Consider the following 72,089-nt stretch of genomic DNA (forward strand, 5'->3'; position numbering starts at 1 on the left):
AATCATATACATTGGAAACATAATTCAGATGTGTTATGTCAACGAATACAGTCAAGATGGAGAGCCAAACTCAAGACCTCCACTTACTAAGTGGCCGCTCTAATCAACTATGCTACGAGAGCTTATTTCTGTCTTGTTTCATTTCAAAACAATTGATCTCTTGTTTTATGGATTTGCTATAAAATTCAAATATAGCTACGAATGGTAATTTTCTGAAAATATAACTACGAATGATAAATACAGTGTGTATGTTTGACGTAATTTTGTCTAATGTTTTCAACTTGACTTCATCTAGGAATTTGGATTCCAAATCGGTCTAAAAAGCCTCCAATCTCCTACAAGTTTTATATATTATCTCGTCTAGGTATTTCTGACAAATTTTAACCAAAACCACTGAAGATCATTTTTTCCATGTAATTTTTAAATGTTGTATGTTGTTGATACTTTTTTGTTGACAAGAAATGGTAAATGGTGTAAATACCTTATTGTTGGGTAAATTATGTAAAGTTCCCAAAATTTGTTGTCTTAATACCTAATTGATGATTTTATGTGTCTCGATTTTACAATTGTTCCTCGAATCTCTTTTTTTTTCGATTTAAACACATTACTTGGTCATAATATATGCTTTAAACACCCTTCACATCACATGTTCTTCAATAGTGATGATGTATTACGTACAATATCGTCCACGTCAGAACAGACATGCATACCGGACAACCCCTAAAAGACTTCATTATTTTTATTTTTTCCCACTACAACTGGAGAAGATGTACATACATAATATAGACTTCCTCTTTAGCTTTATTACCTAATATTCATTCAGCTAAAAACTCCATTGCCATCTTCCTTTAACCCATAATTTACATCATTTTCAAATTACAAATTAACGCACCAACCCATTGTGCCCTTATAACTTATCAAAATTAATATATTCATTGCTATAAGTCTTTGAAATACTTTAGCACATAAGAGTATTTTTTGAGAGAGCTTTCATAAGAGAGAAGAGAGAGAAAAAAGTGCTTGTTTTGCTGCAGATTTTTGTTCCAACCAGCCAGCTTCAAATCACGTTTTCTGATTCGTTCACTGTTAGATCGGGCTAAAATTTTGACTGAGTGTTCCTAACATCTTGGTCTTTGATTTGAACGTTGAGATCGGATTTGGAGGCCAGTAGCATCCGATTACGAGCTCCGAATAGTAGCTCCATTTTGTGACTTCTCATCTTTCTTCAAATGATTTATTTTTGCTTTTGTTGCTCCGTATTTGGCACTTGTTGTATAGCTAATTTGGAGAACTTTTGTAACCCTCTTATTGTTATAGTAGAGCTTTTTGGATCTTTGTGATCCCATAGTTTTTAACTTCAATTAGAAGAGTTTTTCACGTTAAAATTTGGAATTCTTTATCTTCTTTATATTCGGGTTTGTCTATTTCTCGACATAACAGTGGTATTAGAGCCTTGGTTATTTATCTGAGTTTTTATGGAATGGAGGCGAATATAAACAAGATGGTTTGTTTAACTGGGAGCAATTATAATATTTGGAGAAGCAAGATGAAAGATTTATTGTCTTGAAGAAGATGCATCTACCCATTTTTGCAGCTCATACACTCGAGACTATATCTGATGAAGATTGAAATTTCGAGCACCAACAAGTATGTAGATATATATGACAATGGGTTGAAGATAATGTTCACAACCATATTGTGAATATGATACATGCGAGATCATTGTGGGAAAAGCTAGAGACTCTTTATGCTTCAAAAACTTGATCATATAATGATTTTTAGGGATCCTTGATCATCTGTCCGGAATAGGAGTTAATTTTGATGGTGAGATACAAGGACTTTGGCTTCTTAATACTCTGCTAGATTCTTGGAAAATTCTTCGTGTTTCTTTGACAAATTCAGCTCCTGGCAGTAATGCGACCATGGAATATGCTAATAGTGGTGTGTTGAATAAGGAAGTAAAGAGAAAATCCCAGGTTCTTCGGGGAGCAGAGGTAAAAGCAGAAGTAAGTCAAGGTCCAAATATCATAATTATTCGTGCAACCACTGTGTCGATAAAAGACATATCAAAAGGTTCTGCCACAAGTTGAAGCAAGACACTAGAGAAGGAAAGAAAGTTAAAAATAACGAGAACAATTTTGTTGCCATTTTTTTATATGACCTTCTTTTTGCTTATGATGAAAACGTCATCACTTTTGTATCCCATGAGACGAGCTGGAAAGTAGATTCTGGAGCTACCTCACATGTCACACCAAGAAAAGACTTTTTTTTTATCTTATACTTCTGTTGACTCTGGAGTGTTAAAGATGGGAAATGCTAGTAAGGTTAAGATATTTGGTGTTGGCACAGTTTGTTTGAAAACTAATAACGGTTCAAAGTTAGTTCTTTAGAATATCAAACATGCTCCAGACTTTCCTTTCAATTTGATCTCCGCGAAAAAATTAGACGATGAAGGTTACCATAATGCCCTCTTTAATGGCCAATGGAAGCTCACCAAGGGCTCATTATTAGTGGCTCGAGGAGTCAAGTCTTATCATTTATATGTAACACAGGGCTTTATTCTTAGTGACTCCATAAATCTAGTGAAAAGTGATAATTTATCATAATTGTGACACAGAAGACTGAGCCATATGAGCTAAAGGGGGATTACATGTTTGGCTAAGAAAATTTTGTTTTCTGGAGTGAAACAAGCAACGCTGAAAAGGTGTATCCATTGTTTAGCTGGTAAACATAAAAAGTTTTCCTATCATAGCCATCCTCCTTCAAGAAAGCCCGAATTATTGGAGCTAGTACGCTCTAATTTATGTGGTTCTTTTAAAGTAAAATCAAAGGGTGGTGCACTTTACTTTGTGACATTCATTGATGATCATTCTCGCAAGCTCTGGGTGTATCCATTAAAATCCAAAGATCAAGCATTTGGCGTGTTTAAGAAAATTCAGGCCTTAACTGAGAGACAGACGAGGAAAATATTAAAATGCATTCACACTGATAATAATATTGAATATTATGGTCCCTTTGATAAGTATTACAAAGAACAAGGAATTCGTCATCAGAAAACTCCACCTAACATGCCTCAATTGAATAGTTTGGCAGAGAGGATGAATAAAACTCTAGTTGAGAGAGTTAGATGCTTGCTTTTAGAGGCTAAACTTCCAAATATATTTTGGGCGGAAGCACTTAATATTGTTGCTTATGTTATCAATTTATCTCATATTGTTGCTTATGTTGCTTATGATCACCTGAGAGTTTTTGGGTGTAAATCTTGTGTGCATGTTTCTAAAGATGAGAAATCAAAGCTGGATGTCAAAACTAAGCAGTGCATCTTTATTGGTTATGGTCAAGATGAGTTTGGGTATCGTTTTTATGATTCAGTTGATAATAAACTTATTAGAAGTCGTGATGCAATATTTTTTGATGACCAGACTATTGAAAACAAAGCTGAGAATGTAGATTCTTAGAGTAATGATTGCTTAGTTGATATTGATCCAGTTTCTAGACACCTATTGCATACGAAGAAATCCAAGACAATAACGAAGATAGTGATCATGATCAAAATGATCATCATGTTGTAGATATTATGGATGCTCCAGTTGATGAAGTTGTGGTTGATCAATTCCCACTAAGGTAACTACTTCGAATGCTCTTGAAACCTCTCTTAGAAGATCTACAAGGGAGAAGCAAAAATCTATGCGCTATCCTTCTGATGAGTATGTACCCTTAACTGACATGGGAGAACCTGAGAGTTATGATGAATCCATACAAGATACTTACGAAGGTTAGTGGATAGAAGATGAAGTCATTCCATGAGAATGACACATATGAGTTAGTGAAATTGTCGAAAGGTAAGAGAGCTTTTTCAAACAAATGGATATTCAGAGTAAAGCAAGATCAACATACCTCTGCGCCTAGGTACAAGGCGAGGTTACACTACAACAAAAAGTATTTTTAGCGGCAATTATTTAGTGGCAATAAGTTAATTATCGGCAATTAATTCCTTATGCCAAATTGTTAGCGACTAATGTAAACTAGACGGGAAAAGCTACATTTTTACTAGAAATTAAAAGAAATGGAGCAAACTTTAACTTTTTAATCTTCCATCTAAAAGAAAACCCTATGTTTTTCATTTTCCTCTCTCTTACGCCTCTCGCCTCTAGCTTTTCTTTCTATAGTGTTTCTTTTCTTTTTCCCCATCTAAATCATCTCAAGAATTCCTAGGCCTTTTGGCAATCAATGCATGGGGAAGATAATAGCAGCAAGCCAACAACCAACAAGGAAGAAAAAGGATGAGCATATACATTACAACATTGACAAAGCTCGATTAACCAGTTATAAATTGAAACTGTTACGCCCCAAAATCGAGGAGCGCGATCGACGCTCAACCAAGTGAACCCGACCGAGCAAGCCTGTTAGATTTCATTCTACCCAAACTTATCCACGAATAGAGATAATACATATTATCATTAATTAGGCGAAAATGTGTTCATGTCTATAATACCAATTCATTTCCAATAGTTTCATCATTTTTAAAGTCTCAAATGGACAAATAATACAACCACAACATAATATAGTTTGTCTTTTCCCAACACCAATACACAACCCACGCTATGTCTACGGAGCCTCTATAGATAAAGAAGAATACAATGATAATATCGGCAACAAGGCCCCGGCTATACCTCAAACCGAATACACAAAGTACAAAAGATACATTACCCCGAAATGAAGTGGTGCTCACCAAGTCAGTTGGGAAGAAGATGTACTGCTATCACTGATCAATATCTCCTACTGTGGAACCACCTGCATCCATTTAAAGATGTAGCGCCCCCGGTAAAAGGGACGTTAGTACTGTCGAATAGCACTAGTATGTATAACTAAACACCCTCTCAATAGAATGACAAATAATACAACAAGATTATCATAATATCAATGAAAGCATTAATCAACATCAAACCTCAATTTAGGATCAAGACAGTGTTCAAATTAATTTCCATATCTCACATTGGGAGATTTTTAGTATCGATATACCATTGTCCACAATACCATTATTCACAATACCGTTATCCACAAAACCAGTACCACCGTACTCTTAGCACGGAGTCCGATCACGACCCGATCGGCTAGGCCATCTCATTAGAGACATCAACCACAATTTCTCTCAATATCAATACCACCGTCTTTAACACGAAGTCCGATCACGACCCGATCGACTAGGCCATCTATTAGGGACATCGACCACAATCACAATTTCAATTACAATTTCCAGCACAATCACCACCATGTGTGCGGCATGGTGTCCGATCATGACCCGACCGGCTAGGCCGTCTTATTTGAGACATCAACTTTTTTATATCAATCATCGCATTTCATATTACTTTCACATCTTTTCATTTCATTGGCACTAATGGCCATAATTATAAGATCATTCTTTGCACGTTGGCCATATTCAGTATTTCATGCTCACCTTATCAATTTCAAATATCATTATCATCATCAACAACAAGTACAATTCAAATCAAGGTGTGTAGTACACATGTGAGCAATTTAGAGTCTATGGCACATAGAGATATTTCGGAAAATTTGGCATAATAGCCTTCATTTGAACTTAACTTAAAGTCGAAACATTATTAATGCACAGCTCATATTTTAATACATCTTGATTGGTAACATAACATGAATAAAGCATTAGGATACTTGTTGAATATATATCTTTCAACCCAATCTTACTCGGAATGGACAGTCTCATAATGAATCACTCGGGACTTACATAATTTACATGAATATCGTGGGATTCAATTCTAAGAGAAGAGTTTAGCCAACATACCTCGCTTGAGCTTCCTTAAATTCTAAAATATTCTGGAATTCTTAGCAACTTCAATCTATTGTAGAAATATAATAAATTGAATCAAAATTTGGAAGATGATCATGGTTCTAGCTCACTTGAGCATTTTATCAAACACTAGGTGTACATAAGGTTTCAATGTCCTTTTTATGAAGGATTACATCATCCCACAACCCAATCTTTACCATTTTTAGCTCAACAATCTTCCTACACCCTTTGATAACATATGCATGTAAAATAAACAACTCTCATTCCCAAAAATTATCTTGCTAGTTACCCATTTTCAGAAGATTTCAAAATTAGGGTTTAGGGTGTAGATTCTTACCTCTAGGATGAAGACCTAGTGAGTTTCCTTTCTTATTCTTCCAAAACTTGGGCAAGAATTGAAGGACAAATATTGGAGAACACCTTCTCACTCTAGGGCACCCTCTCTCACTCTAAAATGTCAGATAATAGCTCAAAAATGACCCAAAGAGTGCATTTAACAAAATAGGGTCGGATTTTAAAAACCCAAAAATGGAGCTCCGGAACAAAGTATACGATCGCATAACCGATATGCGGACCGCATATCGGTCGCATAGTTGGTTACAAAATAGTCAAAAGAACTGTCTGTGTATGCTGTCACTATGCGGTCCGCATAACTGTTATGTGATCGCATAATGCACTGCATAATGGTTATGCAGTCGCATAGTCGGCAGTCGGCCGCATAGTTGCTTCCAACTGACCCAATTAACTGCCTCACTTTGCGGCCATTATGCGGTCCGCAGAGTGGTTCTACGGTCGCATAATGGACCGCAAAAATGCTCTTTTTCGCCAAAAATTTTTCTTTACGTTTCGGTGCATTGTTCAACCCAAAAAGTCCGAGTACAATCCTCAAACACGTAAGCCTAGTACGGCACCATGAAACATTATTTTTCTTGCATATTTTATCGGTCTTTACACTTAAGTACTTTAAAATTTTCCGGGGTGTTACAGAAACCCTCTGCCTTACCACTGTCGTTGGCATCTCTATCACTGTTAGTTACCTCTCTGATACTTTCGCAAAACTTCTACTTGTATTTTGTCATTTTCTATCCACATCCTTATATAGATAATTTATTCTATGTATTTCAGTTTGGTAGGAATTAACTGTTCTCATTTTACTTTCGTTTTTAGCTTTGCGTTTGTTTGATATTCATTTTGTAATAATAGGAATTAGGTTTAATTCTACTTCATTTGCCTTTTACTATATTGCTTGTGATGGGAATTGATTATGAATCATTTGAATATTCTATATTACTTTAGGTGCTGCTTATAGAGGATAAATTTAAGAAACCTATTCAATGTTTGATAAAATGTCACACAGAGATATGTTTACTTGGATAATAATGATTAATGTGTATCATATTTTACTAGTAGTTCTATGAATATTTGAAAGGACAAACATCATTTTTTTTCAAACATTTGTAGGTTGAGAAGTTTTAATTTATGTGACCCTGAGTTAGATTAGTATCATTTGAAAAGTTTTAAAGATAAAAGCTCCGAGAGATAGGTCTGCCAATGGGGCAGTGCCAGTGCGGGGCGGTATGAGTTTAGACATACGAGGGGTGGGTTTGTACATGCGCGGGTGCGGGGCTGACGAGTGCAAAACACAACATGAAATTAATGCTCGCTAGCCAAAGATAGTATAGTTTAATTATCGTCTTCTCAAGGATTAGATTTAAACAATGTTCAAGTAATTTCTAGCATAACATTATTCAGGATGGTTAACACTTTAGTTGAAATGATTAACAACTAAAATTAACTATGAAAACTAAAACCAGTAACAGCTGATCGCAGAAAGATAAGAGTTGAGCAATACTGAAATAATCAATGGGAGAAATAAGGGCCGTGACTGGATAGGTGCAAGGTAGCTATTTGGAATCCAACTCTAGTTCAATTCACTCTAAAGTTCTAATAATTCTCACGAATTCACTCGATGATTAGTTCAAACATGTAGCCAAAACTCCTCTCTCGATTAAATCTTAACTCTACGAAGTGAACTAATATAAGCACTGTGAAAATATGCAAGCATGCGTTAATGGATTAGTCTTCAGGAAAACGTCTCTCGAATATTCTCCTAACTGGATTTAACCAATAATTCAACAAGCTCTTTCAATTACTTAAAAGAATCGCTGAATTAAACCAAACACAATAATGCAAAGATAATCACCAAAATATTCCTCTTTCGATTAAATAAATTGGTGTAGTAATTAGAGTGCGAAATATAGTTAAAAATGCGAGTTCCTAGCTTATCATCAACACCCCACACTTAAACAATTGCTCATCCCTGAGCAATCAAACTACATTTCACATAGAGTCTTTCATCAAATAACTCCCCTAACCCATCATGCCAAGAATATTTAAAGGAGACTAAGCACCATAACGTAACATCCTAGCCTCAAGACTCGAATCAAAAGCATCAAGTATTTTTCATAACCTGCTCACTTACTCTAACACAGAGGCCAAAGACCGTACCTTTCCTTTGCAAATCGTGTATCCTCACACCAAAGATAGAGAGTAGTTCCACACACAATAAAATTCAAGAACAAATAGGAACTCAAGATAGAAAGAATTCACTCACTCTCAGAAATAAAATCCATGTGCCACAAAAGACGTACCATAGGCTTGCCCGTAGTGTAATACTCTACTAATTGAGCTCATTCAGTCAAAGATCAAGTAGGACTTTATTTGATTGTAATCTAGGCTGCGGGACAGGTATGATACATTTAGATAATTGTGACTACACCTCACTAAGCACTTTAATACATATACATTAACATGTCAACCCCACACTTATGTTGAACTAAACCCCAATCTTCACACATAATAGCATCAAGCTCCAAATATCTTTAAGCACAAATAAGATGAGAACTACCCCCAACAAGGAATCATAATTTTTTTCTTTCTAATACATATACAAACTTTTTTTCTCTTTTCAAAGATCTGATTTTTTTCTCAAGCAACTTCATTTTTTCTTCCTTCTTCGGGTACACCTCACACTTGTTGTCACGGCCTAAAATTCGACTAGTCGTGATGGTACCAAATCCAACCCACTAGGTAAGCTAGTTTAACAATAATCCAATTTCAAATGAGATTTACTGAGGAAAAAAATGATGAAATAACTGAACTTTTATATAACTTCCCAAGGACTGGTAGTACAAATCATGAGCTTCTAAGATTTAGAGTTTACAATGCTGGTATGAAATAAATACATTATCTATTCAAAATATACATAAATAGATTTATAAATCTAAATCTACCAAGAACAAGAGGCAGTTATAACCGGGATACATGTACATCTTCAATGCCAGCTCCCGCCATACACAACAATATCATCTCCAAGATCTGCACACAAGGTACAGAAGTGTAGTATGAGTACAACCAACCCCATGTACTCATAAGTAACAAACCTAACCTTAGGTTGAAAGCAGTGACGAGCTTGGACAATGGTCAGAGTCCAACACCAATAGCCAAGAACAACTCATAACATTATAATAAAGCAGTACAAGAAATAAATCAAAGATATGATGCTTATCTCGTTCACAATTACCGAAAAATAGGCATGCTTTTTAGGTAAAACAGTAAAACCCAAATCTTTCACCAAACCAAAATGTGAGTAAATAAAAAAACTATGATTTTTTTCCAAAAACTTTCAACAACAGATAAGATATTTCAATCTCAGATAGCATAAGGAAAGTACATCTTTATGCCTACATGTCAATGTGCATGTGAAGTCATAAATGTCACAAAACCATGTAGCATGAGGAAATACATCTCTATGCATGTATGCCAAGTATGCATGTCAAATGCAATGCCTCACAATGATGAACTCGTGTACTCACACTCTTAGAGTACTCAATCTCACTGTCTCGCACTCCTACTTATCACGCTCAATCACTCAGCACACTCGGTCACTCAGCACTGTACGGTACCTGTGCCCACTGCTGCTATATCAGACTCTGGAGGGGCGGATCCTACCCAAGCACTAATATAAAGCCAATATGGCATGCTGCAGCGTGCATCCCGATCCCATCAATAATAATAAAGCCTATAAAGCATGTTGCGACGTGTAGTCCGATCCATATAATAATACTATATATAAAGCCAATATGGCATGTTGCGGTGCAACCCCATCCCATCATGAATCAATAAAACCTACTGCAGCGTGCAGCCCGATCCCATAAATATCACTCACAATCCGGCCCTCAGGGCCCAACTCATTCATCAATCTCTCAGTCTCTCGGGCTTACAAATGTCATGCCAATTAGCCCAAAAAATAATAACACGATGTGACAACAATTGATAATAGAGACTGAGATATGATATGAAAATGAATGAATATGATTGAGTATGTAATTACAATTTAAGCAAATAACTCAACAATATGAATGACCTCGATGGGCCTCAACAAAATAAACATATAGCCTAAATATGATTTCTAACATGATTCACAACTCATATAATCAAACAAGTAGGGAGAACATGGAGGTAGCAGGAAATAACAGCAAAATAAATCCGGTCATAGTCTACTAGTCGACTAAAATCATGATTTCCTCGGTGCACACCCACACGCTCGTCACCTAGCATGTGCTTCACCTCAATACATCTCTTATAACATAGTTTCTAAATATCCTCAAATCCAAGTTTAGATGTGTTACTTGCCTCAAACAAGTTGAATCCAATACTGAGCAAGCCAAACAATACTTTAGAAAAGCCATCCCGTGTGTATCGACCTCCGAACGGCTCGAAACTAGCCAAAAGTAACTCAAGAACATCAAATAATACCAAAAGAGACAAACCCAATCGATAAAGGTTGAATCTTTAATCAAAATCCCAAAGTCAATCAAAAAGTCAAACCAAGGTCCGCACCTCGGAACCCGAAAAAACTCACAAAATCCGATAACTCATTCAATTACGAGTCCAACCATACTAGTTTCACTCAAATCCGACTCCGAATCGATGTTCAAAACTCAAAAATTTACTTTATGAAATTTTATACAAAACCCCCCAATTTTTCTTTTGAAATCATCAATAAAATGCCAAAAATGAAGATGGAATCACAGAATAAAATCAAGACCGAGTAGAAAATACTTACCCCATTCCATGTGGTGAAAATTGCCTCAAAATCGCCTCAATCCGAGCCCATCAAAACTCCAATCCGATGTCAAATACTAAAAAGTCAAACTTAATCAACTCTTCCAACTTAAAGCTTACTAGTTGAGAATTATTCTTCCAAATCAATTCTGAATCACCTTAAAACCAAAACCGACGATTCACACAAGTCATAATACATCATATGAAGCTATTCAAGACTTCAAATAGCCGAACGGAATGCAAATGCTCAAAACAACTGGTCGGATCGTTACACTTGTCATGCTTACTCTCTCCAGCTCGCTCTTTTAGGCCCCTCACCTTGAATTCAGAGTGTGCAATCAACTCGTCTCTAGGTGCGCCCATTGCTCCCTCCATCTTGAAAATCACCTTTTCTTCTCCCACTCTAAGCATGAACTACGTTTCCTGAATGTCCAGAATAGCTCTGGAAGTAGCCAAGACAGATCTCCCTAAAATCATAGAGATCTCCCTATTCTCTTTCATGTTCACAACAATGAACACAAACTTATCCACCTGAACTAGCACATCTTTCACTATTCCTTCAGGTATGATTGTGGCATGATCCACCAACTGCAAAGACACATGTATCGATCTGATTTCTCCAATCTCTCCCTCCAATTTTCTTAAAATAGACAAAGGCATAAGATTAATAGAAGTACCCAAATCACACAAAGATTTTTCAAACTTAGTACTTGCTAAAGAGCAAGGTATAGTAAAACTCCCCGGATCTCCACACTTTTGAGGGAGTATATTTTGAAGAATGACACTACAATGCTTTGTGAGCTTGACAACCGATGTCTCTTCCACTTTTCGCTTGTTGGACAATGTCTCCTTCAGAAACTTAGCATAGACTGGCATATGTGAAAGCACCTCTATGAAAGGTATGTTCACATGCACCTGCTTGAGCACATCTAGGAAGCGCCCAAATTGTTTGTCCAGCTTCTCTCTTCTCTGCTTCTGAGGGAAAAGTAGAGAAGGCATGTATTTACTTTCATCAGTCTCCTCATTCATTGAATTCCCATATTTCTTCTTCTTCTGAGCTCTAGTCTTCCCCTTTTTCTTCAGACCATTATCTACTATCACTTCACCTTCTTGAATGTTGTTATTTTTATGCTCCTCCATAATCTCTACCTGTCCTTTAATCAACTCATCATTTTGTTTTGCCATGGTGTCCTTCAATACGTGCCCCAGTTCTCAAAAATACCGCATTTATTGTTTCTTTTGGATTTTTTCAATATCAATGGGAGAGTTCCTGAAACCCTCTCAGACAATAGATTCGCAAGTTGTCCCACCCGTCTCTCCAAGTTCCGGATGGCCGTGTCATGAGTTTCAAGTGTCTCATTTGTCTTAATGATAAATGCATTCATTAGATCTTCCATGTTAGTCTGATTGGACTATTAAGGTTGGTACTGCTACCTTTGCTGATTTAGAAAACCTGGAGCTCCTTGTCTCCGGGATCTGGAGTTATTTTATTGCCATGCATTCACACTCCCACCGGGTGAACTCCACAAAAATCCGGGTGGCCCATGGAGTTAAAATTATTGCCACTTTGCTAGTTGCCTCTATCAAAGCTCCCCACAGCATTTACCACTTCATTTGTAGTCGAGACCTGACACTCATGCGTTAGATGACCCATTCCACAAAACTCACAAACTGAGGATGACTTGATTTGGACCCTGGCTAAGGTTAACTTTCTTATCTCTCTGGCCATGGTGTCTAGCTGGGCTTGCACTGATGTGCTAGAGTCTACTTGGTGAACCCCAACTGGTTTTCTTCTATCATTACCCTCTGTGGGCCATTTGTTAGCATCTTCGGAGAGCTCATCAAGAATTGCAAAAATCTCCTTGGGAGTCTTCTTCATTAAAGGACCTCCACCTGTAGTACTCAGAGTTCGTCGTGAGGAAGGTGTTGCATCCACATTTCGATTCCATTATGCTGACACTTTCTTACTATCTCTTTGAATCTTTCCCAAGCTTCGAAGACCGTTTCAGTATCCTTCTGGCAGAAGTTTTGGATTTCCCTTCTGAATTTCACTATTTTGCAGCTGAGAAGTACTTGTCAAGGAACTATTTAGTCATATCTTCCCATGTACTGATCGACCCATTTGGTAAGCTTCGAATCCAGTGCTTTGCATCATCCTTCAGTGAAAAGAGGAATGCCCGTAAGTAGACTGCATCTTTAGACACTCTATTGTACTGGAAGGTGTTCATGATTTCCTCAAAATCTATCAAGTGAGTGTTATGATCTTCTGTCACGACCCAAAATCTAACAATGGTCGTGATGGCGCATATCGTGTTACAAGGCAAGTCTACTTTCCAAAATATTACTACTAAACCGATTATAAGAATTTAATAAAATATTTCAACGTTTAAATTTTTCATAAACTAAATCAACTCTAAATATAATATAGAAAAATACGGAAACGAACCCCAAACATCAGGGTGTCACTAAGTCATAAGCATCTAAAACTATGAAACAAGATATATAAGTTGTCTAACTGTCCAAAAGAAGAAATGACAAAAGGAGTAACAAGGTCCTGCAGACGCTAGCAGCTACCTTGCAATCTCCACAGATAGCCGGCCTGAACTCAACGATCGCCGCGCTCTAACTCACCTGGATCTGCACATAAAGTGCAGGGTGTAGTATGAGTACAATCGACTCAGTAGTAACAGAAATAACTAAGAAACTGAGCAGTAGTGACGAACTAAGTAAAACAGTCCAATTATTTATTTTCACAATTTAAAAATAAACGAAAATAAACAGGTAAATTCCATAACTCATTAAATGCCACAAAGAAATTTAACAGATAAATGCAGCAACAACACAAATAAATACAACCTCACAGCAGTATCACTCCATCACTCATCACTCGCACTCAGCACTCAACGCTCAACACTCTGCGCTCACTGGGAGTGTGTACATACTCCGGAGGGGCTCCCAAAGCCCAAGAGCTAAGCACAGACAACTCACGTGCCATCATATCAATACCTGGATCTGCACGGTCAACTCACGTGCTACGCGAACAACTCACGCGCTATGGTATCAATACCTCGACCCGCACGATCAACTCACATGCTACGCGGACAACTCACACGCTATGGTATTAATATCCTCACAACCAAGCCCTCAGCCTCACTCAGTCATGTACCTCTCCAGCCTCACAATGCACCACCAAAAAGGGGACACAACCCACATCAAGTATTACAACATATCAGCAAAATAATAGAGACTGAGGTAAACATGTAAAATAATTTCTATGACTGAGTACAAATAATGTGAGCATGAATAAAGCCTAAGCATGATCTCTAACATGAAGGCAGACAAGTTCAACAACAAGTAACTCCGTAAACATAGATGATGGCCATGAGGCCTCACGGGATGGACCAAGTCTCAATCCCTCGAGTTATACACCTACACGCCCGTCACCTAGCGTGTGTATCACCTTAAAACAGTCACACGATATCAAATTCTCCGGGTTTATACCCTCAAAACCAGAGTTAAAACTGTTACTTACCTTAACAGCGTAAAATCCTACTCCAGGATACCCTCGTCTCTGGACTCGGTCTCCAAAAGCTCCAAATCTAACCATAATCAGATTAATACCATCAACATAGGCTAACGAATCGAATTCCATAATAAAAACTACAAAATATGCCAAAAATCCGAAATCGGCCAAAACCCTGCCCCCGGGCCCACATCTCGAAATCAGTCAAAAATGGCAGAATAATAAACCTCGTCCTCTCCCGAGTCTAACCATATAAAATTCATCAAAATCGGACTTCGTTTGGTCCCTCAAATCCTCACTTAAACTCTAAAAAACTCAAACCCTAACTCCCTCAATTTTACTTTGAAATCATCAATCAAATCCCAAAAACGAAGATGGATTCATGAAATATAACCAAACCTGAGTAGAGAACACATATCCCAATCCTTATGGTGAAAATTGTCCCCAAAATTGCCCAAATCCGAGCTCCCCAACTCAAAATATGACCGAATAAACAAACCCTTGTTTTATATATTTTTTTGCCAGCTATTTTGCCTCGTTTCTCGTGCCAAACGATCCCGAAACTCACTTTTTTATGCCTCCAATGGATTTCTTGTAAAATTATAGTCAAGTTAGGCTTTTGAATCACTCAATTTGACCTTATAATGAAGGAGATATGTAGGTTTTAATATTTGCAAATCGTGCAGATTTTTAAATACGCCGTCAGTGGCAATTTCGTAATTAATCTGAAAAATCTGGCAACCTAATTCTTAGTAAAATGACCATAAAATCCTCATACGATGTCCAAATTTGATGATTCTTTTTGCTACGGGTCCGTAATTACGATACGGATATAATGCTTCAATCAAAAAAGAAATCGGAGCTCATTTCTTCAATATGATATCATTTATGCTTGAAGAAATGACGTCGAAACATAAGAAAAACGAGCGCAACACAACCCAAACCTATCCAAAACTCATCCGAAGCTCTCGGAACCTCAACCAATAATTCCAACAAGTCACATATCACTACCCGAACTTAGTCGAACCTTCGGAACACCCAAAACAACACCAAATCAACCTCAGATTCAAGCCTAAGAACTTCTAAACTTTCAACTTTCTCCAATTCAAGCCTAATTCTACCATGGACCTCCAAATTACATTTCGGACACACTCCTAAGTCTAAAAAAACCTAACGAAGCTAGTCGGATCATAAAAATTCACATCCAAATTCGTTTACTCATAAGTCAACTACCAATTGACTTTTCTAACTTAACTTTCTAACTAAGAGACTAAATGTTCATTTCACTCCAAAACTACTCCGGACCCAAACCTACCAACTCGATACAACTCAACACTGCTGAACAACACATAAAGAAGCAGGAATGGGGAAACAAGGCTATAACTCTCGGAACGGCTGGCCGGGTCGTTACATCTTCATTCACCCTTCCTCTGAAGACACAGTTGTTCTGGATGGTTTGAATCAAGCCTTGCTTCAACTCAAAATTATTTGCTGCTACGGATGGAGGTCTGACACTTGACAGTCCCTGATTATAGACTGGTCTGGTATAATCGCCTAGTGATCTTCCAGGACTGGGTGCTGCATTCTCGAACTGGTGTTCAACTAGTGGCCGATTTAGATTGAATCTTTGACCCCCATCATCTTCGATAATCCCCTCAGTAGCTCTAAGGGCTGCTTCAGCTGCTATTCGAGTAGCTTGTTCTCTCTGTTGTGCTGCCTCTCTTGTAGCTAAGTCTACTCCATCAATCTCTTTGTTTGCCATTTTGTCTTGAGTCAAAGTATGACCCAAGAAATTTTCTGTGAATACTTTTTCTTTTCTCAGTTGTCGTAGGTGTTTCTCCAACTCCGGTTCGTAGGGTATCACTTCCTTTGAAGAAGATCGAGTCATATACCAGAGAAGTTAGACCAGTATCCTGCACACGAAAAGAGAAAAATCGTGAAGAATAAAATAAAATTGGTTTCTAAATTAGCACAAAAAACTATTTTGAACACTATTGATTGCCAATCCCCGTCAACGACGCCAAAATTTAACGAACGCAAAATACAACACAAAATTGATGCTCGCTAGCCAAAGATAGTATAGTTTAATTATCGTCTCCTCAGGGATTGGATTAAAATAATGTTCAAGTAATTTCTAGCTTAACGCTATTCGGGATAATTAACACTTTAGTTGGAATGATTAATAACTAAAATTAACTATGAAACTAAAATGAGTAACAGTTGATCGCACAAAGACAAGAGTTGAGCAACACCAAAATAATCAATGAGAGAAATAAGGGTCATGACAGAATAAATGCAAGATAGTTATTTTAGATCTAACTCTAGTTCAATTCACTCTAATGTTCTAATGATTCTCACGAATTCACTTGATGATTAGTTCAAACATATAGCCAAGACTTCTCTCTTGATTAAATCTTAACTCTACGAAGTGAACTTATATAAGCAATGTGAAAATATGCAAGCATGCATTAATGGATTAATCTTCAGGAAAACGTCTCTCGAATATTCTCCTAACTTGATTTAATCAACAATTTAACAAGCTCTTTCAATTACTTAAAAGAATCACTGAATTAAACCAAACACAATAATGCAAAGACAATCACGAAAGTATACCTCTTTCGATTAAATAAACTGGTGAATAAATTTGCAAACAATTGAAAGCTCCATAAACGAATTCAAACAAAAAACTAGAGTTAAAATCCACAAATATCAATCAAAATACCATATTCATCAAACCCTAAGGTAAACTACTCCATAATCATGAAAAAAGTCATCACGAATAAAGTTGAATAATAAAAAAAATATAAATTCAATCCAAACTCAGGTGTTGAGTTGAGGAAAGAATGATGAATCCTTGTTCTTTGAGTCTTCAATGCTCTTCCAATCTTTCTTAGGTTAAAAGTTATCTAAAATTTGTGTTTTTGATGTATTTATACCATGTAGGAATGAGCTCGGACGAAACTACCCTTTCAAAGCCGAAGTGGGACAATTGGACCGCAAACATACACTGGCGCGGCACGCCATGCGCCGCATCAATGACGATTTTCTGAGAGTTGATTTTTTTTACTATGTAGGAATTTTGCACTTGCACACCGCGCCCTGCGGCGCGGTAGTGCACTGTTCTCAGTAATTTTTTTCTCACTTTTTGACATCTAGACTTGGTCCTCGACCCCCGAACATGATCCTAATTTAATATTTTGAGCTTCGACTTAGACTTCAAAGCTCCAAATCATTTATTTTAGTTCCAAACTTGCTTCTTCAATCGAAATCACATCCTACATAGCATAGTACACATAATAAGTACAAAGTACTTACAATTAGGCTCAAATACACTCAAAGTATAGTAATTAGAGTGAAAAATATAGTTAAAAATATGAGTTCCTAGCTTATCATCAGGACGGGGCGGGGTGGGTTGAATTAAAAAAAAATATTCTATGCGGGTGCGGGTTAAAATTAAATTTTTTACATAATTTCAACTTTTCCGCCTATGCTAATTTCTTAGACTTTCACTTTCCTCTATCGGTTCTCTATCTGATGAAGACTGAAGCTATCCTTGCAGTTTAATATAAAGCTTTTGACTAGATTTCACTGTCGAATCTAGCATGTCCTATTAGGCTTGTTATTTGTTATAACTGAATTGACCTATGAAAATCAAAGTGATATAATCTATTATTATTTGAATCCAAGAGATATTAATTTTATGTCCTTAATTATTTCATGTTTCCGAATTCTTATCGTGATTAAGGATTGTCCTAGTTTAACCAATTCCTTGTTATTTCTCTGGGCTGAATTGGTACTAAGTTATTGTTCCCGAGAAGAGCCTTTCTAATAAAAAACTGTATCCTCGAAGATTCGTGGTTCTAGCAAAGATTTGTTTTCTCTCAAATGTGCCATTTGAGTTTCATTTTTCATTGAAGAGTGTCGGTTTCCAACAGTTTGTTGATTACCTTGTATTTTTTTAAAATGAAATCAAAATTTGCTTGTCTGAACGTGTGCTTTTACTGACTTAATAGGAACTAACATCGATGCATGTGACCCTCAATGAATACAGAGCTAGGTGTAAGAACTTGAAGAGAATCAAGGTTCATTTTGCCTTCATAGTCTACATTTCAATTGTAGATAAGTTAGTTTCTTTACATGAGTAGATGCACTAAAATTTCTATAACTTTTATTGTGCAATTTGATTTGAATTTATAATCGACAAATGACATGGCTGCAGAATCAGTGTCCTACCAATGCAACTTGCTAGTAAATCAAGAATTGTCTATGCTAGTTTAAACTTGTCCGGACACACCATATGACCTGGTATCATCTGATTCAAGATGGAAAGTTGATTGAGATTCATAATAGATATTTTTTTCTACCACATCTAAGCATGATATCCTTAGAGAGTTAGAGGTTGAAATTAGCACAGTGAGAAATTAGGCTTGCCAGATGAAGAAACAACTGGTATTGGATTCAAATAATGTATATTGTTCTTTTATGTTGTTGACATTATTTTTTAGTTTATTTTCGATTTAATGATATATATTGTGCTTTATAGAATAAATTTTAGGAATATTTTATGTTATTATTTATGCAAGAATATTGTTATCTCTGCCAAATAATGAAGTTGGAATCATTTTAAATTACAAATAGGCATAATGTTTCTCGGTGTTACCATTTGCCAATCTGTGGATAGTTTTATCGGCAATAAGAAGGGTAAGGATAATTGTCGCTAAAAGGTTCTCTTTTTTCCAGCAATAAAATAAATATTTACTGGCCATAATAACTGCTACTAAAACAATTTGAAAGTCTAATTTAGGCGTTAATTTATTAGCCATAATAATTGTCGGTAAATAAATGCCGCTAAAAGATCAGATTTTCAGCGACGATAATTGGGACCTTTACCAGCATTCACTTTAATTGCCGCTAAAGCTTTTAGCGATGCTGGATACAATGACAAAGAATTGATTGTCGGTAAAGGTATTTGCGGTAATTTTTATTACCGCTAAAATATATATTTATTGCCGTAAAAAACTTTTTTTGTTGTAGTGTTAGTTGTTAAAGGTTTTGGCCAGAAGAAGGGAGTTGACTTTGATGAAATTTTCTTTACTGTTGTGAAGATGTCTTATATTCGTGTGTTTATAGGCTTAACCGCGAGTCTAGATTTAGAGGTTGAGCATATAGATATAAAGACTGTTTTTCTTCATGGTGATGATGAGAAAATTTATATGGAGCAACCTGAGGATTTTGTAACTATGGAAAAAGAAAACTATGTTTGCAAATTGAAAAAGAACATGTATGGATTGTAACAAGATCCAAGGCAATGGTATTTGAAGTTTGAATATCATAAAAAAATAAGGGTACAAGAAACTCCTTCAGACCACTATGTATTCTTCCAGATGTTCTCTGATGATGATTTTATATTATCTTATTGTTTTATGTGGTTGATATGCTTATTGTTGGGAAGAATAAATCCAGAATTGCAGTCCTGAAGAAGTAGTTGAGCAAATCGTTGGCGATGAAGGACTTGGGGCTAGCAAAGAAAATTTTGGGCATTCAAATCCACCTACACAGAGATAGAAAGGATCTATTTTTATCCCAAAAGCAATACATTGAGAAGGTACTCAAGAGGTTCAATATGGCAGATGCAAAAGTGGTTAGTAATCCTCTTGCTAAACACTTTAAAATGAGTATTAGTCAGAGTCCATCTACTGTTGAATAGAAAAAGAAGATGTCACGTATTTCTTACTCTTCTGCTGTTGGTAGCTTGATGTATGTTATGGTTTGCACTAGACTAGATATTGCACATTTTGTTAGTACTGTTAGTAAATTCCTTTCTAATCCTGGAAAGGAACATTGATATGCACTAAAATGGATATTAAGTTATCTGAAAGGTACTGCAGACTTGAAGTTTTATTTTGACAGTGGAAAGCCTGAACTTATTTGCTACACATACTCAAATTTAGGAGGCAATCTTGATAATTCAAGATCCACTTCCGGTTATTTGATCACCTCTGCATGGGGAGCTGTTTCTTGGCAATCTAGACTATAAAAGTGCATAGCTTTATCCACCACATAAGTCAAATATATTGTTGTCACCGAAGGTACCAAAGAATTATTATGGATGAAGGAGTTTATTAATGATCTTGGCTTTGAGTAGCCAAGGTACATCTTATTTTGTGATAATCAGAGTGCTATCTGTCTCACCAAGCACTCTACTTTTCATTCTAAGACCAAACATATAAATAGAAAGTATCATTGGATAAGAATGGTCGTGGAAGAGAAATTATTTGAGGTTGATAATATACACATTGATGACAATCCTTCGGATATGCTGACAAAATCGGTGGTTGCAGATAAGCACATATTTTGTAGAAAATTGGCAGGCATGAAGGCTGTCAATAGTTTCTCTATTTGAAGATATATTTGGCCCTTGGCTGGGTGGGGAGTTTTTTGGGCTCATGCCCATGTTGTCTAGCCAAAGGCCAAATAACTTAATCTTATTCTCTTTTGATTTCCATTCCTAATCGAAATTTGATTCAATTTTTATTCTTATTTAGAGTTGGTTTTGGCTTTAAGAGAAAGAACCACTCATTATTTATAAATAGAGCAACCTTGAAGAATTATTCTATGCTCATTAGTATAAGTCTTTGAAATACTTTAGCACATAAGAGTAGTTTTTGAGAGAATTTTTATCAAGAGAGAATAGAAAAGAAACGGTTCTTGTTTTGCTGCAGATTTTTATCCGACCAGCCAACTTCAAATCACATCATGTGATTCATTCACCGTTGGATCGGGCTGCAATTATGATAAAGTATTGTTAGCATCTTGGTCTTTGATTTGAACGGTGAAGATCAGATTTGGGAGCCCGTGGCATCCGATTTTGAGCCCCGAACAATAGCTCTATTTTGTGACTTCTACTCTTTTTTCAATTGATTTGTTGTTATTGTTGTTGTTGTTGTTATTGTTGTTGCTATTGTTGCTCCGAGTGACACTTATTTTGTAGCCAATTTAGAGAACTTTTATAACCCTCTTATTGTTATAGTAAACCTTTTTGAATATTTGTACTCCCGTGATTTTTATTTTCGATTTAAAGGATTTTCCACATTAAATTTGATATTTTTTATCTTCTTTAGACTATGATTTGACTCTTTTTCGACATAACAATGAAGAAGAGGATATAGATTGTAGTACAAGGAAAAGGTATAAACAAAACCAGCGTAACTTGAAAAGCTTACTTTGACATAGATAATAAGTAAAAATGAACATTTAATTTGGAGTTGAAAGAGTAGTTGACTAAACTTTACATTTTACCCTTGAAACTTACTAGGACTAGTAGATTTAAATCAGAAAGGTCTATAACAGTACGTAGGCCTAAGGTGCAAGCAACCTCATTGACATGCCATGTTGGAAAATTATCAGTCCCCGAGACAACTTCACCCAAGACATAGCAAATTTCGCTACGCTATGACTACAAGTCTACAAGTATTATGTTTTCTACCAAGCATACACAAAAGTACAACATTTAGATAATGTTTGAGAAATCAAATATCTTCGTGTTATAAAATTAAGGCAATTTAGTAAAATATGAATAAGAAATGTTGTTATAAAATAAAAGCAATTTAGTAAAGCATGAACAAGAAATGAAGATAGAGAGAATGAAGAGATTTTCTTCTTCAATTGTGTGTATTTTCTTATCTATTACAAAGCTTTTATATAGGCATGAAAAGTGAAGAAAAATATGTCATTTAATATGTCATTAAGCATAAAAATATGTCATTGAATATGTCATTAAGCATTTGAGAAGATCATAGAGGAAGGGTAGACATCCACCATAATTTGATTTTTCTTATAACACTCCCCATTGGATGTCCATAAATAATGTGCCTCGTTAAAACCTTATTAGGAAAAAATCCTATGGGAAAAAAATTCTAGTAAAGGAAAAAGAGTACACATGTTTAGAAATACGCCTTTTGGTTGCCTCATTAAAAACCTTGCAAGGAAAACCCAGTGGGACAAAACCTTGTAAGGGAAAAAGAGTACAACGCGTATTAACTCCCCCTGATGAGAGCATCAATTCACATCCTTGAGCCTTCGCATCCCAATCTTGTACACTAGTTTCTTGAAGGTTGACGTCGGTAGAGATTTGGTGAACAGATCAGCCATATTATCACTTGAACAGATCTGTTGCACATTGATATCACCATTCTTTTGAAGATCATGCGTGAAAAATAACTTTTGTAAAATGTGCTTTGTCCTATCCCCTTTTATGAATCATCCCTTCAATTGGGCTATGCATGCTGCATTGTCTTCATACAAAATTGTGGGTAGTTTGTCACATTTCAAACCACATTTGTCTTGAATAAGGTGTATTATAGACCTCAACCATATACATTCTCGACTTGCTTCATAAATAGCAATTATCTCAACATGATTAGATGAAGTAGCCACGATTGATTGCTGAGTCGATCGCCAAGATATGACAGTGCCTCCATATGTAAACAAATAGCCTGTTTGAGATCGAGCCTTGTGTGGGTCATATAAATACCCAACACCGGCATAACCAACAAGATCGAGACTGCAATCATTGCCATAAGATAATCCCATATCGGTGGTCCCTTTTAGATACCTCAATATATGTTTGATTCCATTCCAATGTCTCCTTGTAGGAGCAGGGCTATATCTTGTTAAGACATTAACTGAAAAAGTTATGTCAGGCCTTGTAACGTTAGAAAGATACATTTGTACACTAATTGCACTAGGATATGGTACTTCGGGACCAAGAAGCTCTTCATTATTTTCATGAGGTCGGAATGGATGTGCTTTATCCATATAAAATCGCTTTAAAATTATATTAGTGTATGCTGATTGATGGACAAAAATTTCATCTTTCATATACTCAATTTGTAGACCAAGACAAAATTTTATCTTTCCAAGATCTTTTATTTCAAATTCTTTCTTTAAATAATCTACTGCTTTAGGAAGCTCTACTGCTTTAGGAAGCTCCCTAGGAGTTCCAATGATATTTAAATCATCAACATATACGGTGATTATAACAAATTTAGATCCAGATCTTTTTATAAAGACACAAGGACAAATTAAATTATTCTTGTACCCTTCTTTTAATAGGTACTCACTCAGGCGATTATACCACATGCGCCCTGATTGTTTCAATCGGCATAAGGATTTTTGAAACTTTATTTAATAAATTTCTTGGAAACCTTAATATGCTTCAGAACAATTTAAATCCTTCAATGATTTCCATTATACGCATATCACGTTTTTCTTCTATTGCCAGATTAAAACCTGAAATGGCGACATCCACCACAGGAGAACATGTCTCTATATAATCAATGCCAGGATATTTACAAATCTTCTTGTGACACAAGTCGTCTTTATGTCTATCGACTTGACCTTTTTTTTTGCACAAGAATATATTTATACCTCCACTGACTTTATACTTTCAGGTGTTGGGACTATCCGTCCAACTTCATATTTTTTAGGTGAAATTAATTTTCATTGCATATTTTTTATTTGGCCAATCATTTATCTGTCTAAATTTCATGATAGATTTGAGCTCAAGATCCTCGTCAATATTAATAATATTGAGCTCTACATTATATTAACAATATCGTCGACGATCATTTTATATCGGTTCTACTATTACCCAATAAAGACATAACTTATTGAGATCTCTTTATCTTATTATTTTCAGGTACCTGAGCCTCTCCCATGAGGTCTTATGAAGTGTTATGTCGTGGTGCTATTCTAGAGCACCTGCCTCCTTATTATGACTATCTTGAACATTTGCTCCTCTCCTTCTTCAAGGAGTTTTATCTTTGGAACCGATTAGTCTATTATGCTTCATGCATGCCATAGACTCTATTCATTATGAACTTTATTTTATTTGGAGTATTAGTATCTGAATATGACATTTAGCTTTGGGTCAGCAAAGACGCCTGGCAATATTTTGCAAATGAATTATCACTTGAACTTCAAGTTCACATTTTCTCGTACGAGGATCTAGATGTACTTATAATAATTCATTACATGCATTACTTTTTCAGCTGCCCATTTTCTCCCCCTATTGTTGGGATCACCAACACATATCCCTAGCCTTATTTGGGGATCCATCTTTGTGCATTATGGTGGAATAATTAAATCATATAGCACATTCATATTTCTAGATGGAAATTATTTGGTTCCTAACCCTGAACCGATTGTGATAGGGAGAACTTATCATAACTTGGTTAGATGCGTATAAGTGTTGTTGTATATTAAATAATACATCACATACTAAATTTTATTTTGACAGTTTTTTTCTCATAACCAATGGTTTAGATATAATTTGAGACATACAATTTCTGCTAAACAAACTTGGATTTAAACCAGTATTATCAAGATAAATCATCATAATTTATATTCTGGAACTGTGCTCTAATAATTTGAGCAATCAATCTTGCAAAAGCCAAACTGCAAGTTGATAACAAATGAACATGTGACCATAGAATAGATGCATCTATTAAAATCATATAATAGTAAACGGTCCACATGGAAGGTGACTGGGCCCATATATTTATCACCTTTTATTCATTCCAGAAATCAAGGGATTCAATCCCAACTTTAACTGGTATATCATGAGAATAAGCAGCACAAGAGAATTCTGGAAGAATCTTATATTTCTTCAATATATGCCAATGCAATTCTCAATTAATTTTTTCGCATCACAATTGAACCGAGATGGTCAACAGGTCATGCCAACTAATATTTATTTCAGTAAACCTCTAGTTTACTTGTGGCTTGTGATTGCATCATCATGCTTATACTTGTGTAGTACAAATAGAAGAAAAGTCAGGTAACCTTTCATATTTACCCGGTATGATTATAGTAATATAAAGATATTCAATCTTCTTTTTATTTATACTCTCAATATGCCAACCACTTTGGCTAATATATTTATAAATCAGAATATTTCTTTTGAGACTTACTACAATATTAATGTCATGAATAATTTCATTCATCCGGGTAGTAACAAATTAGTTCTCTCAGAGCTCTTAACTGCTTTTGTACTACAAGATCTTTTGTCACACCATCCATATAATGAATGTCTCCTTCACAAAGAGAATCATATCATAATAATTGTCATGTTCAAAATCATCATAAGCAAAATAATTTCTTACTTTAATTTTGCTTTTAATAACTTTCATAAGGCTTGACAAAATATTTTTGGCGTATCACATGTATGCGACCAATGATATATTCATATAACTACACAGTAATATTCATTATCTTTCTTTGTCTCAAACCTCCCTTAGAGGTGAGTTGTAGTATTTATCCAACCATGCACAAGTATATTATTATGCATAATCTTTATCACATATATATTTTCACATTCATTTTCAGGAATGAGTATGCAATCTCAATGTTTATCATAAGTCACATTCTCTTCAAAGAATTTCTCCCATTTTATAATTACCATAGTGATAACTATTATTATTTTGGCCTTTCGCTCGCTCACATTCATTGGTCAAACACTTGACTTTATTTAGACTTATCATGCACTGCTATCACATTCACTTCAAGAATGGAGCAAATCAAGTGGGACAAGCTTCATGCTTTTTCATGAAAAATACATTATTTTTCTTTAGTTATTATTATTATTATCAATATGGTGCATTAGGACTCAAACCCAATGCCTTACCCATATAAAGACATGCTAGGCCATAATGTGTTGGAACTTGAATCCAACGTCTTTTCATCAACATAGTGCGTTGGGACTTGAACACATCGTCTTGCCCTCAATCTTTGGCATAATAGGCCAAAATTCACTAGGACTTGCACTCGAGCCTTTAAAATATTATTACTTTATAATTATAGGCATAAGTAAATTAACTTTCAAGAAGACTTATATAACTATTTCAATCTTGAAACAGTTCCTCTGCAACAAAAATGTTAGTTAGGATATATGCCATTTTTTTTAAAAATGATACAATCACTTTTACATTTTAATAAATTAATTAGGGAAAAGGTGCAGATAACCTATAACCACTTATATTTCAAAGACTATAATAACATCACCCAAAAAAAATTCAATACGGAGGAATGAGCCTTATGTTTCCGACAAAAATATTTAAGACTTAATGCATAACCGTGACTATTATAAATTATAATCATAATGAGTTTATATTGATTGTATATTCGAATGCCAAATTTGCAAGGTACCGTAAAATCGCCTACATATTTGATAATTTTGCTTTCAATGAAATACATCATGTGATGGTAAAAATATTATTACTAAATTACCTTAATAATTATCTAACATAGTATGTAAACGGTCAGAACATATATATACGTTGGAATATTAATTTTGTCCTATAAGAGATGTAGCAAATAAAGACATACCTTTCCAGTTCTTTATTTCACTGAATACAATTGAAAAAAATATTTTAACTAAACATTGCACATAAAGTTAATGCAAAGATATGAAAGTATGAATGAGTTTAGATGGATGTAAAACTTATCTTTGTATTATCATCCAAGATATTTTTCATTGTACTTGATCTCATTGTCTGCTTATAATCTACATAGTCTTGACGTAGAAGATCGTGAAATGAGCAATTCGTGCTGATAACGTGTTATAAAATAAAAGTAATTTAGTAAAACATGAATAAGAAATGTTGTTATGAAATAAAAGTAATTTAGTAAAACATGAACAAGAAATGGAGATAGAGAGAATAAAGAGATTTTCTTCTTCAATTGTGTGTATTTTCTTATCTATTACAAGGCCTTTATATAGGCATGAAAAGTGAAGAAAAATATATCATTGAATATGCCATTAAGCATAAAAATATGTCATTGAATATGTCATTAAGCATTTGAGAAGATCATGGAGGAAGAGTAGATATCCACTATAATTTAATTTTTCTTATAACACTTCGTAAATTGTATGTACTTATAATAAGTGTTCATGAATCTACTGAACATGTTTTTAAAGAAGAATCCATTGACCATTTGAATCACATAATTAGCATTATGTGAATTTTCTTCCAACGGTGCTATCTGACAATTTAAATTGCTTTCGAACGGCAAATGTTTCAGCTATCACAACTTTTCCAACAAACTTAGCTCCCGCTTGGCCATAAAATTTGTGAGTTTTTTTTAAAAAATTTTATTTTTAAATATATGTTTGTTTATAGATTTTAACTATTTTTTGAAAAATTTTGAAAATAAGATCTTTAAATCTCAAAAACAGCTCTACAGTAGTTTTTGAAGTTTTCTGCTTACAAAACTTCAAATTCTTAAAATGCATGTCTAAACACAATTTTAACTTTCAAAAATAATTTTCATCTCATCTTCAAAAACTAATTTTTTCAAGTTCCAACCAAATCTCTGTCCAAACGCTAGCTAAATTTTGGCTTTAACCCACAATCTCAATGCTCGTTTTCCAAGCCTTGGGCAAATATTTTTATATGTTCCTAATAGATATTTTTCATTCTGTTCACGAGGTCAACTCACGATTATTTTTCATTATGTTCACAAATTCAGTGGAGCCCACACGTGGGTCTGAAAAGGGTGGTGTGTACGTAGACCTTATGTCTACCCTGTGAAGGTGGAGAGGTTATTTTCGATAGACCATCGGCTCAAGAAAGATGAAAAGAAACGATAGAAGCAAACAATATCAACAATAAAGGCTAGAAAGATAATAACAACAATCTAAAAAACAAAAAAATTAAGGGAAGAAAGCAATAGCAACAAGCAGTAGCAGCGACAAGATACTAGAAAACCGAAGTGGGAGATAGTAGGAACACAACATGTAATACTAGCAATCTAAGAACAAGACACTACCATACTAACCCTAAAATCCCCGGTATAGAACATGAATACGCTCGACTACCTACTAACCTTCTATCCTAATTTTCGACCTCCACACCCTCCTATCAAGGGCCATGCCCTCGGTAAGCTGAAGTCGCGTCATGTCCTGGCTGATCACTTATCCGCAATACTTCTTTGGCTGCCCTCTACCTCTTCTCATCCCCACCAAAGCCAACTGCTCACACCTCCTTATTGAGGCATTTGAGCTTCTCCTCTTCACATGCCCGAATCATCTAAGCCTCGCTTCTCGTATCTTGTCCTCCATGGGGCTACATCTACATTTACTCGGGTATCTTCATTTCTAATCTTATCCAACCTAGTATATCCGCACATTCATCTCAACATTCTCATTTCTGCTACTTTAATCTTTTGTATATGAGAGTTCTTGACTGGCCAACACTCTGCCCCATGCAATATAGTCGGTCTAACTACTACTCTGTAGAATTTACCTTTATGTTTTGGTAACACATTCTCATCATACAAAATGCCGGCCATTTCATCCACCCCGCCCTTATACGATGTGTGACATCCTCATCAATCTTCTCATTCCCTTGGATAACTGACCTTAGATACTTGTAACTTCGTCTCTTAGAGAAGACTTGTGAATCAACCCTCACGTCCATGTCTGATTCCCCCGTCACGTTGCTAAACTTGCACTCCAAGTATTCTGTCTTAGTCCTTCTCAACTTGAAATCTTTGGACTCTAGGGTCTGTCTCCAAACCTCCAACTTCTCATTAACATCGTCTTGCGTCTCATTAATTGGTATTTTGTCATTGCGAATAACATACACCATGGTACCTTTCCTTGAATATAGTGCGTCAGTGCGTCCATCGCCAAGGCAAATAAAAACGGGCTAAGCACATGTCTTTGGTGTAACCCCATCACAACCGAAAAATGACATGAGACTGCTCACATTGTCCTTACCTGAGTCTTAGCTCCATCATATATATCCTTAATCACCCTAGTGTACGCTACGGGAACACCGTTAGCCTCCAAACATCTCCAAGGAACCTCCCTTGAGACCTTATCGTACGCTTTCTCTAGGTCAATAAACACTATATGCAAAGCCTTCTTTCTTTTCCTGTATTATTCCACCAACTTCCTAACAAGGTGGATGGCTTTCGTAGTCAGACGTCCCGACATGAATACGAACTGGTTCTCGGATATAGACACAGTCCTCCTTACTCTCACGTTCATTATCCTCTCCCAAACTTTCATAGTATGACTAAGCGACTTGATACTCCTATAGTTGTTATAATTTTGGATATCTTGTTCTTGTACAATGAAATCATCATACACCACCTCCATTCTTCGTGCATCTTCTCCGTCCTAGAAATGATGTTAAACAGCCTAGTCAGCCACTCCAAGCCTGCCCTACCCACATACCTCCAAAATTCTACCAGAATTTCATCTGGCTTGATCGCTCTGTCTGTGCTCATCTTACGCATAGCCTCCACGACCTCCTCAATATTTATGCGCCTACAATACCCAAAATCTCGACGACTCTCAGATTGCTCCAAATTACCCAACACAATGTTCACGTCCCCCTCTTTATTCAGGAGTTTATGAAAGTAAGTATGTCATCTTCGCTTAATTTGTACCTCTTCCACTAAACTATGTCTTCCTCGTCTTTGATGCACCTCACTTAGTCCAGATCATGAGCCTTCCTTTTACTCACTTTGGCCAGCCTAAATAGCTTCTTGTCCCCGCCTTTGTCCCCCAGTTCTTCGTACAAACGACCAAATGCTGCAGTCTTAGCCTTCGTGACAGCTAACTTCGCCTCTTTCTTAGCCTTCTTATATCCTTCTCGGTTCATCCTCTTCTCCTCATTGTGCTCTCACTAACTTCAAATATACCGCTTTCTTTGCTTCCAATTTTTCTTGGACCTCTTCATGCTACCGCCAGTCCCCTTTGTAACCGCCAGAATAACCTTTCGAGACTCGTAACACTTCTCTCGCAGCTTCCCTAATACAGCTCGTCGCCATAATCCACATACCATTCGCGTTCCCATTACTCCTCCTGTCCCCATAGCTAACAATTTTTCCTCAACTCCTGAGCTTTTTCCTTAGTCAAGACTCCCACTTGATCTTCGATCGACCCTATTTTGAAGAGCCAAAAGCACAATTAAGGACTAAATTCGGAGTTTAATCCAATGGGTCTCTTAAAAAGTCGAAAGAAACAAATCAACAACCAAGTAAAGAGCTGAACAACAGGCTCCTCGACGATAAAATCTTGCATATTTGAAGTCAAATTTATGCAAAGTCCTTCTCATAAACAAGCCAATTAAATGAATGTTGGACTACAAACTTAAACCAATAAAGAAAGAAAAACAAATCTTCGAGGAAAAGGGAAAAGCCAAAAATATGAAAAAGATATTAGTCTTGAACTCTTGATAGAGACAAATCTCATCCAAATCCTTATTTGCCCATTCCTATCTTCATCGACATTGAAATGCGCGCCAAAAATAGCAATTACCTTCTTTCCATCCAATAATGTACTTCCACGTGTCAGGCCAGCCATCATCCAACGTCACACTCACGTTCCGTAAAAACTATTTCAACTCTTCTCCAAACTCCCTTCAACATTTCCAACCTCCATAACCATAAAAACATCTCTCTCTCTCTACGTATACATACAACAATTCTGTATCTATACATTCATTCGATTCATTGTATTTTTTCAAGATTCAATGGAGCTTCAAAAGATCAGCTTAAAGGGTGTCCAAAACACTGAAGCAAATCAAGAAACCGTAAACCGGCGAATCCAACGGTTGACTTTACACCTGAACCCGGTTCAGGACGTCCCTCCGGTTCACTTAGAGCTGCTAACGTGCGCGTCGGGGAAGGCGAAGGCGATTAACGTGAGCACTGTAACACTGTCGGAATACATGCGAGGGAAGCATAGGGATATACAAGAACAAGTATTTGCTTACTTCAATTCAAGGCCAGAACTTCAGACGCCAATTGAGATATCAAAAGATGAACACAGAGAATTGTGCATGAAACAGCTTGTGGGGTTGGTAAGAGAAGGTGGTATAAGGCCGTTTAGGTATGTGGTTGAAGATCCGGCTAAGTATTTTGCTATTGTTGAAGCTGTTGGAAGTGTTGACATGTCACTTGGCATCAAAATGGGTGTTCAATACAGGTTATTTCTTTTTCTCAACCTTTTGCTTTTATGTTTGCCTGATTTTTAGTATCTATTGTTTTGCTAGCCTCTGTTTTGTTTGTTTGTTTTTATTGTTTTTCTCTTCCTTTGGGGGGAGTTAGAGGATTATGGAATTTAGTTATTTAGGTTTAGTTGGTATGATCAATTTGGTACTGAGTAAGATCATACTTTGAATTTCTTTTTCTCTACCCCTTGCTTTCATTTTTGACTGTTTATTGTTTTTTGCTAGCTTCTGTTTGTTTGTTTTTATTGTGTTTCTCTTCTTTCTTTCTTTTTTTTTGGGGGGGGGGGGGGGTAAGTTAGAGGATTATGGAATTTAGCTATTTAGGTTTAGTTGGTATGATCAATTTAGTTCTGAGTAAGATCATATTTAGATTACTTTTTCTCAATTCTTTGTGCTGATTATTTAACCAGAAAGATCAGAAAATATAGGTAATACTATTATAATTTGTGAAGGTAGTCTTATATCTGTCTTTTCTTCTCTTTCTGTATGTAGTTCCTGGTATTAATTTTGAAGTTCCTTGTTAATGGAAATTGGTCTAGCTATGTTAAAACAATATTGCTGTTTGTTTTCACTTAGTTAAACATATCTTCGTCGAGTACAACAAGGAGGCAATCATTGGTATAGAAAGGTTGACGGCGTAGCCATGGGCAGATCCAGTAGTTTTTATTAAGAATCTATTAAAATTCATAAATATTTAACTGTGTATCCAGTTATTATTATATATTAACTTGAGGTCGCTGCAAGAGCTAATAAACTTTAAATTTTGGATCCGCTTCTGGCAACATAGCCACCTCAACATACTAATGAGTTTTGTTATTAAGTTGAACCAAGTTGTGCTATTACACGACTAGGCTTTTGCTATTGTCTTCCCATTGAACTAGCAGCCATACTCTCCAGTTTGCATTGATGCCACACAACTGCCATGGTAAAAGAGAAAGGGGGTAGCTGCAATTTCTTTCTTAGCAACTTCAGCTCTCTTGCTTGCTTCATTCCTTACAATGCCTCTGATGAAGCTTCTCAAGATCCTTTTTGGGTTTCTATAGCTTTCAGTTGAGTTCAAGAGCAGTGATAGAAACAGAACAGATAGGCTTCCTTTTGAATAAGATGGTAGGGACCAATCTGATTCTTATATTCTCCTAGCAGATATTTACATAGGGTTCTAGTCAAGGCCTTGATCCGCTCTTTCGTGTTTGTTGAGGTAAGCCAAGGCTTAGTCAATGTTGTCAATCCACTTGACTCATAGCCGTATCTCCATCTAATCCAGACCAGAAAAAATTGAGCTTTACGACTCTCTGATCTTCAATTAATTCTCCTTTAGGAAATAAGGAAGACCTGAATGCCAAGAATAACAGACTTCAATAGCGGACATTATCCAAGAAAAACAAAGATTCTTAACTAGATTTTACAATTGGACGTGTAAAATCAGCTATAAAGTTTTCTGCTTTTTTGTTATTATGTGCAAATGATTTAAGTTCTGTAAAACGACTTGTGGCCATGCTTTGCTTGCTCCCAATTGCCAACTTATCATCTATGGAAGTATGCAAGAAATAGAAAATGATGCTTCTCAGAAAGCATCATCCAAACCTTAAGCTGGCTGGTGACCAAGAGTACCCCTAGTAAAACTTACATACCATAGGGTTGTTTTGGCCAACTATCCTTTTGTTAGTGTGTATTTCCATTAAATGATGTCAGCGTGGTGTAATTTTCTGTTAAAGTTGCATTTGTTTCTGAATCTCTATTGCCTGTAGCAACTATGATAGATCTTATGTTTTAAGTTTCTTGTTAAAAGAGGTAATAACAAATTCTTACCTTACTGGACTTTCAATGCAGTCTTTGGGGAGGTTCTGTCATCAACTTGGGAACTAAAAAGCACAGAGACAAATACTTTAATGGTATAGACAATGTGGACTACCCTGGCTGCTTTGCAATGACAGAACTTCATCATGGTAAACTGTGTTGTACCACTCTTTTATTATTATCGCTTTCACTATCAACTTCCATCTTATAATCCCTGGTAAAAGTCTGTAATGTTTCTGATGTTCTTTGGTGCGGTTGCACTACACATACAATTGTTTTAGTACCTTTTCTCCTAAGACTGTGCAATTACGTGAAGGGAGATGATACTTGTCTATCACATAAGTAACCAAAGTAGTGATAAATCATTTACACATTGGCTCAATGCATATAAGAAATGTTGCTAGGAATTTGCAAGGTTAGTCTGTTTTGTATTTGTCTGTGTCCGTGACTTATTTACATCATTATTTTCCAAAGAAATGTTAAGATCATTTTGTCGTTCTCTTTTGCATTAAAGGAATATTAAGGCAAGATCACTGAGATATCTTGAAGTTGAAGATGCGGTTATGTATAGACGGGGCAGCTGATGAAGTATAACGCCCATAAGAATTCTGCTTAATTGAATTAAAAAAGACTTACCATATAGTGCTTGTTTTGTTTTTATTTTGATAACTAGGACACTTGGATTTACTCTAATTTGTTTTGATCCTTTGGCTCATCAGGTTCAAATGTTCAAGGTCTTCAGACAATTGCCACCTTTGATCCTCTCACAGATGAATTCATAATTGACACGCCAAATGATGGGGCTTTAAAGTGGTGGATTGGTAATGCTGCTGTTCATGGAAAATTTGCAACAGTTTTTGCAAAACTGATGTTGCCAACTCATGATACAAAAGGTGTTACCGACATGGGTGTTCATGCATTTATTGTTCCGATTAGGGATATGAAGACCCACAAGACACTGCCAGGGGTTGAAATACATGATTGTGGCCATAAAGTTGGCTTGAATGGAGTAGATAACGGTGCATTGAGATTTCGCTCAGTAAGAATTCCACGAGATAACCTTCTTAATCGATTTGGAGACGTCTCACGGGATGGGAAATACACTAGCAGCCTGCCTTCAATTAGCAAACGATTTGCTGCCACACTTGGAGAACTTGTTGGTGGTAGAGTTGGCCTTGCGTATTCTTCTGTGGGTGTCCTCAAGATTGCTGTTGTTATTGCAACAAGATATTCTCTGCTACGCCAGCAATTCGGTCCTCCCAAACAACCTGAAGTTAGTATACTTGACTACCAATCTCAGCAGCACAAGCTTATGCCAATGTTGGCTTCAACGTACGCATTCCATTTTGCCACACTGCATCTGGTGGAGAAATATTCTGAAATGAAGAAGTCTCGTGATGAAGAACTGATAGGGGATGTACATGCACTTTCGGCAGGGCTTAAGGCCTATATCACTTCTTACACAGCAAAGTCATTGAGCACATGTAGAGAAGCTTGTGGCGGCCATGGTTATGCCGCTGTCAATAGGTTTGGAAGTTTGAGGAATGATCATGACATATTTCAGACATTTGAGGGGGACAACACTGTTCTTCTACAGCAGGTTCAGATTTTGAGATTTCATGTTCATGCCTCTTTCATACTGAAAGAACTGTTCTGTTTCTCAATGATTTTAAACAAAATATAATTAATGAACATATTTCAGACATTTGAGGGGGACAACACTGTTCTTCTACAGCAGGTTCAGATTTTGAGATTTCATGTTCATGCCTCTTTCATACTGAAAGAACTGTTCTGTTTCTCAATGATTTTAAACAAAATATAATTAATGAATAGGGTGTAACAAATTTTCTTGTGATCCAGGTAGCCGGTCTTCTATTGAAGCAGTACGGGGAGAAATTCCGAGGTGGGCAGCTCACTGTTACGTGGAACTACCTAAGACAATCCATGAATTCTTACCTCGCTCAGCCTAACCCAGTAACTGCTAGATGGGAAGGCGAAGCTCACCTACGAGATCCTAACTTCCAATTGGATGCTTTTAGGGTGAGTATTTTGTGGTCATCTGGTTGAGAGTGCATATTGGCATACAACAGTATTGTATATCTAACTAAGCTGTAACTGTTCCTTTTCCAGTATCGTACATCAAGATTGCTTCAAAGTGTAGCTATCCGGCTTCAGAAGCACTCCAAGACTCTTGGAGGATTTGGTGCTTGGAATAGATGCTTAAATCACCTCTTGACACTTGCAGAGTCTCATATTGAATCCTTCATCCTTGAAAAATTCATTGAAGCTGTCAAGAAGTATTCCCAATCACAATTTGAGAAGCTTGTTCTTTCCTTCAACTAGTATTTATCTAATTATCTCCTTTTTCTACAGTTACCCTGATGAAAACTCTCGTGCTGCCCTAAAACTCGTGTGTGATCTTTATGCCTTGAATAGAATCTGGAATGACATAGGAACTTACCGCAATGTGGACTACGTGGCTCCCAACAAAGCTAAGGTAAGAATCTAGGGAAAATTTTCTGGAACTGCAGTTACTTCATCTTAATCTCTAAAATCTAACAATGAATGAAACTTAAAACATTCTAGAGTATTATTTTGGATTGTCTGAATCAAATTGTAGATTTGCAGTTTAAGTATGGTTTCTTATGCTCAACATGGGAAGCCCAAGGTTTATTGTGTCTTTGACCCCTTTCATTGTAGATGCTATAGATATGTCGTAGTTTTGTCAACTCTCCTATTTTGATATCCATCTAAACTGAATGGTTCTTGGCAAATATGGTTATCTTAGAAGTCGAATGAGCAAATACTGAACCTTTTTTTTATTAATTAACTCTCTCAAGTCAGGTCGATTTTCTTTCACGTCTGACCATCCGCTTTTGATTAACAGGCAATTCACAAGTTAACAGAATATCTATGCTTCCAAGTTAAGAATGTCGCAAGGGAACTTGTTGACGCCTTTGATCTTCCAGATTATGTTACTCGTGCTCCAATCGGTGTGCAGGCTGCATCAGAAGCTTATTCACAGTATACTCAGATTGTTGGTTTTTAGTTTTTAACAAAAAGCGGGCGGTTATCTTTTCCTGTTTTTGTTCTTCATCGTCGTTTTCACTGTTCAAAAGGTTCCCCCTTGTCGGTGAATAGTGGGTAGGAGGGAAGAAGAATACAGAAGGGTGGTTAAGAGGTTCCTTATAGATATACTAAAATATGTATCCCCATTGGTGTCAAGCTTCCTGTATCACTTTTATCTTGGTAAGAAAGCTTGATGAACACTTGTTGCATGAACTATTGTCAACAAGTTGTTAAAAGGCAAAATTGATGGACTTGTCTTACATTAAATAAACATGGAATAAGTGATCTGAAGGAGCTGTTTACACTTTGCATATCTGTTTTCACCATCATTCTTGAGTGAAAGTGGAGAGATCGTTTCTGATTTATCTCTGGCTCAAGCAAAGCACCGTCATAGCTGTTTCGATCCTGGGACCTGTCGGTTGTGGCCCACCACCTTATACAAAATAAAGATTAAAAGAAATATTAGAAGTTTTCAAAATTTCCTATTAGCTTAAGAGTCTCATAGATTTAAGACTCCTAGAAAATACATGACTTAAAGTAAATGCACTAACATGACTAAACACAACTAATTGATATCACATATAAACACTATTTTTCTTCTGATTGTGTCCTATCTTTCACTAAAGTTACACTAATTTCAAGAGATTTTATATGACGCAGCTTTGGTCAATATAAATTTAGGTTTACTTCATCCTCATTGAACATCGATTTCACACCTATGAACAAAGTATCTTGAAGTTGGTGCAAGACATAATTAAACCATTTCAAGAGATCTTGCTAGTATGATTGCACATCCATCTTTAGTATCCACATCTCTGCTTTATTCATCTAGTGGATGTGCTGGACTTTAACCTCCCAACATTAACTACCATATAACGTTGCTGGACGTATGAATATTCTAATGCAACTCATAAATAGATCGGATATTTAATGATTAAGCAGATTGCTGAGTGCATCCAAGATTGTTATATAGTAACCTAATTTTCACCAAAAGGAGAAGGGATAACCTTTATCATTCTTGATGTACAAAAATATACTTTCATAACTTTAAAAGTAAAAGTAATGCCAACTATGCAATCATATACTAAAAGCTCTTGGTGGTGGCCGGTAGTTCAAATATGCATTTCGAGCTGTATCACATTTCTGCCTGATATCTTCACACATCTTCAAAGAAGCCTCGGAAAACTTGGTCAGACGGTCCAGAACCCTTGTTAAACTGGAGTGTATGCAATTCAAGTTCGACGACTTCTCATCATTCTTCTCTTCATCTTTAGCCTCCGATTCCTCATTCCCTGTATCAGGAGCAGTTTCTTTCTTTTGCAGTTCCTCAGAGTGGTGCCCAACAGAATGCCGTAGGTCATACAAAAAGTCTTTGATGGCATCACTAAGTTCTTCCGAAGGCAGAGATTTTATCCCAGCTGACCAGTCGCGGCAAAGCACAAATATTGGTGGGGCCAGAACTCTTCTAGGGGAAAATGCTCTTCTGCCTTTGGTTCGCTCGCGTGGATGCAGGATGCAGTTTTGCAGCCAGCTGTTAAGAGCTTCCACATATAATGTATGGCTATTAATCCAGTCCGCAAAACTCAAGCCAAAACACTCTACTTCATCCTGCAGCTGACTCATAATCTGCTTTTGAGTGTCACCCTGAGGACTTGAGGCCGAAGCTTTAGCATGGTATGCTAGGGAGATGGTTATATACTGGGCATGATGGCATTCAAGCATTGCTCTCCACATTCTGATCAATCTGCAAGGAGACCAGATATTATGAATCAAATAGTAAATATAATAGCACACATACAACGCACATGCACGGACAGATGGCCCAAGAAATGAGGTTTAAATAAATAAGTTCCTCAGATTAAAGATGTCCAATAGCAGGATAAACCTAAAAAAACTGTCATTCTTAGTTCTTAGTTCTTACCCTTGGATAAGTTCCAAAAGTTGAGGCAGCAACTCCTCATCCCTCATTTTCTCTATCCGCTTTGATATTGAATCAACAGAATAAAGAGCCACCCTGATGCGCGAATGGAGATCTTTCACCACTGCCCGTGTTTTGTCAATTATTTGGGTGCTAACATCTTTGGCAAATTGATGCCTAAGTTGGTTACACTTCCGATCATACTCTCTCCTGATTGACTCAATTGCCTACAGATAAAAGCAGAATGGCAGCAAATGAGCTTTGAAATACACATGAAAAAGAGAGCTTAATATAGTCTATTGAACAAAGGATAAAAAAATAACTTATTATCTTCAAGATACTACAAAAATGACATGCCTTCCCCTGTACTCTATGCTGTGCGGACTCTTCAAAATCCTTGCCGAACTCGCATTGACACACCAGGGGTGTGGATGTGGGATCCATAACGGATTTGGTCAACTTACCTTGGGTACTTTCACTACCTTCTATGACTGAGAAGTATAAATTATACTTCTATGACTGAGAAGTATAGATTATACTTCTATGACGGAGAAGAGTATACAACAACAACAACCCAGTATAATCCCACTAGTGGGGTCTGGGAAGGGTAGTGTGTATGCAGACCTTATCCCTACCCTGGGGTAGAGAGGCTGTTTCCGATAGACCCTTGGCTCCCTCTCTCCAAGAACTCTTCACCTTGCTCTTGGGGTGACTCGAACTCACAACCTCTTGGATGGAAGTGGAGAGAGAGAAAGAGAAAGAGAGAGTATGAGAATGCTTTTATATGTGAGATATCTTATGACTAAAATATTGGTGTTTACAAAGAATGAAATTTTATTAGTTTTAATTCAATAACTTTAACTAATCGAAATATATACTTTATATGTCGTAATATATATTTATTGGCCATATCCAGCAACCGTATCCCCACTCGGATGCATCATGAAGGCTCCGACCTCTAGATCTGCACCCCGATCGGATACCCGCACCCGAGTCCGAGCAACATAGTCTATACTTCATCTTCATTTCCCCAAGATTCAAGAACAATGATGAGGTGTGAAGTACAACAAAGCCATGGAAGGTCCAAATACCGAAATGAAAATGCATCTTATCAATGCAAGTATCTATACTAAAAGACACTTGAATCCACACTGCTCTTTGACTGGTCGCTAGATATTGGCACCAGTGAGAATTCGAGTAAATGAAGCTCCTAACAAGAACAGCTTCTGAAAGAAGTATTTTGCAGTCTAAAGAAAACTGTAAACTGACCTTATTAGGAAAAAAAGGAAAAAAAAAAAGGGGGGGGGGGGGGGTTGTCTTTTTGATATAGACTTCCTCAGCAACTAATAAACCCCAGCAGGGAGATACATTTGGACATCATTGAGGAGACAAAAAGCGTGGACTTCTATACAACTGAAGCTCAACGATAATGGATGTATTTTAACCATTATGAAGGGTGAGGGTAGGAGACTGGATAAAAGAAACTTGCTCAATCACCTCAAGCTGAACAGAATTTTTTTTTTCAAAAGGAAAAGTTGGAAGGCAAGGTGTTTAAGTGCAAAGCCTGTCGTCGTCAGCAAGAGACTTGAAGTGCAATAAAGTGTTCAGTGTATATAATGTGAATGATTAATATAGAAGGCCCACATGAAGTATTGTGGTCATCAATAAAAGGAAGTTCTTTTTGAACTCTCTTGTAAACTTAGGGTAGTCAAACTGGATCACTCTGGAGAACGTTGTTCCTAGTAAGGAATTCCTCTATATAGGCTACATTTGTGTAGTTTAGGATGGCCATTGGGAAGAGATATACTCAGCTTCCTAAATGAAAGAGTCTTTTCACGCCACCTGTTATGTTCAGACTCGAAGATTCTGCATACTTTTTGTTTAATGCGTCATTAGCTACTAAAATTATCTTTAATCTCAAATTCAGATGTATTTTACTCTATAAACCAAATTCAGCAACAATTCCTTGGAGTCTGCTTCTTGATATCTAAAGATTCAGCTCTTATTTATATTTGAGTCACTTGAGCTGTAAATTCAAGCTCCCTGACCTTGTCCTGTGCCAATGTAATCTAAAATAAACAGGACACTCAAGTTTAAGATCAGTACCTTCACTTCATCATAAAGTTTCCTCTCCCATGCATAAACTCTGTCAAGGGTGGATGAGTGGCTTCCAGCGATCATGCAAAAATCTTCAACAAAATCACTCCCACTATCATCATTGTCATCCTTACTATTTAGAGGATTCCTCGATGAAGATGATCTTGAGGATGTGGTCCTCTTCCAGGTAATCACCTTTGTTACATGTTCTGCTTCTGCATAGCACTTGAGAATTAGAACAGCAATGAACACGCAAAATGAGTAGCAGATACTTGATCAGCTATAGTATAAACGCAAATGATTTTTGTGAAAATGACCTGTTGCTAGCAAATTCATGGACTACAACCCAGCCTGAATCACATAATTGTAACTCTATAATCAATTGTCTAACATCACTCCAAACAACTTTGATACTTACTTATGCTTTCAGTTCCATTAATAGGAAGATGTGATTTAACTCCTATATTCATTGGAGCACAATAAAACTAGAATTTCTTGAATTGTGAACATTTTAGTCTTGACTTGAATGTACGTTAAAAATCGTCCATTTTGTAACGCCCCTAACTGTCTGACACCATTCTATTAATAATATTTGTTTAAACTTTCACAAGTTTTAAGAATTCAAATCACTTAACCAATCAAAATTTGTAAATTGATATGATATTTTTCCATTGACTAACTTTAGCAATTCACAGATCAAATTAACATCTTAAACTCCATACACCATCAAAGGTTAAGATTAATAAAAAAGGAACTCCATGAGTCAAAGTCATGGCCATCACACGTTGTAACCTAGGACCTCAGTAATCTTCTCCGAGTTGACCAAAAACTAAAAGTTACGGGCGTCAAAAAAAGAAACTCCATGAGTCAAATCATGGCCATCACCTCTGCATTCCCCAATCTCTACCATCTGCTCACAACTCTCTTCATCCCTCCCCCACAGCCTTCACTGTATTTGTTTTCTCTCTTCTCACCTCTCTTATCCCGTATATATAGTCACATATTTCTCCTGCTTCCATTATTATTATTTTCTTCCTTCCTATTTCGATCATTTCTATACCCCCTTTGTTACTTCAATATGATATACACACCAGCTTTCCACCCAAACTTGACAATGCCCATTCCACCTACCCAAAACCCCAGCTAGCTCCTAGCTAAAAGAAGAGGACAAGAATTATGTAGGAAGAAGACTCAACTATGACTTAAAATGACCTTGAAAGAACAAATAGCCACTGTCAAAACAATTGTGGTAGATGCATGTGCTGCAAAGTTTCCTACTGGACCTCCTTTGCTAAATTTGTCAACATTCAGACTTAAAACACCACTTCATAAATATTAAGTTTTGAAGTGTTCCAAAAGTTTAATATCAACCATTTGCTTCAAGCTCAAAAAATTGCAAAAACTATTTTGTTCATATTAAAAGCAACTGATTTCCAGCAAAAAGGCACGAGAAGAGGTAGAGGGCGACCTAAGAAGTATTGGGGAGAGGTGATCAGGCAGGATATGGCGAGACTCCAGATTTCCGAGGACATGTCACTTGATAGAAGATGTGGAGGTCGAGCATTAGGGTTGTAGGTTAGGAGGTAGTTGAGTCGTGTCTTACTTCGTACCATTGTGGGACTAGCCATGTAGGATTTTTGTCTAAGATAGCTAGTGGCAATGTTGTGGCTTACTATTTCGCTTTTCAGTGCATGTCCTATTTACTAGCTATCGCTTTTGCTTTGCATCTTTCTTCTGGATTTCATGATGTTCCTATTTTTCGTATGATTGTTGTGGTGATACTAATATTTACTAATATTGTATCCCTTTGCTTTGCATCTTTCTTCTGGATTTCATGGTGTTCCTATTTATCCTATGATTGTTGTTGTGATACTAATATTGTCTCCTTTTTGTCATTTTGTCTTTTTATTTTTTTGAGCCGAGGGTCTTTCGGAAACAGCCTCTCTACTCCTTCGGGGTAGGGGTAAGGTCTGCGTACACACTACCCTCCCCAGACCCCATTAGTGGGATTTTACTGGGTCATTATTGTTGTTGTTGTTGTTGTTGATTTCCAGCAAAAAAGCCTATAATACTCAATCTTTAAGCCTCAGAAGTTACATGTCGATGTGATAATCTCAGTAACGCTAAGCCTTCATGAAGTAAACCCAAGTTTATTACCACAGAAGTAATACAAGTAAATCCACAAACTCTGCAATCTAAAATCTGAACTTAGATTTATGTTTCCTCTTTTGAGGTTCTTGTAATGTGTAACTAAATAACTAAATTGGCAACTTTTAAATGAAGACACGACTTGTTAATCCACTCAAGGAACTTACCACCAGACATGTTTGCACCCGTTCTTCTGCAGCAAATTGGGCCCATGGAAGACAAATAGGTCGACACTGATGATTTTCCTGAAGAAGGAATGTATTAGAACTTGACCGTAGCTAAGCAAACACATTTGAATTTCAGTAGGTAAAAGATGCAAAAACCAAAGTTAGGAATAAGAGAACATTTTTCAACGTCTCTAAGAGATTAATTTAGTTACCTTTGGCCTCAGAATACCCAACTCGGATTTTGTTAGCTTCGAGCATTCTTGAAATCTCTTTCCCGGATTCAGATGCTCTAAAGAATCGATGCTCAATGTCCTTTATGCTAGAAAGAAAATCTTTGGCCCTATGAGTTATGAACTCTGAAGGATCCTCTCTTTCATCCACTAAAGACTTGTCTCCCCTTGAACCAGATACTGTTTTACTAACCGAGCCATTCGCTTTCTGCTCACTGCTCACATTCTTGGCCTCACCATCAACTACTTGCTGACTATTGTTCTCACCCCTCTGAGGCATAACTGAACTAGAATCATGAAATTCCAATTTACCATTACCATTACTTCTAGGCTCTGATTTAGGTGTCAAGAACTCTTCTTGAATCCCATTATCACCATCATCATTATCTTTTTCATCAAAGTTGAGTTGCCTACCATTATGTTGTGTGACAAACCTAAAGCTATCATTATCAGTAGGGTCAAAAAAATCCCAAGAACCTGAATCTGGAGGTGGTGGAGGAGGTAGTGGGGTAGAGAAATCGACATCATCTACAACATACATATTGTTTCTTGAAGGTGGACTCAACCTGACAGTAACAGCAGTAGGTCCAGAAGAAGACCTCATATAACTCAACCTAGTAGCAATAACAGGAGTTGGTGAAAGGGGACTTCCATTTAACACAGGGGAATCTGAAACCCCACCAATGTGAGATGGTGATGGTGATGGATATGAAGAATGTGAAGGGGTTTTGTCAAGCTCAGTAGCTGAAGTTGTTGATAAAGATGATTCTATTAAAACTTCAGCTTCAGCATATCTCCTAAGAGCAATGCCTATATTTCTCAAAGATTGAACATACGAAACATGTGCAGCTGCTAATGCATACCTTGAATCAACTGCTTGCTTTATAAATCTCTTCCTCTCTTTGCATAATCTTAGAGCTTCACTCCTTTCTGATTTTGAGCTTGTTGCACCCATTTTTATGCCAAAAAAATTCACAACACCCACTTCACAAAATTGAGCCTTTTTACCATCCTCAGTACAGAAAATGTAGATTTTTCCCAAAACACTAAAACCCTTAACGTCAAACCTAAAACCCTTCTTTCATCAAATGTGGCCCAAAACAGATTTTGGAAAAAGGGTAAACACCTTTCTTCAGTCTTCAGGTTTTACCAAAATGTCCTTAAAACCCTAAACCTGAACTTGGAAAACAGATTAAACCTTTATACGTAGAGAAGCAAAGAGAGCAGAGTCATTCAAGAGACGACTGAAACCCCAGAAATGGGAAAAGACTATATATTTGTGTTTAAGAAGTTGAAGAAAAGCTAAAACAGAGTGAAAAGAGGCAATGCTGAGAAGAGAGAGTTAAAAGAAAAAGAAAAACCTTAAAGCCCATAAAAAGGGAACCTGAATAGATTGGAAAATCAAATGGAAACGATTAGCAGCGCAACCCATGCATTTCAGTTCAACTTTTTAAGCAAGTGTACAGAAGGGGACATACTGAAATGATGAGAAAAATATGGAGAGAAGAAGAAGAAGAAGAAGAAGAAGAAGAAGAAAGGAGGGAATCTTGTACAGTTGATGCATTAGCCTTGGAATGTGTGCGTGAATGCTACTTTACCTTCATATTTTTCGAGTTTCGACCAAATAATTAACAAGGTCCAATAATATTTGTTCTTTTACATTCCTTTATAAATTGAGTTTAACAGTTTGTTTGGTTGTTATATTGTATTGTATTGTATTGTTATTTTGAGTATAATATTTATTTTGATTGTTAATTAAATTTTATTATATTCTATCGTTAAATTTATTGTTACGAGTGTCATTTTATGGAACGATCGATTTGGTGTGGTCGCGTCGTTCCTTTATTATTTTCTCTTATCTTGCCCTTTCATATTATTAAATAATCTTATTTTATCTTTTAACCTATCATTTTATATAATAATTCTACTTCGTACCTTATTTTAAAAAAAAAAAATTACAAGTTTATTCTCCATATTGTTTGTGCATGACTTCATGAAACGACGAAAAATAATACAATATATTCAAATTTTATATACATCAAAACGATACAGTAAATACAATACAATACAATATTATACGATACATTATACAAAGATACATAACAATCATCCAAACAAGCCATAACTCTAATATACACCTTAGTATCAAGTATATCTTTACCTGTTATAGCAGTTAATATATGTTGTGTGTAAGATTACACTTCTACGTTTTATATAGAAGATTATGTACTGATTTCACTTATGTGATCTAAAGGTATAAATTTTTATTTACCATTGTGTATATAAATTAAATTCAAATTGATTAATAGTGCTTTTGGTTTCTACCAAAAAGAAATTCGTTGTTAAAGTAAATAATTTGGACTAAAATCATCAACCTCCCATTGCATATTAACTTTTGGTTTTGAGATAACGGTATGTATTATTGGGAGTATGCTCCTACTTTTATAATAAACTTGTTGGTTGCTGATTCAGATTCAATCTAATAAAAGACTTCGTTTGAGTTAAAAAAAAATTACTCTTTAATCACAAATAAGTCGAAATTAATACAAAGTTAGTATAGATATAAAATTCGATATAGGTAATATTTTCCTAACTTATGTAAGAATTTGTTTATTATTTTTTATCAGATAAGACACTGGATAATAGTGCATGAAATATTTTTATAAAAACACTTGAAGACACTTCTTTGGAATTATAGTTCTCGATGTGTTTAATATAATTGCGCAATACTTCATATATTATCTTATTTAATGATTCATATATTATAATTTCTGCAAATTAGTTTTGCAAATCATGTTATTATTATTATTATGTTTAATCAATTAAAGAAAGCCAATAAGATAAATTACAAAAGAAATGACTGATAGACAAATAATAAATGACTCGGCACTACATCACACATTTACAACACTCTAGTGTAGAAAAGCAATGGATTTTGCTTTATTTGGAGGAATTTTTGTTGTGTTGTATGGCGATCTTTCGGGGTTAAAGAAAACAAATAGAAAGGAGAAAAACCATTTGCCTATCTGGCAACAAGCATTCTCTTTAATAGATCTGTGTCAGTGAAATCCCAACTTTTGTTAATATAGTAACGATTAATTAATTGCATTACATAGGTAAGTGCGCTTTTATGACTAAACTGCCCCACTTTAACGGCTCCTTTTCTGTGTTGTGCAGTCTGTGTACTATTAGAGAAAATGACATATATAGTCCCGTATGTTTGTGGGTTAGTCTAAAGTGGTCCTTTAAATATTACTTGAACAAGTTTAGTCCTTTATATTTATCAAAATTGATCACTTTTAGTCTCTATTATTATTAAAACATAGAGCGGAGTTATCTTTGACGAATTTGACTCCCTAAGAAGCATAAGGTTCGTTTACTTAAGAAATCCGTCTAGACGAACTTCTAAAGAGTTATTTTTCTCAATTTGTACCTTAAGAAAATCTTATCCAAGCAAATTGAATGCAATATTTGTTTTGTTCGATCTTTCATTATACGAGTTAGGAATGAATCATCGTTTATATTAACTTAGAATCCTTAATAACACTCCTTGTTATTGAAATATGATTTAATTAGGAGAATTTATTAGAGAAGCTTGTCTAAATGATTTCTTAGTTTACATGGCTCACATGCTTCCCATTAGCCAAATCTATCAAAGACAATTTTCCATGTATTATAAATGTAACAGAAACCAAAAGTGCTTAGTTTTTGTAAATATAAAGGACTAAAATTACTCAGATGCATATTTAAAAAACTATTTCAAATCCGTCCCAAACATAAGGGACTATTTTTATGATTTAGGTCTTTTTGTTTCTGTTTAACTTTGGGAGAAATTATTAGAAGGGGAAACAAGTAGTTACTATTTGAGTTAGAACTTTATGAATAGTACAATGTTTCTAATTGACCAGTTATTAAGTATTTGTAGAGGGGACAAGTATTAGTGGGTTACTACACCCACAACGTCAGGTCCTACGTAAATAACTTATACATACAGATGAGTATACATTAGAGGATATTCCCAACTTTCTAAAATTGATAAGATTGATTTTTAATACTTTATTTTTAGTTGAATATTCCTCTTACTTTTTATAAAAACGTTTCTTTCTGAGCATACTGAGATCTGAATCTTTGCTTTTCTACTTCTCTTTGACAGTATATTTCTATGCAATCTGCCCTTCTGTTTCTTTTTCCTTTTTATCACGGAGTACTTCAGTGGCTTTATGGATTCCTATGTATTGCAGTAAATTTTGAGAGTCAGGACAAATTAATTGGTCAATAATGGTGTGATTAAGCAGGTACAGCAGCTTTTAATTTGTCTTATTACTCATTAACACAATGTGAACAGGTAATTTTTGCTTAAACACCTTAAAGTTCATGCATATTGCAATTAGCCCACATGTTTTAGCAAAGGCAACAATAAACTCCCTGCAAATGTACCCAATTTTTACCTAGAAAAGTATAGTATGTAGATATTTTTTAAAAAGCAATAAATTATTATAAATAAATAGATATATGTACTCAAAAATTAAAAAAAAAACTATGACAATCAACCCTACCAGAAAACGAATTCCCAAATCTCCATAATGACCTTGGTTTTTTGTCTTTAGAAAAATTAAAAGAGCACCTCTTTTAAAAGTCTAAACCTGAATTACCTTGAACGTTTTAAAAGCTTTTAGAGCTAGACTGTTTTTCTCTTAAGGAACCTAAAAATAATACAATATCTCTTTTTTAAGTTTAACAGCTTACATTCAAATAAAAAATTTGATATCTTTTCTTGGAATGTGTATTGAAATAAGTATGAGTTTTCTACTCTTTCTATTTGCTACAATGGCAATATAGCATGTTTGACCAAGTTGGAAAAATTAACTTATTTTCAAAAATATTTTTTTTTTAAACTGCTTTTCAAAAAAATACTTTTGGAGAAAAACAATTTGTGTTTGACTAATCAATTTGAAAATCACTTTTAAACAATACTTTGTGTTTGGCCAAGCATTTCAAAAAGTGATTTTAAGAGTCAAATTACGAATAAGGGCATAAAGAGATTTGCTTAATAGTTAATGTTATATAAGTAGATAAATAATCAAAAATATTTATTATTAATGATAATAATTAAGTTTTTTATTTAATTAAGAAAAAATATAAAAATAAAATTGTAAAGTACTTTATTCTTTCAAGATAATTTAAATATATCAAAAAATCATTCAGTAAATATATCGCAAAAGTCATTATATATTACTTAATAGTTTAAACTAAGTAAGGTTATTTTGGTATATATAATATTTTGCTAAGGGTATTTTTGGTAGGAAAAAAAATCAAAATTGCTTGTGCTTCTAGGGAGAAGCTACTTTTTCTGCTTTTTAAAAATTGCTTCTGCTTCCCGCCAAACCTCCCCCTCCCCCTCCCCCTCCCTAAAAAAACATTTGGCCAAACACCTCAAATTGAGGGGAAAAAAATACTTTTTTGAAGAAAAATTATACTTTTGACTTGGAGAGAAACTTGGCCAAATTAATAATGGTAACTTTGCAGAGGATTGGAATTAGTTATGGTAATAATCAAGATAGAGAATAATATAAATCAACAAAAGGCAGTCTTCACCAAATATTCTTAAATTAGTTAGGTAATGACAGCACTAGAGCTAAAAGAATAGTCGAAAATCTCCAATCTGTTATAAATATATTATTATTATGGATGTTCATTTAATACTCCGTTGTAAATAAGTTTCATGAAGAAATTTATTCATATGAGACTCCGCCGTAAATATATTTATCTATTTAGTACTCTATTGGAAATAAGCCTCCTGAAGAAGCTTATTATTTTGGTACTCCGTTATGGATAAACATTACCTCCGGTAGAAAATTATCTATATTAGGTACAATAGTAGCTTACAAACAGCTTAGACAGCAGCTTGCAGTAGCAGCTTACACAACAACTTCCTTTCTTCTATAAATAGAGGAGTTTTCAGTTCATTATGTACATAAGTTTGAAGTTTGAATAATATATCAGTTTCTATCTATACTTGTCTTTACTTTACAGTCTTTATTTTATAACACGTTATCAGCACGAGTCTCTGCCATCTAGAGCAAATACTTTGAAAGTATTAGAGGTACGAACTTTTCTTTTCTAAATAATGTTAAATCTTTCTAAACTTGAATTTGTAGCCCTGAATATATCGAGCAAAAGCTACATGTCTTGGGTGCTTGATGCTGAAATTCATCTTGATGCGATGGGTCTGGCAGACACCATCAAGGACAAAAATCAAGCATCAAACCAAGACCGTTCCAAAGCAATGATATTCCTACGCCATAACCTTGATGAAGACTTGAAAACGAAATATCTTACTATTAAAGATCCAGTCATACTGTGGAATAATTTGAAAGATAGATATGACCACCTGAAGATGGTCATTCTTTCACTGGTACGTTATGATTGGACTCATCTAAGGCTACAAGATTTTAAATCTATCAGTGAGTATAATTCTGCTATGTTCAGAATTATTTCCCAATTGAAACTATGTGGTGATAATATTACTGATCATGATATGTTGGAGAAAACTTTCACCACTTTTCATGCCTCGAATATGCTCCTGCAGCAGCAATATCGAGAGATGGGATTCAAAAAGTATTCTGAACTTATCTCACATCTTCTTGTAGCCGAGCAACATAATGGGCTATTAATGAAAAACCATGAAAGCCGACCTACTGGTTCTTGTCCATTCCCTGAAGTGAATAAGACGAACTTCCACAAAGCTAAGCGTGGAAGAGGACGTGGCCCCAGTCGTGGTCATGGCCGTGGTCGGGGAAAAAACTCTAATCATGGTAATAATAATGCACCAAAGAACCCTCCTCACCACCAACAGTGGAAAGGGAAGGAACAAAAGCATGAAGCGGTGCAAGCAGCAAAGCCAGAGCACCTGGTTGAGCTTTATCAAGTCTCCCTGAAGAAGACAGAGAAAAATATTGAAATAAATTTTATTTCTGAAGATAATTTAGACTTCATGCATTTGGATGTAGCTGATTACTTTACACTCCCGGAAGGAGAAACAAGTCATGTGATCGGTGATGAATCTGTAGAGATGTAAATATTTTAATTTTTGTTGTTTATAGTAGATAGTATGGTTATGTAATTATTATACATAAATAAAAGTTATGCTTTGATAATGATATTTACTATCATATTTATTTTGTTTATGCCATTTTGAAGAATATAGATAATCCTCAAATTATGTTTAGATCAAAGACCAATCATGAAGATATTTGTGTAATTGATAGTGGAACAACTCATGCCATATTCGAAGATCAAAAATACTTTTTCTTATTTGCATAAGGAAAAAGCAAATGTTTCAACAATTTTTAGTAATATAAGTTTAATTGAAGGCTCCGGAAGAGCCACTATATTTCTATTTAAGGGAACAAAACTTATAATAGACAATGCATTATTATCCTCCAAGTCCCGAAGAAACTTGTTGAGTTTTATAGATATCCGCCAAAATGGGTATCATGTTGAGACGATAGATGAAATGAATATGGAATATCTTTGTATTACAAAGAATATTTCTGGCCAGAAGTGCATTGTAGAAAAGTTACCAACTTTATCTTCTGGCTTATACTATTCAAAGATTAGTACAGTTGAAGCATACTCTATCGTAAAGCAGAAGTTTACTGATTCAAATATTTTCGTGCTTTGGCATGCCGTTTGGGCCATCCTGGATCAATAATGATGAGACAAATTACTGAAAATTCGAGTGGATATCTATTAAAGAACCTGAAGATTCTTACAAATAATGAATTTTCTTGTGATGCTTGTTATAAAGGCAAAATGATTACTAGGCTATCACCAATGAAGGTTGACATGGAATCCTCTGCCTTTTTAGAACGTATACATGGGGAAATATGTGGACCTATTCACTCACCAAGTGGGCTGTTTAGATATTTTATGGTCCTAATAGATGCATCTTCAAGATGGTCTCATGTGTGCCTACTATCATCTCGCAACCTGGCGTTTGCAAAGCTATTAGCCCAAATAATTCGATTAAGGGCACAATTCCCAGATTATCCCATAAAGGCTATTCGCCTTGATAATGCTGGAGAATTTTCATCTCAAGCTTTTGATGATTATTGTCTATCAGTTGGGATAAAAGTTGAACATCCTGTAGCTTATGTTCATACTCAAAATAGCCTTGCAGAGTCATTTATTAAACGCCTGCAATTGATAGCAAGATCACTACTTATGAAAATAAAATTGCCCACCACTGTTTGGGGCGATGCTATCTTGCATGCAACATCACTTATCCGTCTCAGACCGACACATTATAATAAATATTCTCCGTCACAATTAGTTTTTGGTCATGAACCAAATATTGCCCATCTACGAATTTTTGGATGTGTTGTATATGTGCCAGTAGCACCACCACAACGCAGTAAGATGGGCCCACAGAGAAGGTTAGAAATATATGTTGGGTTTGAATCACCCTCTATTATTCGCTATCTTGAACCATTGACGGGAGATTTATTTACTGCTCGATTTGTAGATTGTCGGTTTGATGAAACAAATTTCCCACAATTAGGGGGAGAGATAAAGGAAATCAAAAGAGAAATTGTGTGAAAAGTTTTATCGTTATCTCATTTTGATCCACGTACCCCTATATGTAATTAGGAGGTCCAGAAGATCATCCATTTACAAAATATAGCAAATCAAATGCGAGACGTATTTACTGATTTGAATAGGATAACTAAGTCACATATCCCTATAGAAAATGTGCCTATCCGAATTGATGTTCCAGTAGGACCATCTACTAAGCATGAGAGCTAGTGAACCTAAACCACGCCTAAAGCGTGGTAGGCCTTTGGGTTCTAAGGATCGAAATCCTCGAAAAAGAAAATCGACAAATGATAACGATACTATGAAGGGATCTCCTGAAGAGACCCAAGATCTGATTAGTTCTGAGATTCCTGACGAAATCAATGAACCCAAGACTCAAGTGAGCGGGGAACTTTTAATAAGTTCTACTGGTGATGGGATTAATTTAAATCGATCTAAAATAGTGGTGGATAATATTTTTGCATATAATGTTGCACTTAACATTATGGAAGATAGTGAGGATTTTGAACCCCGGTCTATCGAAGAATGTCGACAAAGATCTGATTGGCCAAAATGGCAAGGGACAATTCAATCAGAATTGAACGCACTTACTAAAAGAGAGATCTTTGGACCAATAGTCCAAACACCTGCTGGTATAAAACCAGTTGGTCATAAATGGGTTTTTGTGCGAAAAAGGAATGACAAAAATGAAGTTGAAAGATACAAGGCTCGCCTTGTCGCACAAGGATTCTCACAACGACCTGGAGTCGATTATGAAGAATCATATTCACCTGTTATGGATGCCATAACATTTCGATATCTCATCAGTTTAGCTTTACGTGAAAGGCTTGAAATACATCTAATGGATGTGGTTACAGCTTATTTGTACGGGTCACTTGATAATGAAATTTACATGAAAATCCCTGAAGGATTTAAAATACCTGAAGCATATTCAAAATCTCGGAAAATGTACTCAATCAGATTACAAAGATCTTTGCACAGTTTAAAGAAATCTGGGCACATGTGGTATAATCGCCTCAGTGAATATTTGCTGAAAGAGCGTTACATAAGTGATGTTATTTGTCCATGTATTTTTATAATGAAAATGACATCCGAATTTGTTGTACTTGCTATTTATGTTGATGACATAAATCTTGTTGGAACTCCAGAAGAGCTCCAAAAGGCAATTGAATATCTTAAGAAAGAATTTGAGATGAAAGATCTTGGAAAGACAAAACTTTGTCTTGGTCTGCAAATTGAACATTTAGCAGCCAAGATCTTTATCCATCAATCTGCCTATACAGAAAGGGTCTTAAAATGTTTTTACATGGACAAAGCGCACCCATTGAGTACACCAATCATTGTTCGATCAATTGAAGTTAATAAGGACCCGTTCCGACCTCCAGAAGAGGAAGAGGAACTCCTTGGTCCTGAAACACCATATCTCAGTACAATTGGTGTACTTATGTATCTTGCTAATGCTACAAGACCTGACATAGCATTTTCTGTTAATTTACTAGCAAGATATAGCTCTTCTCCTATAAAGAGATATTGGAATGGGATTAAGCATATTTTGCGATATTTAAAGGGAACTCTTGATATGAGTTTGTTTTATGCTAACAAAGGTAGTTCAGATCTTATTGGTTATGCAGATGTATGTTATTTATCTGATCCCCATAAAGCTCGATCTCAAACCGAGTACGTGTTTACATGTGGAGGTACTGTCATATCATGGCGCTCCACAAAGCAATCTATTGTTGCTACTTCTTCAAATCATGCTGAGATAATAGATATTCATGAAGCAAGTAGGGAATGCGTATGGTTGAGATCAATGATTCATTTTATTCAAGAAAAATATGGTTTGGAATGTGATAAAAGATCCACAATTTTATACAAAGACAATGCTGCATGCATAGCCCAATTGAAGGGAGGAGTTATAAAAGGAGATAGAACGAAGCACATTTCACCAAAATTATTCTACACATACGATCTTCAGAAAAATGGTGACATTGATATACAACAAATCCGTTCAAGTGATAATCTCGCAGATTTATTCACTAAATCTTTGCCAACTTCAACTTTTGAGAAGATGGTATACAAGATTGGAATGCAGAGACTCAAATATTTGAAACAAGGTTTTCATGAGGGGGAGTAAAATACGCGATGTACTCTTTTTTTTCCTTACTAAGGTTTTTCCCACAGGGTTTTCCTTATAAGGTTTTTAATGAGGCAGCTAGCAATGAGTATTACTAAATATGTGTACTCTTTTTTCTTCACTAGGATTTTTTTCCCACGGGATTTTTCCTAGTAAGGTTTTAATGAGGCACATTATCTTTTAATGAACATCCAAGGGGGAGTGTTATAAATATATTATATTATGGATATTTATTTAGTACTCTGTTATAAATAAGCTATTACGACCCAAAACCTAACCCGTCGTGATGGCGCCTATCATGATACTAGGCAAGTCGATCTTTCCAAAACACTTTTAAAATTTAACAAAAATGAATTAAGACATTTAAAATAACCGGAGTCTTTCAAAAAAAATGGGGGGTAAAATCCAAATAAAACATAAGTGCGAAAAATAGCCCGATATCGGGGTGTCACTGAATCGTGAGCATTTAAATATCACGTCTAATAAAAACATTGTCTGAGTATCAATACTGAAAAGAAGAAAACATAGAAGGAGAGACAATGTCTGCATACGTCGACAGCTAACTCGTAGTCTCCGGTACTCGATCGTGCACGAACTCAACGATCTCCGTGATCAAACACATCTGGATCTGCATATGAAGTGCAGGGTGTAGCATGAGTACAACCAACTCAGCAAGTAACAGAAATAAATAAAGAACTGAGAAGGTAGTGAAGAACTATACAAATACAGTTCATTTTCAATAATTCCAGCAAAGAATAGACATGCTTTCAAATCCGGCAGTTCAAGTCAAATCAGTTTATACATTTACAGTGCAGGTAATCCAGATATAGAATCTTTGAGAAATTTCACAACAATGACAGATAGCAACTAAGTGCATCAACAAATGGAAAACAAGTGCAGCCTCTCAGGGCAACAGACACTCAACTAGTCACAACAGCTCAATCACTCGTCTCTCAGCCCTCAATACTCACACTCAATAGGTACCTGCGCTCACTAGGGGTGTGCAGACTCCGGAGGGGCACCTTTCTGCCCAAGCGCTATATCCGCACGGACAACTCACGTGCTGCACGGATAACTCACATGCTATAGTATCAATATATGGAACCGCATGGACAACTCACGTGCTGCACGGACAACTCATGTGCCATAGTATCAATACCTCACAGACAGGCCCTCGGCCTCACTCAGTCATCAACCTCTCTAGTCTCTCGGGCTCTCGGAAATCACAAAGATCGGCTCAAATAAAGATAACATAGTGTATCAACAAAATCAAGAAGAGGCTGAGATATGATATGCAAGTAAAACTATGATTGAGTACAAGGCAATAATTAGCAAGTAATTCAACAAGTACGCGACCTCTGCGGGTCCCAACAGTACCATCACATAGCCTAAGCATGATTTCTAACATGATTTGTAGTTAAATTTCTATAACACGGGGAGAACATATAGCTAGCAACAAGTTATTCAACTTTACAGTTTCACGGAATGGACCAAGTCCCAATTCCTATGGTGCATGCCCACACGCCCGTTACCTAGCATGTGCGTCACCTCCAAAATACTCGCATAATCCAATAATCCGTGGTTTCATACTCTCAAGACCAGATTTAAAACTGTTACTTACCTCAATCCGCGCAAAATCCTACTTTACAATACCTTTGCCCCTCGAATCAATCTCCAAATGCCCCGAATCTAGCCACAAGCAGTCCACTATAATTAATATAGGCTAAAAGAATCAATTTCACAAGAAAAATATGAAATTATAAGCCAATATCCGAAATCGGCTCAAACTCGCCCCCCCGGGCCGACGTCTCGAAATCTGACAAAAGTCGCAAAACCCAAAAGCCCATTCACTCATGGGTCTAACCATACTAAATTCATCAAAATCGGACATCATTTGGTCCTCCGAATCCCCAAAATCCACTCTCCAATTCTCAAGCCCTAAACCCCCAAATTTCACTTCAAGATCTCGCTAATTAGGTGGGGAAATCAGTGGGGAATCAAGATTTATGAGAAAAAACGAGTACAAGAAGCTTACCTCAATAATCCCCTTGAAAATCTTCTCCAAAATCGCCTAAGTCCGAGTCTCAAATGGTGAAATAAGACTAAAATCGCGAACCCTTACTTTTAACCTTCTGCCCAGACTTTTCGCATCTGCGGCCATTTATCCGCACCTGCGGGGCCGCTTCTGCGGAAATATTCCCGCTCCTGCGGAAGTCACTTACCCGCTGCCTCCGCTTCCGTGATCAAAGGACCGCATCTGCGCCTATCCCAGGTGCAGGAACCCCATCGCACCTGCGGCTCGATCTCGCTCCTGCGCCCACCTGCCCGCTCCTGCGGCCATCGCATGTGCGGGAAAATATTCGCACCTTCGACCTCTGCTCAATTCATCCTTGGGCGCTTCTTCGGGCTCGCACCTACTGTCACGCCCTTAAATCGAGAAGCGTGACCGACGCTCAACCGAGTGAACCCGACTGAGAAAGCCTGTTAGATTTCATTCTACCCAAATTAATCTGTGAATAAAGAGGAGATGTACTCCGTTAATCAAATACTGAAGAGATTTCATTAACCGCTTCCATTTCATTCCCATTAACAGCATCATTCAATATTTCTAAAATAGTACGAGTTTATAGAATTAATGGAAAACATGATTTCCAAATACCAACATATCTAGTTCAGTTCCCAACATCAACCACAACCCACAAGCTGTCTACGGAGCCTCTAAGTACAATAGAAGAGTAATATGAAAATGCCGGCAACAAGGCCCCGGCTATACCTCAACTACAAAGTACATGAGAAAGAAAAGATATATGACCCCGAAATGAAGTGGGGCTCACCAAATCAGATGAAAAGAGTGTACTGCTATCACTGATCAATGCCACCTGCTGTAGAACTACCTGCATCCATTAAAGATGCAGCGCCCCCGGCAAAAGGGACGTTAGTACTGTCGAATAGCACTAGTATGTATATCTAGAAATCCTCTTTCAAAATATAATGCCCATATGATCTATACGCAGAACACATAATATAATGTAATTGAAACAACCTGTACAAACAAGGTCAACAAAAAGGGGCACCTATAATGTGTCTCATTAGACCGTCCTTAGTGTTCACATATCCTATTATACACTTATGCGTTTCGTAGACCGTCCATAGTGTTTATTCATACCGTACACCTATACCTCTTATACATAATGTACATATGTGTTTCATAGACCGTCCACAAGATTTCATATCACAATGGATTTCATAACACAATATACCTATACATTCATAGACCGTCCACAGGATTTTATATCACAACACACCTATGCGTTTCATAGACAGTCCACAGGATTCCATATCATAATGGATTTCATAACACAATGTACCTATGCGTTTCATAGACCGTCCACAAGATTTCATATCACTATGTACCTATGCGTTTCATAGACCATAGTGTTTCATAACACATTGGAAACAAAAGTACAAATACGTACATCTCATAACCTTTCACACCACATATCACCTAATCCGTACTTTTAACCACTTACAATATTATTATTTCATTGGCTCTCTTGGCCATACATATGATTCTTTATTCATGGCACAATGACCGTATTTTATATTCCACACTTTCATTTCTTCCCTTTCATAGATCATCATCATAATTATCAACAACTAGAATATTTTGAAAATCACAACTTTAAGTTCATTAGTAAAGAAGGCTTTAAACACAATCGATTTTTTCCCAATAAATGGAGTAAAATGATTGGCAATCGAAGCACAAATTAAAATCATACACAATTTCCACTCACGAATATGTAAGAATGCAAAACACATTGAAAATTACTTACAAAGCATAGCATTAGCTAAAACAGCCATATATGGGCATCACTTGAGTTCATAAACTTTTAGCCAATTATATTGTCGAAGTTAATTTTGGAATTAGTTGAGTCAAAGCTCATTTCATAATCTTTCTCACATTATTTTATTTCATTGGCACCATTGGTCACAAGTATAACTTTCACTATTTGCACGTTGGCCACACTTTATATCCCCAATTCACTGATTTCACTTCCAACCATCTTTATAGGTTATCAACAATAAGACATTCCCAATCAAGACTTTAGGTACACATATGAACAATTAAGAGTCTTAAGAATATTGAGATTTTCTCACACAATTTGGCATGATAGCTTTCATTTGAAATACGATTCAAAGCCACAACATTTTAATACGCAACCCATACTTTGAAACCCACGGGAACATTATGGAATTCAATTCCAAGAGAGAAAGTTTAGCCAACATACCTTGCTTTGAGCTTTCCTTAAATTACTACAATGTTCTGGAAATTCTAGCAATCCCAATCTATTTTGAGACATAACAAAATTGAACCATTATTAGGAAGATATTAATGATCTCAGCTCATTTGAGCATTTTATCAAACACTAGGTGTGTAAATCTAACTACAAGGTTCTTCTACAAGATTTTCTTCACTCCACAACCTAATCTTTACTTATTTGAGCTCAGCAATCTTCCCACAAACCTTATTAGTACAAGAATGTATATATAATACTCATATACCCAAGAATCATACTCCAAAATCAACCATCTTTTACCCAAATTCAAAATTGAAAACTAGGGTATGGAACCTTACCTCTTAGATGAAGAACTTATGGGTTTTCCTTATTAATCTTCCAAGATTTGAGCAAGACTTGATGAATAATTAGCCTAGGGTTTTATCTCTCTCTAAAACACTCTCCCTTCTCTCTAAAACATCAGAATATTTGCTGAAAAATGACCCTTTGCGTGTATTTAACGAAGTAGGGTCGGGTTTTAAAATCCAAAAAAATGGAGCTCCGGAACAGGTTCTGCGGTCGCATATGCGACCGCATAATGGTTATGCGGACCACATATCGGTCGCATATTTGGTGTCCAAAATGACCAAAAAATCTGTCTGAGTCTGCGATCACTATGCGGTCCGCATAACTGTTATGCGGTCGCATAATGCACCGCAGAACAGTTATGCGGTCGCATAGTCAACCGCATAATTTTTTCCAGATTAACCCTCTCATGCCTCACTTCTGCGGTCATTATGCGGCCCGCAAAGTGATTATGCGGTCGCATAATGGACCGTATAAATGCGTTTTTCCGCCAAAAATTTTTCTTTACTTTCCGGTGCATTGTTCAACCCAAAAAGTCTAAGCTCGCCGCGAAGAATTTCTAAAATCCTTAAAACACGTATACATACTCCGGCACCACGAAACCTTGAATTCATTTGCGAAATTTTACGGGGTTGTATACTTAAATACTTCAAAAATTTTCGGGGTGTTACACCTGCGGTGCCCACTCCGCAGGTGTGGTTACATCAGTAGCAACAACACTTAAGCTGCTTCATCAACTCAAACATCACGTCCGTTAACCACTCGAAATCAACCTGAGGTTCCCGGGACCTCAACCAAATATACCAACTAGTCATATGACCCAATCCGAACTTAGTCGAACCTTCAGATCACCCAAAACAACATCAAAACACCGATTACACCCGGATTCAAGCCTAAAGAACTTCTAAACTTCCAAATTCCACAAACGACGTCGAAACCTATCAAACCACATCCGATTGACCTCAAATTTTGCACACAAGTCATATTCAACATTACGGACCTACTCTAACTTCCGGAATCAAAATCTGACCCGGATATCAAAAAGTCAACTCCTCGGTCAAACTTTCCAAAAATTCGACTTTCGCCATTTCAAGCCTAAATTAGCTAGAGACCTTAAATTCACAGTCCGGACACGCTCCTAAGTCCAAAATCACCCAATGGAGCTAACGGAACCGACAGAACTCCATTCCGGAGTCGTCTTCACACAGTTCCGACTACGGTCAAAAATCCTAAGACTTAAGCTTCCGTTTTAGGAACTAAGTGTCCCAAAACACTATGAAACCAAAAACAAGACCTCCCGGCAAGTCAAATAAGCAGAAGAAGATGCAGGAAAAATAGTAAATAGGGGATCGGGGATAGTACACTCAAAATAACCGGTCGGGTTGTTACATCCTCCCCCTCTTAAAACAATCGTTCATCCTCGAACGAGCATAGAGAAGTACCTGAAGTGGTGAAAAGGTGAGGATAACGACTGCGCATATCATGCTCGGTCTCCCAAATTGCCTCCTCGACCGGCTGACCCCTCCACTGAACCTTCATAGAAGCAATATTCTTTGATCTCAGCTTTCAAACCTGCCTATCTAAGATCGTTACCAGCTCCTCAACATAAGATAAATCCTTGTCCAACTGGACCGAGCTGAAATCCAACATGTGAGACGGATCGTCGTGATACTTCCGGAGCATAGAAACATGGAATACTGGATGAACTCCTGCTAGACTGGGAGGCAAGGCAAGCTCAAATGTAACCTCCCCAACACGTCGCAATACCTCAAATGGACCGATAAACCTCGGGCTCAGCTTGCTCTTCTTCCCGAACCTCATAACACCCTTCATGGGTAACACCCGGAGCAACACCCTCTCTCCAACCATGAATGCAACATCGCGAACCTTCCGATCCGCATAACTTTTCTTTCAAGACTGGGTTATGCGTAGTCTATCCTGAATCACCCTAACCTTCTCCAGAGCATCCTGAACCAAGTCTGTACCCAATAATCTAGCCTCGCCCGGCTCGAACCAACCTACTGGAGACCTACACCGCCTACCATACAGAGCCTCATACGGTGCCATCCAGATGCTTGACTGATAACTGTTGTTGTAGGCAAACTCCGCTAGTGTCAAGAACTGATCCCACGAACCCCCAAACTCCATCACACATGCACTGAGCATATCCTCTAATATCTGAATAGTGCACTCGGTCTGTCCGTCTGTCTGAGGGTAAAATGTTGTGCTCAACTCCACTCGAGTACCTAACTCATGTTGCACGGCCCTGCAGAACCTTGATGTAAACTACGTACCCTGGTCAGAGATGATAGATACTGGTACGCCATGAAGCCTAATGATCTTGCGGATATACATTCGAGCCAACTGTTCGGAAGAATATGTAGTCATCACAGGAATGAAATGAGCTGACTTGGTCAGCCGGTCCACAATCACCCAAACTGTATCAAGCTTCTGCTGAGTCCGTGGAAGCCCAACAACGAAATCCATAGTGATCCGCTCCTATTTTCACTCCGAAATCTCTAACTTCTGGAGCAACCCACCTGGTCGCTGATGCTCATACTTCACCTGCTAGCAATTTAGGCACCGAGCTACATACCCCACTATGTCCTTCTTCATCCTCCTCCACCAGTAATGCTGCCTCAAGTCCTGATACATCTTTGCGACACCCAGATGAATAGAATACCACGAACTGTGAGCCTCCTGGAGAATTAACTCACGCAAACCATCTACATTGGGCACGCATAGCCTGCCCTACATCCTCAATGCTCCATCATCCCCAATAGTGACCTTCTTAGCAGCACCGTGTTGGACCGTGACCTTAAGGACAAGCAGATGGGGGTCATCACACTGACACTCCCTGATATGATTATAAAGAGAAGACCGAGAGACCACGCAAGCCAATACTCGTCTCGGCTTAGAAACATCCAATCTAACAAACTGGCTGGCTAAGGCCTGAACATCCAAGGCCAATGGCCTCTCTGCTGCTGGAAGATATGCTAAGCTCCCCAAACTCTCCGCCCGGAAACTCAAGGCATCGGCCACCACATTGGCCTTCCCGAGATGGTACAAAATGGTGATATCATAGTCCTTAAGAAGCTCCAACCACCTCTGCTGACGCAAGTTAAGATCCTTCTACTTGAACAGATGCTGCAAACTCCGATGATCAGTGTAAATCTCACAATGAACCCCCGTACTAATAATGCTGCCAAATCTTCAAGGCGTGAATAATAGCTGCTAACTCAAGGTCGTGGACAAGATAGTTCTTCTCATGAGGCTTCAACTGGCGCAAAGCATAAGCAATCCCTCTACCCTTCTGCATCAGAACACACCCAATACCGATCCGCGAGGCATCACAATACACTGTGTAGGAACCAGAAGTTGATGGAAAAACTAGAACTAGAGTCATGGTCAAAGCAGTCTAGAGCTTCTGAAAGCTCTCCTCACACTCTTCCGACCACCTGAAAGGAGCACCCTTTTGGGTCAATTTAGTCAAGGGCGATGCAATAGATGAGAAGACCTCCACAAAACGGCGGTAATAACCAGCTAAATCGAGAAAACTCCGAATCTTCGTGGCTGAGGACGGTCCGGGCCAACTCTGAACTGCCTCTATCTTTTTTGGGTCTACCTGAATACTCTCACTGGACACCACATGTCCCAAGAACGCTACTGAACTGAGCCAAAACTCACACTTGGAGAACTTTACATAAAGCTTCTCCTCCCTTAATCTCTGTAACACAATCCTCAAATGCTGGGCATGCTCCTCCTGGCTACGAGAGTACACTAGGATATCATCAATGAATACAATGATGAATGAGCCTAAATAAGTCTAAAAAAAACTGTTCATCAGATGCATGAACGTTGTTGGGGCATTGGTCAGCCCAAAAGATATCACTAGGAACTCATAATGGCCATATCGGGTCCTGAAAGTTGTCTTAAGAATATCTGAGTCCCAAATCTTTAGCTGGTGATACCTTGACCTCAAATCAATCTTGGAGAACACCCTCGCTCCTTGAAGCTGGTCAAATAGATCATCAATACGCGACAATGGATACTTGTTCTTGATTGTGACCTTATTCAACTGCCTGTAATCAATACACATTCTCATAGTACCATCCTTCTTCTTTACAAATAGAACCGGTGCACCCCAAGATGACACGCTAGGCTGAATAAACCCCTTATTAAGGAGTTCCTGAAGCTGCTCCTTCAATTCCTTCAATTTTGCTGGTGCCATGCGATACGGTGGAATAGAAATAGGCTGAGTGCCCGGCACCAAATCAATACCGAAATCAATATCCCTATCGGGCGGCATGCCCGGCAGGTCTGTAGGAAACACATCCGGAAAATCTCGCACCACAGGAACAGAATCAATAGCAGGGACCTGTGCACTAACGTCCCTCACAAAAACCAAATAGGATAGACAACCCTTCTCAACCATCCACTGAGCCTTCAAGTATGAAATCACTTTACTAGGAACATAGTCTATAGAACCGCTCCACTCAACTCTCGGCAACCCCAACATCTCTAACATCACGATTTTAGCGTGACAATCTAAAACAGCATGACATGGAGACAACCAATCCATACCCAATATCACATAAAAATCGACCATACTAAGCAACAAAATATCTACTCTGGTCTCCAGACTCCCAATAGTCACCACACGTAACCGATATACACGGTCCACAATGATAGTATTGCCCACTGGAGTGGATACATGAACAGATAAAACTAGGGAATCACAGGGCATTTTCAAAAAATGAGCAAAATCCAAAGACACATATGAATAAGTGGAACGAGGGTCAAATAATACAGAGGCATCTCTGTGGAAAACTGAGACAATACCTATAATCACAGCATATGAAGCAATGGCATTTGGTCTGGCAGGGAGGGCATAGAAATGGTCCTGGCCATCCCCTGATCCGTCTCCCCCTCTCGGGCGACCCCTAGCTGACTGAGCCCCACCTGGAGCTGGTTGGACGAGTGATGGAACTGCTGGTGCCGGTGCCATCGGCCGAGTACTCTTCTGTGGATTCCCACTCAACAACCTAGGGCAATCTCTCTTGATGTGACCAAAATCTCCACAGCCGAAGCAACCCCTCCTCTGACGGAACTGCTGCTCCTGGTGCCCAGAGGAACTACCCGTGGAAACCTGAGCTAACGAGGCATGGTGAGAACTCTGTGCTGGTAGTGCACTGAATGACGACTGGCCATGCTGATGACTGTGCGACCCGTGGCCAGATGATGCACCACGGTGGACTGGGCGAGCTGTCTGAGCATGTCTGAAAGGACGACCCCTACCGTGATGGAACTGCCCCCAGAAGGGACACCGCTAAATCTACCCTGTCCACGAGGCCTCTTGGCCTCCCTCTCAACCCGCTCCTAGCTACGAACCATCTTAATCTGACGAGCAATGTCGACAACCTCATCGAAAGTAGCACCAGACACTCTCTCTTTAGTCATAAGCAATCGTAGCTGAAAAGTGAGGCCATCTATGAACCTCCTGATCCTTTCCCTATCTGTGGGAACCAAGCTAATAGCATGACGAGCCAACTCCGAGAATCGCATCTCATACTGCGTCACAGACATATCACCCTGACGAAGCAGCTCAAACTGCCTGCGCAGCTCCTCCCTACGGGACTGAGGCACGAACTTCTCCAGGAATAGACCGGAGAACTACTTCCATGTAAGGGGTGCTGCGCCGACCGGCCTACGCCTCTCGTAAGCCTCCCATCAATTGAAGGCAGCTCCAGAGAACTGAAAAGTAGTGAACGAGACCTCACTGGTCTCTAGAATACCTGTTATACGGAGTATCCTCTGACATCTGTCCAAGAAGCCCTGTGCATCCTCTCCCTCGGTACCACTAAAAGATGGAGGCTGGAGTCTCCCAAACCTCTCCAATCGACGTTGCTCATCATCAGGCATGACAGGTACCACATAGTCTTGAGCAGCTGCAACCGGCTCAAATAGTGGTGCCCCCGGTGTTTGGAATCCCTGTACCACCTGCTCTGGTGTGCTAGCGGTGGGAGTCTGAGCACCTCCCCCGGCCTGAGAAGTGGCTGCTGCGGCCGAAATAGAGACCGCATGAGCAAGACTGGTACACGCGGTTAGAATCTGAGCTAAGGCCTCCTAAAATCCTGGAATCACCATAGGTACAGGTGGTGCCTGAGCTGGTCCCGCCGGCTCATCCACAACTGGAGCCTGCTCCTGAACTGGGGCAACTGGTGGATCTGCAGGTGCTGTCCTAGCTGCGGTGCGAGCTGCACTTCTGCCCCTACCACGACCTCGGCCTCTCGCGGCTGTGACTGGTGGTACTGGTGGCTGTCCATCCTGCCCCGTAGTACGCATTCTCACCATCTGTGAGAGAATTTGAACAATAGAAATTTAGTCACCAGAATCAAAAGATTCGCACGACAAGAATTCAAGAATGTGAAGTTTCCTAAGGGTTCAACAACTTCTCGAAGATAAGTACAGACGTCTCCGTATCGATCCGCAAGACTCTACTAAACCTACTCATGACTCGTGAGACCTATGTAACATAGGCTCTGATACCAACTTGTTATGACCCAAAACCTAACCTGTCGTGATGGCGTCTATCGTGATACTAAGCAAGCCGACCTTTCCAAAACACTTTTAAGATTTAACAAAAATGAATTAAGACATTTAAAATAACGGAGTCTTTCATAAAAACAAACAGGGGTAAAACCCAAATAAAACATAAGTGCGGAAAAATAGCCCGACATCGGGGTGTCACTAAATCATGAGCATCTAGATATCCAGTCTAATACAAACAGTGTCTGAGTATCAATACTTAAAAGTAGAAAACATAGAAGGAGAGACAATGTATGCGGATGTAGGCATCTACCTCGTAGTCTCCGCTACTCAATCGCGTACGAACTCAACGATCTCCATGATCAAACACACCTGGATCTGCACATGAAGTGCAGAGTGTAGCATGAGTACAACCAACTCAGCAAGTAACAGAAATAAATAAAGACTGAGAAGGTAGTGACGAGCTACACAAATACAGCTCATTTTTAATAATTCCAGCAGAGAATAAACATGATTTCAAATCCGGCAGTTCAAGTCAAATAAGTTTATATAGTTACAGTACAGGTTATCCAGATATAGAATCTTTCAAAAATTTCACAACAATGACAGATAGCAACTAAATACATCAACAAATGAAAAACAAGTACAACCTCTCAGGGCAACAGACACTCAACTCATCACAACAGATCAATCAATCGGCTCTCAGCCCTCAGTACTCACACTCAATAGGTACCTGCACTCACTCGGGGTATGCAGACTCCGGAGGGGCTCCTTTCAGCCCAAATGCTATATCCGCATGGACATCTCACGTGTTGCACGGATAACTCACGTGCATAGTATCAATACCTCATAGATGGGCCCTCGGCCTCACTCAGTCATCAACCTCTCTATTCTCTCGGTCTCTCGAAAATCACAAAGATCGGCCCAAACAAAGATAACATAGTGTATCAACAAAATCAAGAAGAGGCTGAGATATGATACGCAAGTAAAACTATGATTGAGTATAAGGCAACAACTAGCAAGTAATTCAATAAATACGCGACCTCTGCGGGTCCCAACAGTACCATCACATAGCCTAAGCATGATTTCTAACATGATTTGCAGTTAAATTTCTATAACATGGGGAGAGCATATAGCTAGCAACAAGTTATTCAACTTTACTGTTTCACGGAATGGACCAAGTCCCAATTTCTACGGTGCATGCCCACACTCCCGTCACCTAGCATGTGCGTCACCTCCAAAATACTCACATAATCCAATAAGCCATGGTTTCATACCCTCAAGACTAGATTTAAAACTGATACTTACCTCAATCCGCGCAAAATCCTACTTTGCAATACCTTTGCCCCTCGAATCAATCTCCAAACGCCCCGAATCTAGACACAAGCAGTATGCTATAATTAATATAGGCTAAAAGAATCAATTCCACAAGAAAAATATGAAATTATAAGCCAATATCCGCAATCGGCTCAAACTCGGCCCCCCGAGCCGACATCTCGAAATCCGACAAAAGTCGCAAAACCCGAAAGCCCATTCACTCACGGGTCTAACCATACTAAATTCATCAAAATCGGACATCATTTGGTCCTCCAAATCCCCAAAATCCACTCTCCAATTCTCAAGCCCTAAACCCCCAAATTTCACTTCAAGATCTCGCTAATTAGGTGGGGAAATCAGTGGGGAATCAAGATTTATGATAAAAAACGAGTACAAGAAGCTTACCTCAATAATCCCCTCGAAAATCTTCTCCAAAATCGCCTAAGTTCGACTCTCAAATGGTGAAATAAGACTCAAATCGCGAACCCTTGCTTTTAACCTTCTGCCCAGACTTTTCGTATCTGCGGCCATTTATCCGCACCTGTGGGGCCGCTTCTGCGGAAACATTCCCGCTCCTGCAAAAGTCACTTATCCGCTGCCTCCGCTTCCGTGATCAAAGGACCGCATATGCGCCTATCGCAGGTGCAGGAAACCCATCGCACCTGCGGCTCGATCTCACTCCTGCGCCCACCTGCCCGCTCCTGCGGCCATCGCATGTGCGGGAAAATCTTCGCAACTGCGACCTTTGCTCAACTCATTCTTGGGCACTTCTTCAGGCTCTTTCCCTGCTTCTGCGGGCTCGCACCTGCGGTGTCCACTCCGCAGGTGCAGTTTCATTAGTAGCAGCAGCACTTAAGTTGCTTCATCAACTCAAAAATCACGTCCGTTAACCACCCGAAATCAACCTGAGGTCCCCAGGATCTCAACCAAACATCTCAATTAGTCATATGACCCAATGCAAACTTAGTCGAACCTTCAGATCACCCAAAACAATATCAAAACACCGATTACACCCGGATTCAAGCCTAAAGAAATTCTAAACTTCCAAATTCCACAAACGACGACGAACCTATCAAACCACATCCGATTGACCTCAAATTTTGCACATAAGTCATATTCAATATTACAGACCTACTTTGACTTCCGGAATCGGAATCCGACCCGGATATCAAAAAGTTAACCCCTCGTCAAACTTTGCAAAAATTTAACTTTCGCCATTTCAAGCCTAAATTAGCTATAGACCTCAAATTCATAGTCCGAACACGCTATTAAGTCCAAAATTACCCAACGGAGCTAACAGAACCGACATAACTCCATTCCAGAGTCGTCTTCACACAGTTCCGACTATGGTCAAAATCCTAAGACTTAAGCTTCTGTTCTAGGGACTAAGTGTTCCAAAACACTCTGAAACAAAAATCAAGACCTCCCGGCAAGTCAAATAAGCAGAAGTAGATACGTGGAAAACAGTAAATAGGGGATCTGGGCTAGTACACTCAAAACGACCGGCTGGGTCGTTACATAAGCTTCTTGAAGAAGTTTATCCATATGAGAGTCCACATTAAATATGTGTATCTATTTAGTACTCTATTGGAAATAAGCTTCTTGAAGAAGCTTATCATTTTGGTACTCCGTTATGGATAAACATTACCCCCGGTAGAAGATTATCTATATCTGGTACAGTAGCAACTTACAAGCAGCTTGCAGTAGCAGCTTACATAACAGCTTGCAGTAGTAGCTTACAAGCAACTTACAAGCAGCTTACACAACAACTTCTTTTCACCTTACACAACAGCGTGCAGTGGCAGCTTATACATCAGCTTCGTTTCTTCTATAAATAGAGGAGTTTTCAGTTCATTGTGTACATAAGTTTGAAGTTTGAATAATATATCAGTTTCTCTCTATACTTGTTTTTACTTTACAGTTTTTATTTTATAACACAATCAATGTTTTTCCCATTTTGGTGTCTTTTTTATTTATGTGTCTGATGATAAATCAATAGGTTTTCCTTAGGCGATGATTTCATAAATCTATTTTCTACTTTTTATTCTTACTAGTCTTACGGTACACGTGTTGCGCGTGTACCTCATATCAATGAGTATATATTTTAATAAAATTAGTTAATTATTATTTTAAAAAAATATTTGAGTTATAAAGTAAAGTGTGATGACCCAAAATGTCATTTTTAAATTTAATAAATAATTCTGCATTCTAAGACCTCAAAAAGCACTATTTATCATTCATAAACTTGCGTGCGTAGTCCGTAAAATTTTTCGAAAATTTTTTATATGAAAAATAGATTAAAATGTGAATTAGAGCTTTAAAACTCAACTGAGTTGACTTTGGTCAATATTTTCAGTAAACAGACTCGGATTAGTATTTTGACAGTTCCAATAGGTCCGTATCATAATTTGGGACTTGGGCGTATGCCCGAAATCAAATTCCGAGGTCCCTAGCCCGAGATATGAAATTTTGATGAAAATTAAAAGTTTAAGTTCAAATAGTGACCGGATGTCGAATTATGTGCAAACGAACCCAGAATAGAATTTTGATGATTCCAACAGCTCCGTATGGTGATTTTGGAGTTAGGAGCATGATCGGAATTTTATTTGAAAGTCTGTAGTGAAATTTGGCTTGAAATGGCTAAAACAAGAATTTAAGTTTGGAAGTTTAACCGGGGGGTTGACTTTTTAATATCGGGGTCGGAATGCAGTTTTGAAAATTTTCATAGCTCCGCTATGTTGTTTATGACTTGTTTGCAAAATTTGAGGTCAATCGGACTTGATTTGATAGGTTTCGACATCGAATGTAGAAGTTGAAAATTCTAAGTTTCATTAAGCTTGAATTGGAACATAATTTGTGGTTTTAGCGTCGTTTTAGTTGATTTGAGGTTTCAAATAAGTTCGTATGATGTTTTAGGACTTGTTGGTATATTTGGTTGAGGTCCCGAGGGCCTCGGGTGAGTTTCGGATGGTTAACGGATCAAAAGTTGGACTTAAAAAGCTGCTGCAATTTTTCCTCTTCTGTTGGACATTCTGGGCTGTGATCGAGCCTAGGTATCGAGCCAAGGTATCGAGCCCAGGGTTGACGAGGCTCATGCTCGAGCTTGTGTATTGAAGCCATGATCGAAGGTCCAGCTCGAGAGCCATGGTCGAAGGCAATGCTCGAGGACCAGGATTGAGACCCAAGATCGAGGGTTACAATCGAAGGCTGAGGCTCGATGCCATGATCGAAGGACCAGGCTCGATACCATAATCGAGGCCATGACAGAGGTCTAGGCTCGAGCCTGTGATCGAAGCCACGATCGAGGCCTAGGCTCGAGGGCCATGATCGAAGCCACGATCGAGGCCCAGTTCCGAAGGCTACCTCGGCAGAATTATAAAAGAGGGCATTCATCCCATTCTTCATTTTTAACAAATTAGAGCTTGAATAGAGGCGATTTTGGATAGATTTTCAAGGAAAGATATTGGGAGTAAGTGATTCTAATTCGGATTTGGTCTATATACACAAATATATCATTGTTTTCACCATTTAATTAGTGTTTTGAGATTTAAATTTGGGAAATATTTAGAAACGGATTTTTGAGATTTCGGCATCAATTCAGAGTCGGATTTGAGTGAAATTGGTATGGTTGGACTCGTGATTGAATGGGTTGTTGGATTACATAACTTTTGCTGGATTCCGAGATGTGAGCCCCACAGACGAATTTTTAATTAATTTTGGGATTTTTATTGAAAATGTAGTATTTCCTTATAGAATTGATTCCTATAAATTTTAGTGATTGTATCGAATTATTTTTGGTTAGATTCGAGCCAATCGAAGTTAGATAATCGAGGAAAAGGCCTACTAGTGGATTAAATTGGAGCAAGACGAGGTAAGTCTCATGTCTAATCTTGTGAGGGAGAAATTACCTCATAGGTGATTAAATTGAATAATTATTGCTAATTGTGGAGGCTACGTACGCACGAGGTGACAAGAGTCCGTGCGTAGCTACTATTAATGCTAAAGTCCGGGTAGTTTAGGACTCAAAAACATGAATTATTTATGTAAATGGTAGTCTTTACGTAATTAAATTATTTGATATATTTATATATATGTTGTGAATTGTTAGATAAAAATATTAAAGTATGGGAATCTCATATGCTTGAATTTCTGTTAAAATTGATTAATTGTTAAGAGAAGTTATTCTTCCTCCTGAACTTATCTTATAATAAATATACTCTCATTCCGGAGGTACCTAAGAAAATGTCCTCCTTTCTTATAAAGCGGGCCGAATGCCTAGGCAGGATAGATGCATATATGGATCGTGCCTCACGTCCCTCGGCAGTGTACACGAAACTCTGGATCGGGCCGTACGACCTCGGCAGAAATCGTGCTTAATAATAATAAAAATTACACGATACTTGGACATTTTATTGCAGCTTGTAAAACTATTTGATACATTGGAAATTATTGCATTTGAAGGATTTTTATTATTTCTGCTAATTGAATAAAATTATTATTAACTATGTGAATCATGCTGATTTGAATAATTATAATTTATTCCATTTATTTTTGTTGACCCTTAGTGAGTGTCAAAGTCGGTCATCTCGTCTCTACTACTTTGAGATTAGGCTTGATACTTACTGGGTACACGTTGTTTACGTACTCATGCTACACTTGCTACACTTGTTGCACTTTTTGTGCAGGATCTGAGACAGATACCAGTGGAGGACCTATCATCGCACATCCTCATTATCCAGGGGCGTAGTGGTGAGCTGCCTTTCTGAGCCGTCCTGCAGCTACCAATGCCTCTCCTTGTATTCTTAATTCTGTCTATTTTCATTTCATACAGTATTTGGAGTTTTGTATAATCTATTAGATGCGCATACACTTGTGACGCCATATCTTGGCACACACATTGGTAGAATTTGGTGTCTTATTATTTTTCTTGGATTTAAATTTTATCGATATATGTTTAATTTATTAGTTGGTTTGCCTAACTGTAGTGTTGGGCGCCATCACGACCTATAGGTGAAATTGGGTTATGACATAAAGAACCTAATAGTTAATTGAAATGGAAATTAACATGCAAAAGACATGATCGTAAGGAAGCAACACTAATTTGGTCAGTAAGTTTATGATGTAAAAGAGAGAAAATTTGGCCATAGATTTTAACTTCATTTTTTTAAAATAAATTGAAAACATTACTTATTTATGAAATATGATCATGTTTTGGAAAAAAAATTCAAGTTTCAAAAAATTATCTAAACCAGTTTTTGGGTGAAAATTTTCCTTCCACTCACACAACTTCAACTTTTAAATATTATTTTTCAATACAACTTCAAAAACTCTTTTTTTCAAGTTTCAATCAAATCTATGTCCAAAGGCTAGCTAAATATTTTTCATAAATTTAAGCACTAATAATGAGTACAGTTTTATCCATTATGAAATATGACGATATAAATTTAAAGAGAAAGCAATAGCTAAAAGAAGTGGGAATCGAAGATAAATGCTCGATTTGTTAACTGTTGTAGCCTTCTAAAAAATCTTCAACGGCCAAAGAGTGTGTAACTTTTGTATTTTTGTAGTTATGTAAATGTGTGTGTTTTCTGTATTCATACTTAGAGTGAAAGACCGAAAATTAGAGTTTTTCTACCCTAATTCGGTGTCAGAGCCCCTAGCCGCCTCGGACTCTTTTCCCAAACATCCTGGAACAAACTAAGTTATTGTAATTAGCAAACAAAAGAGAGCACTATGTGATTGAACTGTTCGTAAAGAACACCTGAGCATACTGGAAGACTGAGCTAATTAAGAATATCTATGTTCATTAGATGAAATTGAAATATCTCAGTTTATTTGTAATACTCTTTCATATTAAATCAAACCTTGTTAAATTTCACATTCATGGCACAAATGAGTACTCAGAAACCCTCCGACCAAGA

General features: G+C 37.3%; 2 protein-coding genes and 1 non-coding gene across 3 annotated transcripts; 2 read left to right on the top strand and 1 right to left on the bottom strand.

Annotated features, from left to right (window-relative positions):
- Positions 1-12,893: 12,893 nt before the first annotated feature.
- LOC142168472 (small nucleolar RNA R71) lies at positions 12,894-13,000 on the top strand. The gene has a single exon (XR_012698331.1). It is a non-coding gene; the product is annotated as a small nucleolar RNA R71 (small nucleolar RNA).
- Positions 13,001-30,764: 17,764 nt separating this feature from the next.
- On the top strand, positions 30,765-36,678 carry LOC107783887 (acyl-coenzyme A oxidase 2, peroxisomal). Its single transcript, XM_075228263.1, has 7 exons — positions 30,765-31,476; positions 33,332-33,447; positions 34,018-34,898; positions 35,159-35,338; positions 35,429-35,595; positions 35,672-35,795; positions 36,186-36,678. The coding sequence occupies exons 1-7, from the start codon at positions 31,022-31,024 to the stop codon at positions 36,345-36,347; spliced, it is 2,085 nt and encodes a 694-aa protein (XP_075084364.1). The 5' UTR covers positions 30,765-31,021; the 3' UTR covers positions 36,348-36,678.
- A 585-nt stretch (positions 36,679-37,263) lies between these two features.
- LOC107771126 (uncharacterized) lies at positions 37,264-44,545 on the bottom strand. The gene is made up of 5 exons (XM_016590451.2): positions 42,910-44,545; positions 42,698-42,775; positions 40,392-40,597; positions 38,289-38,512; positions 37,264-38,111 (listed from the first exon to the last, which is right to left on the bottom strand). The coding sequence occupies exons 1-5, from the start codon at positions 43,880-43,882 to the stop codon at positions 37,445-37,447; spliced, it is 2,148 nt and encodes a 715-aa protein (XP_016445937.1). The 5' UTR covers positions 43,883-44,545; the 3' UTR covers positions 37,264-37,444.
- Between the last annotated feature and the right edge of the window lie 27,544 nt (positions 44,546-72,089).

The sequence above is a fragment of the Nicotiana tabacum genome, chromosome 13 (genome assembly GCF_000715075.1).
Source record: "Nicotiana tabacum cultivar K326 chromosome 13, ASM71507v2, whole genome shotgun sequence".
In the NCBI taxonomy this organism is placed as follows: domain Eukaryota; kingdom Viridiplantae; phylum Streptophyta; class Magnoliopsida; order Solanales; family Solanaceae; genus Nicotiana; species Nicotiana tabacum.

Coding starts and splice junctions, on each gene's coding strand:
- LOC107771126 (XM_016590451.2), bottom strand. CDS start 43,882: ATGGGTGCAACAAGCTCAAAATCAGAAAGGAGTGAAGCTCTAAGATTA. Junction 40,598..42,697: donor GGGTGCAAACATGTCTGGTG/GTAAGTTCCTTG, acceptor AGTGCTATGCAG/AAGCAGAACATGTAACAAAG. Junction 38,112..38,288: donor CTTTTGGAACTTATCCAAGG/GTAAGAACTAAG, acceptor GTCTCCTTGCAG/ATTGATCAGAATGTGGAGAG.
- LOC107783887 (XM_075228263.1), top strand. CDS start 31,022: ATGGAGCTTCAAAAGATCAGCTTAAAGGGTGTCCAAAACACTGAAGCA. Junction 34,899..35,158: donor ACACTGTTCTTCTACAGCAG/GTTCAGATTTTG, acceptor CTTGTGATCCAG/GTAGCCGGTCTTCTATTGAA. Junction 35,339..35,428: donor TCCAATTGGATGCTTTTAGG/GTGAGTATTTTG, acceptor TTCCTTTTCCAG/TATCGTACATCAAGATTGCT.